The 72,089-nt window shown below is 35.0% G+C and overlaps 1 protein-coding gene across 1 annotated transcript; it reads left to right on the forward strand.

The window, feature by feature from the left end:
- The first annotated feature begins 7,112 nt into the window (after positions 1-7,112).
- LOC124637235 (neuroligin-4, Y-linked) lies at positions 7,113-51,932 on the forward strand. The gene is made up of 11 exons (XM_047173590.1): positions 7,113-7,588; positions 20,651-20,806; positions 28,109-28,306; positions 39,795-39,911; positions 41,447-41,572; positions 44,167-44,317; positions 44,577-44,789; positions 46,287-46,425; positions 48,319-48,470; positions 49,008-49,166; positions 49,409-51,932. Exons 1-11 carry the CDS (start codon positions 7,135-7,137, stop codon positions 50,256-50,258), a joined length of 2,715 nt encoding a protein of 904 aa, XP_047029546.1. The 5' UTR covers positions 7,113-7,134; the 3' UTR covers positions 50,259-51,932.
- Positions 51,933-72,089: the final 20,157 nt, after the last annotated feature.

A 72,089-nucleotide genomic window follows, 5' to 3' on the forward strand; every position in this document is an offset into this window, starting at 1 on the left:
GTAGTAATCGTAGCAGCATAGCTACGGTAAAGATGAGTTTTAAAGATAGTAAGATGAACCGACTTGGTAATATAGTGACAGACATTTTAATTAAATTGACAAGCAAGCAATAATGAAATGATTTTACTGACCCCACATTCCCTTTATAAGACTAAACCCCGGTTTCACTAGTCAGCGATAAATCAGTTAGTTATCTGGTAGTTAAAGATATCTCACAGCTAAAGACTGCTTATAATATTTGCTATATATTGCTATCCGTGACCTGTGAAGCAAAAGTGATAGGTTATCTGTCAGATCTGTCAGATAAGTTGCTGATAGGCTAAGCAGAGATTTTGTCAGTAACCGGTAAAATTTAATTTGAAAAGCCGTGACAAAAATAATTACTATCAATACTTTTTATCACAATATAAATTCGATTTTACATTAAAACACAAACACACAAACAATCCAATTAAATACACACACACACACACACAAACACACATTGAAATTCACTCACTACACTATTACGTGAGAATTGGGGTTCAGCAAGCGCTCTCGCTTTGAACCGCTGGTTCCGTACATCGGGGAATTGTTCCTCCAATTAACTCTTACAGATAAACTGATACAGTAACAGTATTCACTTGGTTATCTATATCTTGGCAACAACTTTCAAGGGAATTGGGAAACTGAAGTTAATTTTGCGAAATTGGTTTTATTTGTTTACTTGGTATATCTGTAGTTTTAAATGTATTTTAGAAGTAATTGAGCTGGAGACAATGCTACTACTTTAGTAAAATCATTTTGATTGAGTCAGCCATTTTATAATGTGCAACAAAGAAATAAACAATTTCAGTTGTTATTTCATATTTTACTGTAAGTTTAATTTCGAGTTTTGGTTAATCAGTGATTAAAATATATATTTGGAATATAATTATTCTACTTGATACTCATGAAATGATAAAATATTTGTATACCGCTAATTTAAGTGCTATAAGTATTTTAAGCTGTATATGTAAACAGAACAAAAACATTTTATTTACATCATTGTTTATTTACTGAAAAGCACTTTGTTTTGACGGATTACGCTTCAAATGAACAACACTGGCTTAATACTCACGTTTTATTATAAAAAAAGCTTAATTGACCGCTGAATTATTATACAGTGCTTCGTGCTGAATAATTTATTTTTATACAGTCGGTAATAAAATAGAATGAAACTTAGGGATAGTTTAATCAATATGTTTTTAAACCTGCTGTTCTAGGTTACAATTGCAGATATTTCTCGAAAAAAGACAAAGATATAAGTAAAACTGTTCTCATTATTTACGTTTATAATGTGTGCATGTTTGTCTTTATGCTTGTCTGATAATTTACCTTGCCATTATGTTTAGTTTTTTTTTTTTTTTTAATATCGTTTCAATTATTCAATACTGTTTTAGAAATCACATGTTTTTTTTTAATAATAAAATGGGACTACTTAATTGACTCACTAATTATTGAAACCATATCGATAAACCAACTAAACATAATATGCAATTTTTCCATTCAGTACAAAGCGTTGTATTCTAACTAAGCGTCATTTATCCGAGCTACGACGTCACGCGACTCAATGCGCAAATCCATGAGACTGCAATTTCCCGCGACGTGACGTCATCTTCATATTATTTATTTATTTAAAATACTTCTTGCACAAATAGTACTATATACCCTCAATACCCTAAGTAAGACTGGTTATCAGACTTACTGACTTCTGACTAACCGTAATGACTGCCAAAGATTTTCAGATAATAATCCATCAATCCGCACGACTTTCCACGAGTTTCTACTTTTATATAGAGGAATTGTGTAGTACATGATAAATGGTAATTATTAAATTAACTAACTAATTATTGAAGCAATATTGATACCGTGCATTTTTCCATCCAGCACAAAGCACTGTATTCTAACTGAGCGCTCGTCATTTATCTGAGCCATGACGTCACGCGACTCAATGCGCACATCCATGAGACTGCAATTTCCCGCGACGTGTCTATTCATTCCATAGTCATTGCTTCATGCTGCATGACAAATGATTTACCTCAATACCTCAATGCTTCAATACTTCAATACAATTGTGCTGAGAAAAATGTAGAAAGTACTTAGGTTTTGAACGAAAAGTCTGGGAGAGAAAAATTATATTTTTTGATGGATTATTTTTTGGTAGGTCGTATTTGTAAGATTGACAAGGTTTGATAAGATGTTGAAATCTGAATCTTAGACGTTTTCTTTATCTCCAAAATACTAAGAATACTAATAGCACATATGTATGTACGATCAAAGACATATTCTAGATTAAAGAGGTAGAGGTAATTGGGTATCCGTTAAATAATCTTATCTCCATTGCTAAATGCTAAAATGAATTTATTCCTTCCCAGGCACTAACTCAAAAAATTGCGCTATAAATCCCGCAAATAAGAAAGAAATAAAAACACAAACACCGACAAAATAAATTGTGCGCACACCACCAAAAAAACGAACTTAAAACGCATATAAAACGTCTCATTCATAACTCGTTTTATTGCAGCAAAAACTACAAACTGCATTATCATAATACATCCAAAACGAAATTACTGCAACTTTGCAATGTAAACTCTCCATTGCTGTGTTAGTGACGTGCCTAAAAACTGTTTTTAATTTAAAACCCGCAACGTATTGTCCTTTTGGAAAGGAAGCGGTTGCGTCGAGTCGGTTCTGTTACAGGAAATTGCGGCCCCTGGGTTGCGACCCGGGGTTGACAGTTAAGCTTAGTGTTACAGAGTATGGAAGGATGAGCGGAGATACCATAAAGGTCGGTCAGGCACTTTCTGCTAGGTCAAAAACGCACCGTAGACATGAAAAAACGAGCCTACCCTTGACCACGGGTGCTGTAAAGGATCCGAAATGTTGGGATTAAATAATATTAATATAACCGCGATAAAATCCGTGAATTCTTTTTATTAAATGATAAAAACTATTGAGGCGTTCGGGTACTTTGAAACATCTGTCAAGGTACGGTATTTAAAAAATGGTCGGGTACAAAGTAGGCGTACAAAGGTACAAACAGTGACGTTCTTGGTCCCCCGAACACCCGCATTCTGGTGCGATACTTTTTTAGAGGATTTTGCGACATGGCACCTCCGTTAGTAATTTTGTTCTCCATGCTTAGTATGCACGGACTATACCGTAAGCGTTGTTCGTTCTGGGGTTGACACTCCTGTACCTGGCCTGAATTGATAATGCTGAATTTGATATGCTTTTAAGCTTCTGTTAAATAAAGTGACACGTAACATTTTGTGCCTAATTGAGACGAAATTGTTTGTCCGGAGCGCACGACAACACTCATTGTTGAGTGCTTTTACAAATAATATATTTTATTCTGCTAGTGTTGGGAAACTAGAAACAATTTTAGGAACTGATTTTCATGTGTGTTTATGCCAAAATATTTGCTGATACAATAAGTATAAACATGTAAAAAAATTAGTTAAAAATCCAGTCTAGGTGGACTTGATTTTTTAGGTCAGCATCCTCCTCCTCGATCGTTCCCTCAATGCTGAGGATCGTGACTCCTTTTTATTTCGTCAACCAGTTGTCTCCATCGGTTACGTTCCGTTGCTTGGTGTAGTGCAGTGCTGACAGATATCTCCAGTTCCTCCGATATCTGGTCTGACCACCGTTTGGGACTTCTACCTCTAGGTCTTTTGCCTTCAATTTTTCCTGTTACCATCAGGCGTTCCAAGTTGTTAGTGTCTCTGCGAGCAACGTGGCCGAAATACCGTACTATTCGCTGCAAGCAGGTAGTGGATAAGCGTTTTGTCTTTTCTAGCTTTAGTTGTTGTAGAATGGATACATTTGTGCGGAAGGCTGTCCATGGTATCTGCAGCATACGGCGCCAACACCACATCTCAAAAGCGTCGATTCTCAGCCTGTCGGCAGCTTTAAAAGTCCACGTCCACGTAGGTCAGCATATGGACAAAAAATGTTTATCTACTCTCTGTACTCATAAAATTGAGTTTTTAAAAAAACACCCTTTACTACTTAAATCATGATTCACGTAACGTCAACCACCAAAATTCACGCTTGACTAAACCTCAAAGAAACAGTTTCAGCAATCTTTCATAATATTTCAGCTTCTGAAACAGATAAAACACTCTTTAGCTACTTGTTCACAATCTTCAAGCACCATTTACTCGTAAATACGAATTTGATACAATTTTCTCATGTCACTTGTCTCCTTATCCAGAGTTTGGATCCTTCAGAGTATTTTTAGAATAACCTTTTTTCCAATATTGTTCAGTTTTATATATAACGTTAAACTTTTTGTTGTGTTATTACAAAAAAGTTAAACAGACCTTTGTCTGACCTTGAATTTAAACACGTGTCAAAAGTTTGCTGACTTTCGTCGTCGTCTGTTTATTTATTGTTAGATCAAAATACAGATTTCTCTATTTTTTCTGGTTACATTTGATTCAGAAGTCGTCAAATCAATTACATTTATTAAATCCAAAAATCAAATGGCTCAATTTATCCAAATACAAACGAAGCCAACATCGAACAAAGAAAGCTCACCCAAACGATATTTATTTACAAAAAAAATCCGGATGAAGAGCATGCGAGTCCCCGAAAGGCATCTGTATCGCCCGGCATTGTGTGCTCAGCCTTATCTGTGGTGTAAACCGGGCACATTGTCCGATCGTGCACAATAGGCACTGATATGTTTGAAAGTAAGGTCGGGGCTACATTCACGTTTGTCATACAACCTTCTTAATCACGCTTCGGCACAATTTGGTTAAGATTTTTATGTGTTTTGAAAATCTTTTCTAATGTTATTTTTTTATCTTTGTTTAGGTGTAAAGTGATTGTGTGGATTTTAAAGGGTTTGTGCTATCGTGGCGTAATTTGGTTTTATTATAGTTCGGCCATTCAGAGAATGCGTTCCTGACACGTCGCGATTGAACTGACGACGTAACTACATTCATTGATTATTGATATAATAATGTTGTTTTAATGCTCCTCAATTTTTAAAACGGTAAACAACCAGCAAAAATATTTTTATCGTAACTGCAACGCCATTGCAAAGTTACGTCGTCAGTTCAATCGCGACGTGTCAGGAACGCATTCTCTGAATGGCCGAACTATAGTGCCTGTTTGAATGGGATGTGAGGTCGTCAAGATAAAGATGGAATGGATTACCTTCCAATATATGAGTGTTGTTTACTGATTTATCTGTTTTCAGTGTTAATTCAGATTTTTATTTAGTTTTTTCTATCGAAGCTAAACCAATCGTTTTTCTTCAAGCAGTTTCAATAAAGTGGTTGGAATGGATGAGTTATCACTTTTTTGAAGTTGGAAATCTTAACAGTCAGGGCAGCTAGTGTAATACACTATTATAAAGTCTAATTCTCATCTCATCATCATCTATCTATACTAATATTATAAAGAGGAAAACTTTGTTTGTTTGGTTGTAATGGATAAACTCAAAAACTACTGGACCGATTTTAAATATTCTTTCACCATTAGAAAGCTATATTATCTGCGAGTAACATAGGCTATATTTTATCCCGGTGCGGACAGTAGCTCCCACGGGACGCGGGTAAAACCGCGGGAAAACGGCTAGTTTCATATAAATCTGCAAAGGTATAAGACTTTGACTTTGACATGATCACCATCGCTAAAGGCTCTTGTGTTAAAAAACCACCTGATCTCTTTAGAGCATTTCTTCATCCCTACCTGGTATAATCTTTGACCTTGAACTCCCTTCACCAGTTTTATACACAAATGACCCAACAAATAAATCATTCACACCCCAAAATGTTATCACCGGACCCCAAACTATTCACATGTTTGTCCACTCGCTATAAATATTCAAAGAATACATATCATTCGTTTTATGTTCGGTTGGGAAGCGATTCCTTTGGGGAAGGACCATGGAGAACAAAATGACTAGCGGAGGTGCCATAGCGGAAAATTGCCTAAGAAAGTCGCTTGCCAAAATGCGTTTGAATGGGGCACGAGGTACGTTACTGTCTTTATACGGACCTTCTTTGGACCCGTAATTTTTTTGTAATACCAAAATTCGTTGACATAGGTCTCAAAGAACCTGAACGCCTCGTTAGTTCTATACCAACTGATGATTTTGGTCATGTCCACCGTAAAAATTTGACCTAGAAGAAAGCGCCTCACCTACCTGCATTATGGCATCTCCGCTCTCTCCTTCCTCCGTGGGAAGGATTTTACGACTGCTGTTTGCATGTTTAGCTCTGTTCTTGTTTATCTGGTTTGTATTTATTGTGCCAATAAGTCTGTACGTGGCATCTGATCAGGGGATAGGGTTAACAAATAAGTTTGCTGAAACGGATGGGGGATCGAATGTTATCGGGATGGTTTTTCGTGGTGGGATGCGATTGCGGTCCAATTTAAGGGTAATGGAATAGGTTCTTTTCTATCTATGTTAGTTTTGTTGTGGTTTTAGGCTTATGGTGGGTCCACACAATATGTGCTTTAATTTTAAGTACACATATTAGCTGTACCAACTTAGAATCTGAGTAATAATCTGAAGATATATATTTTTTGCTGATCGTCTTGCCGCGGACATCCAAAATTATTTTTTTTCTTAGATCGTGTTAAATTCATGACGTGTAAAATTAAATTCATATTTAAATTACTATTGAATTTATTATTTCAGAATAAGTTCAATGAAATGAAATAATTTTTGAAATAATTCATCCCGTCATGAAAGTTCACCATTGTTTTAAGTACATTTCGTGGTTATAATTAAATAATTTCGAGCTCGCCATACTATTATGTAGTTATGGCTGTTAACGGCTTATCGCGAATAGTTCAATTATTACTGAAACCATTATTTTGGTTTTGAAATGGTTTACGAGAATATAGTTATAACAGTGTTCCCTGCTATATGCTATATGCAGTGTGTATGCTAACAGAGCTATTAACATTTCATGTTTGAAAAAAGCTACTTTCTAACGGTGTTACCACAAATGCCTAAAAATATATTCTCTTTGTTACAGATAAACCAGTAAATGTTCTACAGAACAGTACCAAAGCTACAAAATGGTCGACTTATAGCAGTCAGCGGCCGGGGACATTTGCTCGGACGGTGGCGGTGGAAGCGGAAAAATGTTGATTCTGATGATCATACATTTCATTACGCTGCCAGTTCTAACATCCAGACTCGTTAGAGGCGAAACCGCAATGGACGAGAAACAACCGCAACCGCTCATCAGTTCCCGAGTAGTGAGGACTAAGTACGGGGATCTCAGAGGGTTCATAGTGACTCCAGAGTCAAGGTTCCTAGAACCAGTCGAAGTCTTCAGAGGTGTGCCCTATGCATCGCCCCCTGTAGGCTCTTTGAGATTCATGCCTCCAGTTTCCGGCGCGCAATGGTCAGGAGTCAAAATAGCTGAAGATTTCAGCCCAGTGTGTCCCCAAGTGCTTCCCGATATAAGAAACGAGACCGCGGTCTTGAAAAGGATTTCGAAAGGTCGACTTGAGTATTTGAAGCGAATACTTCCGTTCCTCACGAATCAGTCCGAAGATTGCTTGTATTTGAATATCTACGCGCCCGCTCAAGGTAAGTCCTATTAACGTCTTCGTCAAATATCATGCTTCTGCTTAGTTATTCATTTAAACAGACTACGAAGAAATAAAAAGAGTGCTTACAAATCCGATTAGCGTCTCAACTTATTAACATTCAAATGGATAAGCAGGCTAAGAGACGCTCTGCATTGTAACGTCTCTTTTATAAGAAAATTAACATGTAAATAAAAACAAAGCTTGATTGCTGTTTACTTCCAAGACATCTAACTAGTATACCGTGCGGTAATATATGAAAAAAATGTGACCTATTTCTGTAGGAATGTCATTAAAACGTCGTCACAAACACAACTTCCATTTTCTCATTCCTGACAAATTTATTCCCTTACTTTGTTACGGTAAAGTGGCAAGAGGGATATATAAACAAGGCATTTTAATCCAAATTTCGTCAGGCAAGCATTACACTCGTAAATTGAGGGTGGGAACAAAAACTTGATTTATAATTTCAGTTAAAACCTCTCCAAGCTCCAGTGAGCTAATTTTCAAAAAGACTTTTGTTCTTGTCTGGGGAGGTTCACATTCATTTTAGCAGTCAGTTGGACAGCGATATTTTTTGAATGGCTGCGGCTTGGTATTAAAAATAAATGAAATGTCCTTTATTACGGTGCCCACGGATGTGACTAATTGGAACGTAAATGCTGGCAATGATGATGCGTTTCTGCGTGGATTTTGTTTTGCACTCAAATTGTGCAATAAAAGAAAACAAGGAATCTCGGCTTGAAATTCACGTTTTACGATTTTCCTCATATTATGTATGTAAGGAAAACCGCGAAACGGATTTTTTGTGGTTTAAGTACTTGTTAGGGAAAGGAAGAGGAAGATAACTGATTAATTCAGGCATTATATTTCGTAAATCCATTGTTAAATTACGAGTACGTTCTTTGTAAGAATCCACCGTTCATTCTTTGATTTATTCATTTCATTTATCATTCAAACAATGGCGTCTCTTTTTTACGAGAACAGATTTGTCAACAGTCGGTTTATTATCGCAGATCCACCTTTCAAAACCGCCTTAGTCCTGGAACTAGTAACTAATTAGTGAGAATCCACCTTAATCCCCACTCTTTCCGATAGAACTTTGTCAAACGCAAGCCGCATTACGGCACACATGGTTATGTCCAAAAAAAACCGGCAGTCTTGTTCTCGCTTATTACGAGGCAGCCGTACACTCCCGGCCGAGGTACGTCACAGGCTTTTGTCACAAATGCGGTGGTGCGCCTTTGCGCATACGAAATACTTTTTCCACCTACGTTTTTTGGGAGGGATCCGAGTATGGAGTTGGCAGCGATTAGTGAGATTTCCGTAAAATGAAGCTTTTGTTGTTCGTTTTGAAAAATGGTTATGAAACAGATTTGTTTGGAGCTTTTTGAGTTGGCACGTCAAAATGGCTGCTGTGTCGTTATTTATTTCTTTTTCTAGTTAACGCTGGACTTTTGATATTTTAAGTGGATTGTGAAATGTAGATTGTAATGTTTTGGATTGTATTTTGGCTGTTAAACAATTATTTATAATTATCTTATTCAGAATCTACTTTTTGTTTAAAAGTCTTCAGCAGCCTACAGCTCTTTTCCAAAATCCTTATCCTCAGTACTATCGCTATCATAAACCTGACAGTTTCCTTAACATTACGATTCCTCCAACATAACTACTGCCTAATACACCGTGAAATTTTCGATCTACATTGAAATTCAAATGATTTTCTCCCCTAAAAATGCGATCTGACGAGAAATTTTGCACCAAACTCAGAACACGTACGCGGTTTCGGGACCCCACACCGAAATAGTCTTCAGGCTTTTTAATAACCGTAAATGACGCTCTATGTGGATCCCGTAAATTCCTATCTATAACGCTGATGTACAGGGAAATTATAATGAGGATTGAAGATTATTTCATGGGATGGTATATGATGTAGGAGATTGGGATTAAGATATTGAATGTCTGCATTATATAGAAATGGGTAACGAGAAAAACAATCATGCAAATATATACAAAATACAGATAATGGCGATGTGTTGTCACAGAAAAACATATAAATGACCCATTTAGACGCGACATTTGAAAATCTTTTACTTTCGGCTCACAGCTGAGCGCTCACAACATTGATAGCCAAGTAGGTCAGATCACAACAAAGAACAATGTAGACATTGTAGTTAGTACAGAAAGCAATAAAATACAAAGTCAAATTCATCACGAATTAAATTCATCGCTCAAATTTTAGCGACAAACTACAGAGGAAAATGTTAAAATACCGAAAATGAGATCCCAAAAGGCAACGATCATTTTAAGCATTTACATACTTCCCTTAGCATCGTGCGTTCCGGAAAACTTCCGAATTACGGTACGTCGGATTCCGGTATTTGAGTCTAAACGGTATTACGGTATTCATACCCGAAGCGTTCATAATTCCGGTACAGAATTTACACGGACCAAAACGTGGCCATGCAATTTGAATGCGCTGAATAAATTCTATCTCACGTGGATTGGGCACGATCTTTCATATTTGCTTTTGATGGATGTCAATACATGTTCCGCGTACTAATAATAATAATAATAAAGCCATTTATTCCATATCTTCACTTAAGTTTTTACATTACAGTGTGTGTTAGTAAGTTGTAGCTTATAATTAATGTTAGTAGAAGTATAATTTTTAAGAGATATGGACCCCTGTTTGGGTAAAGGCCTCCTCCATCCTCTTCCATGTGTCCCTGTCCTTGCCTAAATTTATCCAATCGTTCCCTGCAACGTTTGTTATATCATCAGCCCACCGTCTTAATTGTCGACCAACGTTCCTTTTCCCTTTTGGTCCTTTCCAACGTGTGGCTTCAATGGTCCATCGTCTGTCTGAGTATCGTGAGATGTGTCCGGCCCATCTCCATTTTGATAAGTGTGCGTGCCTTAGAGCATCAGTGAGTTTGGTTTTTTGGCGAATGTCCTTGTTCTTGATTTTATTTATCCTTCTTATTTTCAGCATACTCCTTTCCATTGCTGTCTGGCTGCATTTGATTTTCTGTTGTATTTTGTTTGTAAATACCCAAGTTTGGCAACCATACAACAAGCAGGGTAATAAGCACGTATCATATACTATCTTTTTCATGTGCAAGCTAAATTTCCCTTTAAAAATTTCTCTTAGTGACCAGAATTTTTTCCAAGTTGCATTAATACGTCTCGTTACTTCTTCTTCGTTATTTGATATTTTGAATGAAATTTGCTTACCCAAATAGATGTAGTCACTGACGTACTCTATTGTATTCTCTTTTATCATAATCGGGCGTTCGTAGTTGTTAGTTAATATCTTTGTTTTATTTACATTCATTTCTAGGCCAATTTTAGAACTTTCGTGGTCAAGTGATTTCATCATTTCCTCCAGGTCTTTGGCAGTTTCGGCTATTATAACAATGTCGTCAGCGAACCTCAAATGATTTAAATATTGTCCGTTTATATATACTCCCCTGTTTTTCCAGTTTAGTTTTTGGAAAATATTTTCAAGTACTGCTATAAACAGTTTTGGAGATAAAGGATCTCCCTGTCTGACTCCTCGTTCTATGTTTATTTCGTCCCCTCTCGTTTCCAATTTTACTCGGCTCGTACTTTTTGCATAGATGTATTTCAAAATATTGATGTACTTGTAGTTAATATTTGACTGTTGCAGTGCGTTCCAGATTGAACAGTGACTGATGGTGTCGAAAGCTTTACTGTAGTCGATGAAGGCCACATACAGAGGTCTGTTGTACTCTCTATATTTTTCTATGACTTGTTCTAATGTCTGTATGTGGTCCATTGTGCTAAAGCCTGACCTGAATCCCGCTTGTTCCTTTGGCTGCTGTTTATCAATATCATCAGATATTCTCTTTAGCATTATAGATGAGAATAGTTTGTATACGCTTGCTAATAAGCTAATGGGTCTATAATTCCCTATGTCCAAGGGGTTTCCTTTCTTGAACAGCAAAATTATGTCCGATGCACACCATTGTTTTGGGACTTCTTCTACGTCTAGTATCATATTAAACAATTGCGTAAAATGGTGTGTTAAGATGGGTGCTCCTATTTTAAGGGCTTCGTTGCATAATCCATCCGGTCCGGGACTCTTCTCAGTCTTCAGCTTTTTTATATGTTCATAAACTTCGAAGTCTTCGATTGGTCTGATGTGGTCAGTTGTATTTATGTGAGTTATTGGCACTTCGGTTCCAGTGTTGCTTTGTTTCTTGTACAAGTTTTTGTAAAAGTTGGTTGCTTGGTTTATTACATCTTTCCTTGATTTTGTTGCCTGTGAGTTTTGCTCAAGTTTTTGTATCCATGATTTATGTGTGGTTAATTCTTTATAGGCTCTTTTGGTACTCCTGAAGTTCTTGATATTTCTTGAAATAGTTTCGTATCTGTGTTTGTTGTAGTCCTTTCGAATTGATTTGTTAGTCTCTTTGTATATTCTACTTAGTTCTTCTTTAATTTCTTTGGTTTTATTTTTGGTGTGTAGTAGTTCCGTGCGTCTTTCTATTAGTTGGAGTGTGTCTTTAGAGAATATACTATGTTGGTGAACTTGTGTAATTTTTTTGCATTTTAAGCTCTCTGTTATGCCTCTTTCCAGGATATTGTAGTAGCTTTGGATGTCAATATTGTCTGTATTTATATGTTCTGTGTGTGCTCGTAGATTTTCGATGTAACTTTTCGTTTCTGCTTCAGTCCTGGGGATGTTTAGTGGTGTTGCATAGGATTTTCTGCTCTTGATTGGGCGACTTAAAAGTAGCGTTGCTCTCATTAATCTGTGATCAGAAGGAAAATTAAATTTGTTAAGTACCTCAATGTTAGTTATAAGTTTATGGTGGTTTATCATTATAAAATCAATTTCATTTTTAGTTGTTTGGTCGGGTGACGACCAAGTCCACCTACGGCTTTCCTTCTTTTTGAAGAATGTGTTCATCACTGACAAGTTGTGTTGGTAAGCATAACTTAAAAGCCGTTCACCCCTTTCGTTGCACACTCCGTAACCATGCTTGCCCATTACTGGATAATAGTCTGCTTTGGGGCAACCTATTTTAGCATTAAAATCCCCCATAACTATAATCATTCCTTCAGTCATGGTATGAGCATATTCAATGTCTTTGTAAAATTTATCAATTTCGTCTTGTGTTGATCTTTCGGTTGGTGCATATGCTTGAATTAATGATAAGGAGAAGCATTCAAATTTTACTTGTAGAAGTGCAATTCTTTCAGAGATTCCTATAAAGTTGGTAATGTTGTTTTTAAATTTTTTCTTAATGAGAAATCCCACTCCATGTAGTCCTTTAGTTTCACCAATGTAGCAGAATATGAGGTCATTGTACTCTTCAATTCTACACCCCAATCTTCTGATCTCTGCGAGGCCCAGAATGTCCCAATTAATATTTTTTAGAGCATTAGTAAGTTCAAGAAATCGTTCTGTTGATGCAAGTGTTCTTACATTATAAGTGCAAATCTTGAGGGTTGGTTTTATAGTATATTGATCTATTTCTGTGTTTGATATATTTGATGGAGGGTTGCAGTCTAATTCCCCACGAGGACAAGTCGGGTTGGGGAATGTTTTGTTTGTTTTGTCTTCCAGTTTTTGTTCATTGAGTGTTTTATTCCGGTGGCTGATGGCAATATCCTATGCATTCTGAACAGTTGGCAAGTTGGTAGGCGGCAGAGAGTTGCTTCTATTCCTCATTACATCAAAAGCATTTAGGCGATGTGTTTTAACTGACGATTGTTGCTTGGAGGGATGCTGCTCTTTTGCATTTGGTGAAGTTGACGGTTCCCTTTTGCGTTTCTCATTTCCTGGTTTCCCCTGTTTGATGACTAGCTTGTCATAATTTATGAAAGCATAATTGCCTTTCTTCCTTTCTTCTTCGAGTTTGGGTTGTAGTTTCCTTCGTATGTCGATAATTTCCTTTGGGTAGTCCTCAGACACATATATATTTTTCAATTTCTTTTTATTTGCCATTATCTCGTTTTTCTTCCATAAGTTAACGAATGACAAGAGGATTGGCCTTTCTTTTCCATTTTCTTGGTTATTTTTGCCAATTCTGTAGATGGTGTTTACGTCCCTATCTTCAAAGGTAATGTTTAAATCTTCCTTAAATTTCCTTTTAATTATTTCAATGAGATTTACCGTCGATTTTTCGGTTTCTTTCATTCCATATACGATGAGGTTGTTTATTCTTTTATGTCTTTCAAGATTGTATAGCTTTTCCTTTAATTTCTCATTTTCTGACCTTAACTCCTGCATTTCTAGTCTAAAAGGAATTAATTTTTCATCAATTCGCGTCATAATGTCATCGGTTTGTTTTGACATTTCTATTTTCATTTGGTCGAAAAAGGATTGAAGATTCTCCATTGTTGTTATTGTTCCTTGGGTGAAATGGAACGTAATTTTTGAACGAAGTTTTTTTGTTGTTATGTTGGTAGAAAGATTGAGTTAAAATGTTTTTATATGCCAACACTGAACTGACGTGGTCAAAGTCTGTGTCTATAGTCTATGCTCACTTGACAGATAACCTCTAAAGTTTCTTTGGTTTTGCAATTGGATAATTATTTTATTAGCACTGTTTACACTTGAATCTTTATTTCACAATGTAGTCCAACACGACATGCATGATCTTCAAATGTTTTTACACAGGTTATCACGGTATGTATACAGTTTATAGGTTTAAAAGTCGGAGCACAATAACACTACGTCTTGCGTTCTCACAGCCGGAAGCGGAAAAAAACGCGACATTTGAAAATCTTTTACTTTCGGCTCACAGCTGAGCGCTCACAACATTGATAGCCAAGTAGGTCAGATCACAACAAAGAACAATGTAGACATTGTAGTTAGTACAGAAAGCAATAAAATACAAAGTCAAATTCATCACGAATTAAATTCATCGCTCAAATTTTAGCGACAAACTACAGAGGAAAATGTTAAAATACCGAAAATGAGATCCCAAAAGGCAACGATCATTTTAAGCATTTACATACTTCCCTTAGCATCGTGCGTTCCGGAAAACTTCCGAATTACGGTACGTCGGATTCCGGTATTTGAGTCTAAACGGTATTACGGTATTCATACCCGAAGCGTTCATAATTCCGGTACAGAATTTACACGGACCAAAACGTGGCCATGCAATTTGAATGCGCTGAATAAATTCTATCTCACGTGGATTGGGCACGATCTTTCATATTTGCTTTTGATGGATGTCAATACATGTTCCGCGTACTAGTCACAAGGTAATTTTGGCTTGTTTATAAGTGCTATCATTGACTGATGTCAACATTTGCATCCTATATTTTGAGCATGGATTGCCTTGGAGCCAATTTAACTTAATTCATTTCCACATTACATTATCTCCTCTAGCTTCTTAGAGGCTTCTATCATAATTGCGCTGTCACTACACCCGGCAACAAAAAATACTTCATACTCCTTGACACTCACGTCCCAAAAAATGTATTTCACGCCCAAAATTCTTTTAGCACGAAAAACAACCACTTTAGCGGAATCTAATCCCGAAATAGGATAACAAGATAATCTAACCACGAGGTTATAACAAAAAAATGATTTGACAGTTGCGTGGAGCTATGGATTTATACAGCGAAAGTTGATTTATGCCCCCGATGCGATCCATCAAGGGAGAACCGATAGTGTTGGCGGTTTATGAAGCACGGGATCTACTTACAATGATGTATAGTGTTGTTACGTTTTTCTGGTTCGCGGGAAATTTTGTGGCGTAGGCGTAAAGTGTTTTGTGGTGTCATGCTTTTTTGTGATAGATCAGGTATTTTTAGGGTTAGCCTCTTTATGGTCGTCGGATTTTTGTAGCTAGTGTTTCGCTAATATTCTTATAGCCAGTTACAGTAATTGCCGCTTCTCAGATGTAATGTAGGTGTAAAAAATTTGCAGAATCCTTTGATGATATTCTGTTATTTACATAAATATATAGGGAGGTCTTCTAACTTCTGGAAATGAACCGTATAATTCAATACTGTTCTGTACTGTATATTTCAATGTATCACTCCCATTCTCAAACAAAAAAGTGATAAGATTACACCAACGCCGTTTGAGCTCCATTCACCCGACGAAAGCAAAGAGGTTTTACATTACCAAATCGGTGAGCACGACCTAATCAAGCTAAAACATGACAAAAGTACTCAACAAACGTAAAGTATAAATCCTCTAGACTCGTTCTATATTTCGCTATATCAAATACTGCTTTGATATGAGATTTTCCTTATATTTCTTTATAAATGTTATATTATATTAAGCTCGTATTCGAGTGAATTGCTCAACATTTAAAGCCAATGGCGGAGAAGTGATTGAGCAACGTTAACTCTATTTGAACGTGATAGGGATACGCTGTATGAAATATTGGAAGCGTTACAGGCTTTTCTTGGGTAACAGAGGTTGTTTTGTAAATATATTTGACATTTACAATGGGTGTCTGCACTCGTCTTGATAAAATAGTAGCTGAACCTAGTCAGATATTGAAAACTATTTGGTCCGATGACTTTTCATCGATATATTCAATGATCTCTTCTTTAAAGGAGTTGTTTCTTTAAAGAAGAATGATGATGAATGATCTATATTTGATTATTATGAATATTGACGATTTCACTGTTAAATATTTGATGAGTTTCAAAGAAACTCAATTGGATATAAATGATACTCCCAACGAAGATATAGTGAAACTTTAAGGTATACCTGACCTGGTTACTTTACCTGATACGTTTACTAAATCAACAAGCAAGCTAAGAGCTGTGGCATATGAACATGAATGACGTAGTACCGTGCCATCTCAAAACAACGATCACGCGAGCATTAGAACGCTCTATCCCAACGTGAGACCTAGATTCACTCGCGTTAACTGAAAAAAATCCCTCGTGGCCCAAAGCAGCGCTACGATCACTTTTGTGGATAAATATTTTTCTTTATTCATGTCGAGATGTAGCCTAAAGTTTTCTATACTCCTCCCAAGAGAACGTTGTTTGATCGGGACGAGAAAGTTTATCTAGATTTTTGGAGCTTAACAAAAAACTGTTACAAGATTTCTGGGGAAAAGTTAAGTCTATTTCGTAATGAATGGCCTTGTTCACAAAAACGGTCCTGTTCTTTTGTTAATTCTTAATTTTTTTTATAAGAAAACTTGAATATCGTCTAGATAAACCGATTTTAAATAGAACCCTTTTTATCAAACGGACTATACCTACATTTACGTGGATTTAAGGTAATTAAATAGGCTAGTTTCCTAAAAAATAATAATTAGTCCGTCTTGTAGATTGTCCAAAATTAAGCGATACGTATTTTTTCTTTTTTAAATTGGATCAGAACTTGTTAAGATATAGCGTGTTAAAGTTGAGTGTGACGTCACAAGTTGCTACAATTTTCAGGACACTGTGACGTAAAAGGCCCCCACTCCTAATTTTTGAAGTGTATTATCTTTGTCATTTTATGTTTAATTAAAAAAAGAAAAAATACGTATCCAATATTTTTTGATTATCTAAAAAGCGGACTAAATATTATTTCATTATTTCGACCCTGGACACTACCCTATTCACTTACATAAAAATAAACGATTAGGGTGTGATTTAGGATTTAACTTTAACCTTGCATTAAACCATCTCCTCTTGACTATAACCTAGTAACCTATCTATTACAAGATTTTCTATTCATAGCTCCAAAGATCAGTCATCCGGAATTTTCGCATCAGCCACTCCAAAAACTTAACTTAATCCGTTATAAAAATTCTGAACAAAAAATATCAACAATATTAAATACCAGCGTCAAACTCCGTATCTGAGCATCACGGTTTTTTATTAGAAACGCTTCTTATATCATCAACTGAATAAAACACGATGGCTACAAGTAAATGGTGACCCAAATACGGATTTATTGCTTCGGAACTCCGGATTTGATTTATATCTAAGAGTGGATTGACTTACAACACATCGATTTTGTGAATTGCATTACAATCGATGAGGAGGATATGATGTATACGGGAGTATGTTTCAATTTAGACGTAGTTTGACTGAGGGGTGAATAATGATCATGATACGGTTCGCTTCGCATGAAGTTTTGCTCAACTTGTTAAGCTAATAGAATATGAATACCTTAGAAGTGATAGTAGTGATGTATTCCAATCAAATTAAGGTGACACTTGTAAGGATACGATAACATGTTTTGTTTGAGTAGATTTATCAGATGAAAATAAATAAGTACCAAAGGACGTAATAAAACCGGCCAAGTGCGAGTCGGACTCGTGCACGAAGGGTTCCGTAAATTACAGTTAAATCAACCTATCTCAAAAACTATAAGAGATACTTTGATCAAACCAAAAATCGTTGAAAGAGTTAATTAGCATGCATCACATCTATTTTTTTTAGAATTTTATACCCCGTAGTTATAAAAATAGAGGGGGGGGGACATACTTTTTACGACTTTGAGAGCTGATATCTCAAAAACCGTTCACTTTAAGAAAAATGTTTTTTAGAAAACTTTATATCATTTTAAAAGACCTTTCCATTGATACCCCACACGGGTATGTACATCGAAAAAAAAAATTTCATCCCTCAGTTACATGTATGGGGGGCCCCACCCCCAATTCTTTTTTTTACTATTTAGTGTCATATTTTTGTAGCGGTTCATACAACACATATTCCCATCAAATTTCATCACTGTAGTACTTATAGTTTCCGAGTAAATCGGCTGTGACAGACGGACAGACGGACAGACGGACATGACGAAACTATAAGGGTTCCGTTTTTGCCATTTTGGCTACGGAACCCTAAAAAATGTCAAATACCTACTGTTAGATTTCTTACCCTACAGCATTAGAAGACGGACATTTTAAAATTGCGAATTTTTCAATATCTTCTCAACTTAACAAAATCATAAGCAATTTTGAAGCCTTATTACCATCACATCATGCTCAGGATAATCTATAAACGTGTATCTATCCCTTTCTACCCTCATTACCGTGCAGATTTGCAAGATACCCTTGATGTTCCCAGACTGTGTTTATGAAAGTCCCTACTGTAATGGTCTAAGTAATAAACTGGTCATATCTTGGATGACGTGATAATTGTTCGTACTTCGTGTCATTTTGAGAGGTCGCTTTTAGGTGTCCCTTTTGACTTACTGTTAATTTGAATTGACTATATCAATTTTTAAGACTACACACGAAGTCAAATATAAAACAAATTCAAGATCAATGGATGATTCGAATACCAGTGGCGCTTGATTTATTTTTCTCTGTTCAATTTATTTGAACAGTTTTAAATGTGAATCTTCGTGAGCTATCCACTCGCATCTTGCACCACACATCTAACTTCCAACAAAAACTTGATTTATCCTTTTCTTCCCGATCCATCATGGCTGAGATAAGACGAAGTGGGGTTGGAGGGAGGACGGGTGAGATATCTCGAACCTTCGCTGGAAATTCCCGTCGAATCCGATAGACAGCTATCCTTTTTTTGTTTCCATCAGACAATCTGAATGGAAAGATGCGAGATAGTGAGTTTTTGGTATTGCTCAGGTTTGAATTTTTATGTGGTAAATTTTTGTCGTCCTCGTCCTATTGTTGTCGATGCTTTCTGAATTAGTACTGTTCGAGCGGTTTTTGTTTGTTCGGTGACCTCACACTTTCTTATTACTTGAATGACTTTTTTTCTAAGATGTCTTGGGAAAAGTTTTGTTTTGATCAATAGAAACTAATACATTACGAGTAAAATAAAACTGGGCACTGTGTAATAATACATTAAATTCTTGACATAGTTCTCACTTTATTTATTTGTAACCTTCTCCATCCACGCCATGCCCCACTATTCGTTCCCTCTGATTTAAATGTGTCATCAAATTTGACTTTATTCTAGACCTTATCTCCATCCTATAAAGTCTATTATCGTCTTTCTTCGCCATTTTCTCACCCGATTCAAAACTGACAAAAGAACTTTGCAACGAAAATAAAGAAAAAAACCCAATAAGGCCATTTGGGGAAAATAGGCTAACTAGGTTAGAAATTCTTTCGCCCCTCTGTAGTGGCTCTTAAATCTTATATACCTACTTATGCCTTTAGCATTACCGTTCCTACATTATCGACCTTTTAAACTAAAGTAGGTACGTTTCCTCCCATTTTTATCTTTGCAGAGTGAGCTGAACGCCAAATTTTAACACTAAGTGCGTTGGCATTATTCCAAGCTTCAGGCGAGCAGTAAGTAATATGTTGGCTTAAAAGGTCACAACTTTGCATAAGTAGTGACAGGTCGGTACATTATCGCTCTCGAAAATGTATTATAATGATCCATTTACATGTGGTTTTCCCTTTTCATATTCTACGTCGAACACTTCAGATCTCAAGTAAACGATTTCAATTGGTTTCACATTTGGAACGTCTAGCTTGAATTCCGTTCAAACTCGAGTTGTTTCAGTGTGAGCGTAATGTGACTGCATTTTTAACCTTTAGCAAAATCCATCGTTTCCTATTTTTCGGTCCAATAATATTAAAAATGTGATATGAATTTACTTCTTTTGTGAAATGGATATGTACACTTAGGTATTCTTCACAAAAATGGTGGGACCATCCGTTATCATCTTGAGAGCTATCATCAGTACATTTATTGGTTTCTAGATGCTCATAAAGATAACGTATAGGTATAACATATCTTTGTGTCCTCGTGTTGAGAGGGACGTATTAGTTCGGTTATGACCTCAGCTATATTGCTCACTTGGATAAGTTTGGTGATTATCTGTTATCGCTCTTTCTTTATTGTTGATTAACTACTATTTGTTTTGGGGCTCTTGTTTTTGTTATGGAATTTATTAATAATAGCTACGTGTCGTGAGATTACTTTTTGTTGGTTTATGATTTTATTGGTTTCATCAGCATTTTTTAAGACAAAAATATTTTTTTTTGAACTTTACTAAAACAACGTGTTCAATGACGAAAATAACGACAGATTCTGCTAACTGACATTAGATTTAAGTCCCATAATTTCTACCATGACTTTTCAACCAACTCCCCAACACTTTTTCTTCTAACCTCCTTAATATTTTCAGCAGGTGTAAGAGACGCAGTGGCCCGCTACCCAGTCCTAGTGTTCGTCCACGGAGAGAGTTACGAGTGGAGTTCTGGCAACCCTTACGATGGCACCGTCCTTGCCTCTCACGCGGGGCTTGTCGTCGTCACTATCAACTACAGGCTCGGGATCTTGGGTAAGTACTAGAATAATCTTTGTAGCTACTGTAGCTTCTTGAGGTTCATTTGCATTTATATTTTGTGTCAGTACTTAAGTACTGCTGGATTTAAGCGGCCTTTGACAGGTGACATACAGTCCAGATGTTGAATTCTAAAAAAGGTATTCAACAGTTTTATATTTCAATTTTAAGGTGTTAAGGTTCATTTTTCCTTGACATCGTTTCTTCCATAAATCTACACTGTCCAGTTTTATGGGGACACGTCGACACGTGGGCCAAGGTTGACACTATTAAGTACAGGTTGCGCGTAAGTGAAATGTTTGAATAATAAGTAGGGTAGAGGGCCTCTACATGGTAAGTTAAGGGTAGGGTCGGCCCTTCCAGTAGAACACTTGAGCCCTCTTACGTTGACCATCGATTAAGATTGAAGTGGAGAGTATCTATAAGATTTTCGTTTTCTTTTGTGTAAGCAGATAATACATTATGAGTTACGACAATACGTCCTTACATTTTCTTTCTTTTGAGACCACAATTATATTGATCCTTGAGCCTCCAATTGTCATCCCATTTCAAAATATGAATAGTTCGCTCCTAAATTGTATTCCTAAAAATTTTGAGCAAAAAAATATCTTGAAACGGATTTAATTATTCCCATTCCGTGCTTGAGAAGACGGACACGCTCCCGTGCTTCGTTAATTTGGGTCGTGAATAAGATTGTTACTTCAAAGCAGCCGCCAGGACTCCGAAACTCCGTGAGTTTCGTTGCAATGCTAATTGCATTTCAATTTCAGTCAGAGAGACCTCTTTAAATAATTTTAAGTCTAACTTCTATGGCTGTTAACTTATCTTTAGAAATGATTAAATTGAAGAGCGTGTTTGTAGAGTTAAACTAATTATATTATGAAAGACTTTACCTCTAATGTGAATTTTAGACGTAGTGCCTTTATTTTGACTATTTGTCAAATAATTTAGATTGTGGTTGTGAAAATTGCTGATATTGTAAGGCTTTTCATTCCCAAAGGTATTATAACTCTTACACCTACACAAACCATGGTACGGGTAGGGCCCGTGGAATTTAAAATTTATTAATTCCAAACAAGATTGGCAAAGTTGCGTGATTTCAATATTAAATGACCCAAAGTTTAATTAAATAATCAAATTTGATGAATCTCGGAGATGGTTAAAATTATATCAGTTTTCGAATTATAAATTGATAGTTCACGAACACACTTCATTTAAACCAAGTCGTTTGACCAACAAAGTTAAGCCATCAAAAGTTTATTTAATTAGTTAAATTGTGTTTATTACTTTACTTTAGATTATGATAAATTACTGATATTGTAATCAAATTATTTATTTTGGGAAATTCGCGTTGACTTGAGTAATATTAATGATATCATAAATCTTCAAAGCAGTCGATTCTACTTGGTTCGCCTTTAAGCTGATATTTTGTTAAATAAACGTAAAATATCTCGTAGCAAAAGAAAAAAATACTTGAATGATTAAATTAGATGATGATGCTTGATTGATGGTTGGATAATTATTTCAATTAAAAAAAATGTAGGTAAATAATATCATCAAAATACACATTATGTCCTTTTCCTTCTTTTTCCTTTAACCATTAGATTTCTAAAAATGCTAAAAGGAAATGCCACGGCAACCTGGCCACCGAAAACAAACCGCACATTTAGGAAGTTTATTTAACCCAAAATTACATGCTTACACAAAGTCCACATTTACATTACGTACTTAAGAAAACAAGTGCTCTTCAACGAGCATTCTATTCCCGAAATCATTGTCTCAAACGGATAATATTCCACTTAGTGAGACAATCCAAGTTTATTTCAGCATTATTCTGAGTTTATTCCATGGAGAACAAAATGAATAGCGGAGGTGCCATAACAGAAAATCTCCTAAGAATGTAGCACGCCTAAATGCGAGTGTGTAATGTTCCTGTCTTCGCCCTTATAAGCCTTCTTTTGACTCGATCATTTTTCGTAATACCTTGACAGATATCTCAAAAAACCGGAACGCCTCGTTATTTCACTCGTAACTGATAGTTTTAGTCACGCGCACCGTACATATTTGACCTAGAAGAAGGCGCCTGACCTACCTGCATTATTTTACCTCCGCACATCTTTCCTTACTCCGTGGTTTATATTCTGTTCAAGCTATCACGGCCGTCGGATTTGATAAGGCCCCGTTGTTAAAAGGATATAGCTGATAAATATAGACTATAACAATGGATATTTTGATTGTTCTTAAGGATTTGATCGCTGTGTAGTGTAGTTGAACCTACAGATATAATGGTATTGATATTGTTTATTACGATTATTACTTGCTCCTGTTATTGGCAATTGAATTTTGATATGGACAGTGCTTTTGTTTGCTTTGTCGTTTCAATATTTTCTATGAACTCTGCTGCATAATCCTATTTCAACACGCTGTCAAAAGGCAGCGTGTTGAAATAGGATTATGGCTAGCTTTTTGAGAGGGTCACTTTTTATATTTGAAAGTAACTTTATACTACTGCACTGTGATACTACTGTTGTTATTTTATTATATTTTAAAGTTAAACTTAGTATGTCTTCTATGAATTACTAATAATATCAGAAGTGTTTCAATTAATTTTAACTTAACTAATACAAGAAGTAGTTTTTTATCATATCATATCGTTTATTGCATTCCATAATGAACATTAGGTGTATATTTAGTTAGTCCCCAAAAACTCCAAAATTACTGAAGCTATAAATATCTTAATATCATACCTATGACATTACATTTTGAGGAACCTTTAGAATGCAGAAAACAATGTATGTTTTAACCCTAATAAAAGTCTCATTAATAAACATTGCAGTATAACATGCAAACGGGTGCTTCACAACATAAGTAATTAAAACTTTTGATTTGGAAACCAATTTTTAATACAGGTCAAACATGTCTATCCATATAATGTAATGAGATATTGTGTTTTTGGAGTACCATATATAACATTCTGTACGTATGTATAAAGTAGTTCAACGAGTTATTACACGCATCTAGATAGAATTAGAAAATGTCCTTTCTCAGGCTCTAAAACTATGAACACAGTACCAAATATTATTTAAATCGGCTCAGTAGTTTTGGTGTAAAAGCGCGACAGACAGAATTACAGAGATACTTTACATAGTTATAATATTAGTAAGGATTACTTAGTATGCTATTCCCATTTGTAGTACCCAAACAGTGTTAATATAAAAACGTATGCTTTTTTAAACACAGAAAACATTTACAAAATGATAAAACATCAGAAATCTTTGTCTACCATAAATAAACGCTCCAAGTGAAAAACATTTACATTCACAAAATTAAAATAAAACATTTTTAATTTATGGATTCTATGAATAAATAATGAACAAAACATCAACGCTTCGAATAAATTAATAAATGTATATTAACTGTATTTTATTTTTGGAAAAATTCATTCGAATAATTTAACGAAAGATTCTTGAAATTATCTTTTTGGGGTTTGTTAATTGAATAAACACCTTTAATGGAGTTAACTTTATGTTAATATATGAGTAAGATTGTGGTAGAAAATTAGGCCTAGTCTTAAAATAAAGACCAAATTATGAGACACCACATTATCTTGTACGACAAAAAAGCTTTGAAATTAACTGTTATCTCGAATAATTTGGGTTTGTTCTCAAGAATAATATTATTTTTGCTAGAATAAATACAATTTCTTTGTAAGAACAAAAGAACAAGTCTGTTAATGTATGCCAAATTAAATGTAAACATTTTTATGAAGCGTATATTCAAGTAATTTGAATAAATAACAGGAAAGTTACAATACGAAATTATAAACTTTTTACGTACTAATTTAAACGAAAACAGTACGCTTATAACATTTTGCAGATCATAAATGTTCTTGAACGAAGTATTAATTAATTTAAAGAATTATAAATTTATGCGAAACTGACTCTGTCTGTCTATCTGTCGCTTATGGCAAAACTACTGTACTGATTCAAATGAAATTTGATATACAGATAGCCTTTTATCTAAAACTAGACCTTAATTTAATAACCACCTTATGATAAGCTACATACTTATCAGATATCATATTAGATATCTTTTCCACATTCTCAATACAAAATCCAAATATATTTATAGAAAGGGTACCGTTACGGTATCGACCTTTAAATTCATGTAAGCAAATAGGTAATATCATCTACGTGAAGAAAAGCCACCCACTAAGTCGGGGAAAATATTAAAATTACCTGAAATATCGGATCCAATATCGTATCCAATTAAGTACATGGGAAACTTCCATTTACGATATACATAGGCTCAATTTTTATTTACCTACCGTGATATATAACGCCTAAAATAATCTTCGTCTGTCTAGTATTTTTCCAACTTCATAAGGGTAGGTTTTTAGTACAACCACACGCAGCCCAAGTCTTTAAACCCCAAATGTTTTTAACCCTGACTCAAAAAAAAAGTTTTAAAAAATGAATCGCTATGTATGTCTGTCTGTTTGTGCCCATAAACGGATGAAGCAATTTCATTGATCGGTTGATTCGTGGCTGTTACTTAGACACGAGTTTCTGATGACGCCTACAACCTGTAGGTATGAAACATTTTCTAAAACAATGTCTTTGTAAAGAAATACTCAACAATTAATCGCTGCGTAGGTGTATATTGTATGAAGTTGTGGCATTTACAACCTACTGCTCAATCAGACCCACCTACGCTTTATAACTGTTTGCAAAAGGTAGGTGCGAAAGCAATTCGAACTATCATTAATTATTATTATATTGTTCGTACAGTATTTAGGTAAAAGCATCTCAACCAACACACTAGCGGATTTTTTCGTTCAGTTTTTCTACGCGGGATACAAGTCGGGTTTACGGGTTTCAAGTATCATAATTTGTAGTGGTCAGTTGACATGGGACCGAGCGATGCCGCGCGAAAAAACGGAGCAGAAAATCTGCTAGTGTGAAAGTGCTGTGATGAATATTGTTCAAAAAAGATGTTGTAAACAAATTAATATTGTTCTCCGAAACCCATTGAAATCTTTCTTAATAGGCTTTTATACCTAATCTGAAGTATCGTTCCGTATTTAAAGTCCATTTTAGCTCAATAAACGCAAACTTAATTGTTTGCGTTAACTCAAACGTTACGGTTACCGCTGTACCCTCGATTTTATGGCGCAAACGTAATAAACAAGACGTTAGTGCATTTCAGAGTTACAGACTCGAAAGTTTTCGGTTTTAGTTCAATGAAGTTCAATACTAAATGTTTATTAAGGGCATTTAGTTTTTATGACTTAGGGCACGTTAAATAGGTGAGCCCCAGCTGTCAATATTCACATTTTTGGCAGCCTGAAAAAAATATTACAATCAGTTGTACCAAGAGTTATTAGGTAACAAATCGAGGAGCACATATAGGCAGTCTTTACCAGCCTTTTTATCGTCCCACTGCTGGGTACAGCCCTCCTCTCACACGGAGAAGGATTGAGCATTAATCACCACGCTTGCTCAATGCGGGTTGGACGGATAGGCAGTCACTCCATGTAAAACACTGGTATTCAGCTACTACCAGTTAGACTGGAAACCGACTCAATATAGTAGACAAAAGGCTCAGCAGTTGACGACGTAGACAAGTGAGAACGTACCTACCTAAATAAAGTTCTAATCTACAACAGAGAACACTTCACAAACTCAGAACATTGGAGTTACCTAGATGTTAAATACAAGACAGATAGATAAACTTGGAATGAAGTAATATATTTCAATAAATACTGGAACGTTCCTAACCATTTGTTACTCAACTGCTTTAACAAAGACTAATTTCTAGGAGCTAGTAATTGCTGGGTACTTTTGTGTTCATCCCGGGGAAGTTTACTCAAATAGTTTACTATTATTGTGTGAGTTCTAGTATCTTTATAGAAAGAAATAATTGTCACAGTTTAATGAAAAGAAATATTATAATTATTCTATTAAGTTTTTCTGTGTTAATAATTAAAATAGTAATTGTTATCCTTGTTAGGAAAGAATAATAAAATAATGCAGGTAGTTTTTTTTTATGTTGAAAATCTTTAAGTAGGCAGTAATTATAAATGAATTAATCTAATTCTTAGCATTCTCTAGTACCGTCGTATCTAATTAGCATGTTGGTTATTTAAAGACATTTATATTTCAAGTTAAAAAAAATCAAAAACAAAAACAAAAGTAAATACTAATCCAATAAATAGTGCCAAACTAGTTGATCAGATAAAAATCCTATATAAAACGTTACTAGATCAAAACGAAAATACATTTTTACGTGAAAATATATAAACAAATCTAATTTGAAAAAAAAAACTCGATAGATAAAATTGAATCAACCCGTGTGACGATACCGTTCTACGTAACGTGTGAAAGATTTCTGCTAACAATGTTTGTGAAAAATAAAATAAATATATATTTTTTGCGATACATATAACAACATTTAAGTAAAATATATTTTTTTGGGGCACGCAATTTATTTTTATAACATCATTATATTTTGAAATCGCGCAATCTCTTCAAAATGAGATAGACATATTTGTGTATATTACACGACTCGAGATAGACCCAAATATTTAAAGATAAATGAGTTGAACCGTATCATATGTAATTTCAAACGATTGAAATTCCATGCGGTGCATTGTGACCTTTGCATATCATTCTTTCCAGCCATATTTCCTTTCACACAATAATAATTCACCTATCGATCCTTTAGCCTTCCCTTTCCTCTATATCCATCTACCTTCATCGCCTTCCAAACTTAGTCAATGATTAATATATTATTAGAATAGGACGGAGCCTATCTGTTTTCTTTTAAATATTTATCTCATTGTGACCCCGTAGGTAGTTTAGAAGGATATCCATTTAATTTTTAAGGTTACTCTACATCACGCCATTATTTCCCTGAAGAATAAGCGCTGTATTCAGTTTGTTAAGGCTAGTACTATGAGAAAAGTCTAGACGGATGATAAAGCCTAATACAGAGTGTGATCATATCAGTGAATCAAATCATATTAGACTGTCACAAAAAGTCATCAAAAAGTTTTAAATGATTGCCCGATTACACAGCAATTATACTTACTTCAACAAAATATATTTTTTTTTACCTAGAATTTCGTCCAACTTTTACTCACTACCATAGCCGAGAATGATGCAATGTTTAGTAAGATTTTACCATAACCTTTTCGTACATTCTCAGATCACCCTACAAAGAACTAAACAAACACCTACCCCTGTAAAATTCTCTTAAAGTCATCAGAAATTCTCATATAATTTTCTTTCTTCCCAGGTTTCCTCAACCCCCGATCGGACGAATACCCTCGTTCCCCCGCCAACTACGGTCTCATGGACCAGATAGCAGCCCTGCACTGGATCAAGGAAAACGTGGCTGTCTTCGGAGGTGACCCCACCAATGTCACCCTGATGGGACATGGGACAGGAGCCGCTTGCGTCCATTTCTTGCTCACATCCTTGGCAGTGCCAGAAGGTAAGTCTATCTTTTGCGTACCCTTTCAAAGGATTTTTAGTGGGGTTTCGACCATCTATGTTACCGCTTATATGACGCATATTAAAGGATTACAGATGAAGCTATATTCTTTGGCAGAAGGCAACTGATAATATTGGTTGATTACCGTTTAGTTCTCTACTGCTTTGTCTGCGGTCACTTACGAAATGTTCCTTGTATAATATATTTATGAACTTTAGTAGCTAAAAATACCGAGTAAAAAGCATAATGTTTGGTTAAAACGTCCTTAAAACTGGAATGCATTAAAAAATCACTAACTGTTTTTTCCAAAATCTCCACTCGAAACACCCTATAATGTTATTCTATAAACACTTTAACACGTTCGGTACACGTCTTCAAAATATTGACGCCATCAGACTCCTCGGGTCTGCGTCAGCAATATTTTGGCTGTAAACTACAAAAGATAATGCACTTCGGTGGTCCATTAACCGCAAAGGCACATACATAACTGCTGTCCTAGCACATTATTTAGTGTTCAAATATTTGAAAAAAGTTTATCGATATTTTGTTTCTTGAATAGATTAATTTTCATCGGACCTTTGTACATAGAGATTACCATTTACCTAGCCTTTTCCTGACAATACAATTGTAATTAAAATTCTATTAAGAGTGAGGTAGAATACATCGAGATTTCATTTGTTAAAATATGTACATTCAGTAAGCTATTAAACATTAATCCGAATAACCAATCAATGCATATAAATAAGATTCAATCTTTTGATTATATTTTTAACAAGCCTATTTCTACTTTTACACGTAATCATGAAAATTCTGCTTCAAACTGCTAAAATTCTTTTACACTTTTACTTTTTAACACAAGAGTCCAAAATCTGTTATTTTTGCTTCCATTTTGATGCACATGTAAACTGAGTGCGACACTAACAAAATGCTGTGTAAGATGTTTGGCACCCAACGTTGTGCACACGGCCTTATCTCAACTGCGTTACGTTAACAGAGTGGGTTTAGAGTAAAGCTGGGTGCTCACTAAGCTGTAAAGTTGTAAGTGCAAAATTTTTTGGTAGTTCTTTTTTCAAGTGGTTGTTTTTGAAAGTGATGTGATATAGCTATCGGCACGGATATTAGGCTCTCGGCGGAAGAGTGGGGATCGCTTTGCGCATTGTATACATAAGGCAATAAACCAATAAATCGCTTCTGCGCAGGTGAAGGTCAGAGCTCAACATCCGTGCCGATAACTATACAGAGAATATAACAAAAACTATGTGTGATGAATAGTAGTATGGATTAGTGACAACTGAAAATCTGCAACTTGAGTATTGCATTGGTTAATGGCACAGATAGCGAATTATTCCAACCTTATGTCTTCCAAGAACTAACAATTTGATGGAGTATATGACTAATAAGATACCTCAGAAATATCTTTCATTAAAAGGCAGTATTCACAGTTACGTGACATTATTGGTGCGTAACCTTAGTTAGTCTGTAGCCAGTAGTGTAAACTTAACATGTTTGTGTTAACCATACGTTCGGTGTTATGCAGATACCCTGGTAGTTTACTCAGCTAAAAGTGGAAAGGTAAATTGTTTTAATTTCTTGAAAACTAGGAAATTAGACTCTTTAACTGTTAGGAACTTTACTTTTATACAAAGTGTAAGAAAAAAGTTATATTAAAAAAAAAAAAAAACATTTATTTGGCCCTATTGTCTGAAGAAGGTCACAGGCTATTTTTTAGCCGGGTGCCCAAAGTAGAACCACAGCGAACACTTACTTGGAAATATTAATTGAACACGGAAATAAACGGTCGTATATTCTAGAACACCTTTAACTTAATCATCCAAAACCCCATAAGATTGGTGCAAAATCACAAAATGTTACATTTTATGGTGAGTACACACCATAAAGTTACTGCAACGTTACGGGGTTCTCTTTACCCTATTACCGAAACAGGGTGGTCCCCCATAAACCATGGTATATCTGCATACCCAGCCGTGGTTAAAATCATCCCGTATAAACGCGAGGTACCATTTAGCATATTAGAGAGCAGAGCTGTAATGTTGCATGTAGCTATATAGGTAAGCGTTTGAGTTTGAGTTGAAAATAATTGTGATGAAAAATAAAATGTTATACAAGTACGTAGACATTGACTAGTTTTGTCAAAGTATTTATTCAATATTTGCTAGCTGTTTTGACAGACACTGCATCGGAAACTTTAAAAATGGATAAATATTGTCAAATTGTCAAATACAGTTTTTTGAAAATAATTTTCCAAACACATTTCAACAAGCAAAGTAAAATGACCATTAAATATACCAAATATTCGTGTAAAATTGAAAAATCGGTTACATCTACTTATTTAAAACATTAGTTCTTCAGATATCAGGTTTTAAGTAACAAATTAGATGCCTAGCTAGAGACTAGTCCACCCAGTTCATAAGGGTAATTCCACACATGCACGAGGAACTGTGAAGGACATAAATATTTCTTCTAGTCTACTCGTTCTAGCAAACAGTACCAAGTTGTGTGCGAACATTTCTAAAATGTTTGTGAAATTGTAACCTTGTGCGGAAACACGTGCTAGCAGTGGTCTCATGCCGACGCGTATAAATTTTTGTGGGCGAACAATTTAGGCGGAATTTTGCGATTATATTTAACGAAATTGCTTAAAATGTATAACAAAAGAAGCTAAATTAGGACCTTCAATGAAATAGAAATAATGGGAACTGGGAAATAGAAGCAACTTTAAAGTTAGATTGATGTTGGGGTTTATATACTATCCTGATAAAAATATCAACAATAACTCTTTCTTTGACTGCATTACTAGAAGATAAAGAGAAAGTAAAGCGCTGTTGCACTTTATCGCGGTTAGAGAGCTCTGGAGCCCTAAAATGGGCGGGCTACTTGTTCAAATAAAATAAGCAGGACTACCTATAGGTACTACTTAGGCATACCATACGGTTAATCATTAAAATAAGACCTCAAAATCTTATTGTACGTTAAATAAATACGAATCTCCAGTTTTTAGTTAACTTTAGATAAAAAAAAACTAGAACTAGGTAATCCAGGGTTAATAACTACATTTGACGTTTATATTTTCGCGTATATTCAAGATACTGTATCTACTGTCAACCTAAATTCGCAAAAGAAAATTTTAAAGCCAAATATAAAATGAAAAGTGGGCTCATTAAATTAGTTCACGTTAGAAAATTACCAAAGGACATCCCCCTTTCACTTACCACTTCACGAATTTCAAAGGTCAGAACGCATGTAAGTGTATGAAGAGGTATATCGTTCTGAAATGTATCCTATCTGCATAGTTGACAGTCCCAAACGTTCTATTTGAAACGATCGGAAACAGATGCAATGGGATAATTGGATATGAAATAGGTTTATCAAACGATCGGTGAGGATGGTTTGTGCTGCTATCAATATCTTTAGGTATTAGGCTAGTTTCGTTTTACTCGAAATTTCGAAGCTTTGTTTGTGTTTATTTAATTTTTGGAACACGTTTAACGGTTGTGTTATTGAGTAGTAATAAAAAGATATTTGCTTAATCATCATCATCATCATCTCAGCCATAGGACGTCCACTGCTGAACATAGGCCTCCCCCTTTGATCTCCACAGATACCTGTTGGAAGCGACCTGCATCCAGCGTCTTCCGGCGACCTTTATAAGGTCGTCTGTCCACGTTTTCACGTCGTCGATTTTTGACATGTCCCCCTACATTTTTGTATTTAACTTTAAACGCCAATGAATCGACACTTACCTCCAGTTTCGTGGCTACATCTTTTAAGGAAGTAATTTTGCGTTCAGTTCCCACCGAAAGCCCCTCGCAGCATACCTGATGAAGGGAACAAAACAATTTGGGTTCAAACTTCGTAAAACTAAAATAAAATCCAATGCACCTTATCCCAGCGGGATAGAGAATACTTTTGAATAAACATTCGTTAATTTCCTTCTGGATTTTATCGGCAAAACTAACTCGTAACTTATGTAAAGGGAATAAAGACTAGTTTCGAATGGAGTTTTAGTTAATTTTGTTTCAGTTTGTTTGCTTATTATGGAGCCGGTTTTGATGTGGGATACTAATGACGTTTGGATATTAATAGAGGTGCAAAGTTAATTTACAGTTGGATAAATAACATTGTTTTAATTTCTGGAATTATTCAAAGGGTTTATTTTGAGTCGAGGTTTTATTTTTATTCTCTTCTTGCTGAATAAGTACGCAAATTGGTATTAATATAGATATCATTACAAAGTACAACGTAATATTACAAAAAATGCTGTACTACATGAAAAGAATTCACATGTTTTACCAAGTATTTTTATACATTTAACCAAATAAAATAAAAACAAAGTCGAAATAGTACGTCAAATACATTGCCAAAAAAGATGCTCGTAAAATTAAACCACGCCATCCAAAATTAAATTATCAAACCAAAGCATTTAAAATATTATAACTATCATCATTAACTTGAGAATTAGCCTTTCATTCTGGCATTGAAATAGAAACAAAGCGACTACAATATAAATTCGTCACTATTTAACACAAAAAGTAATTGAAATGCTTCAAAACGTTTTTTAAACACAATAGGTTTAATAAAAATTCAGCATCAGTAAAGGTTTATTTCAAAAGCAATATTTATTTTTCATTGAATTTCATATAACTCGCGTGAACTGAATCCATTTGGTTATTCACATATTCATGCATCTCTGTTAAAATACGTCTGTCTATATGCATAAGGTGATAGTCAGTTGACGTGATCGAAAACTATTTTTGTAAACTTGGAATTTTATGACGATTGATTTATGCATGATCATTCTGTATTCCGGGTGGTTAGTTTGTTTGTGTAATTTTGGTTTTGTTTTTTAAGATTCCTGCTATTTGATTGAGTGTATTTTTTCTGCATTATATTCATGTTCTTTTTAATTTATTTAGAGATTTCACATTTGTTATTTAGAACTCTTTAATTAGATATTAAAACAATATCGTAGTTATTTCCTTTGGATGCGTGTAAAATCACTGATGGGAGCTATACTTTAAAATAAGTACCAAGTAAATACCAACAATGATAATTAGGTATTTCTTATGAGAAATATCTAGATTTTCTTTGCCTATAAAGCTAAAAATACAAGTCCCATTCACTCGTGCGATTGTACGAAGATTCACTCCATCTTATTATACCTTGGTCATATTTCATATCAGCTCTGCGCCCTTATTCAATTCCAACTTGCAAATACCCAGGCTACAATATATTACGTGCAATACAGAATATTCTGTGATATTTCGAAACATTATCATACGTTTTATTCTTTACCTATTAAACTCTAGTGTAGAAGTTGTAAAAGCCTCATAATATTTTGCTTTTTGGTAAAATCATTGGAATATTTTGCCAGTCATTACTTGTAGTCTTACCAAGGGGTTACCCAGACCACTGGGCGGAGGAGAACAGATAGGCAGTCGCTCTTTGTAAACCTTTGTTGACCTACCTCTATTAGACTGGCTGGCCTAGAAGTCGACCCCAACATAGTTAGAAAATGACTAGACAGATGCTTTCGTTCGATCAAACTTTACTAATCAATTAGTTATAATTATTATAATCCATCGTTAATTTAAAGTATCATGTGTGTCTAATTAATAACGTGTAGTATTTAATAGGTTACAATATTTTAACTCTATTGCGGTAAACGATACCATGATTTATTTTGGGCATGTTACTGTGTTGGATGATAAATTAATACATTATGAAGGTATGAAATAATGTCCAAATGGAACAGATAAAACTTTGCAATGGTGCTATGTTTGAAGTGTGGACTTGGATTTAATTAATTTCAGGTTTAAAAGAGTTCTACACTATGGGAACACCGTCGGACTACCAGAAATTAATATCAGGATTATGACTCCTTAATTGTTTCGGCTTTAAGTAATTTTATGAATAATTATAATGATGTGATTCATTTTCAAAGAGTTGCAATGGTAATCAAGAAAGTAGGCCTAATGCATTCTGAAAGAAGAATCTTGCTTATCTATAATACCAAGTGGACTATCGAGTACCCACACGTAACAACAAAACAATGAAAGGTAATTTCTTTGAGAAAAACTCGATAGAGAACAATATCTTCGTTTATTGTTGAGTTTTATGTACCTCACGTAGCAAACTGGGCTTGAAACAACATCATTCCATGGTTTATTGTTCCGTTAGTTTGCTTTTGTAATTAAAACCAGTATTCTACTCGAATGTTGTGGATTCTTCGCCATTTCCCGTTTTCCGAAATGAGTTTTATTTATTTTTGCATTTCGCTCCGACGTAGGAAGTGTTCGGAAATGGGAATTGCTATGAAAGTGCCTTTATGGAATTAGAGTTTTGTTCTTCGTTTATTTTCTTTTTGGTTTTCTGCAGGTGATTGGCTTGAAATATATTATATGTATTGGGAATTGAATTTGTACTGTGTGGTTCATTTGTTTCAATGGATAATAATGTTCTAGTGTATTCCAAGGTCAGAATTGTGCAAATAGTTCAATATACGAAGTTTTTGTTATTGTTGACGAAGAAGTCGACGTACATAAGGAACCCATTTAAAAGGGTTCTTTGTAAAACACATGCAAATTATACAGTACGTTATTTCCATAAATTTTGGTGCAGAATATAAAATAACAAGGAAAATTGTTGCAAAGATAACCATAATACCCACCGAGCGGGTGAGGAATAAATTTCAGAAAAGAACAATGAAAAAATCGATGAACATAAATTATAGCGCCAAAATGAATAACGACCTCTTCTGGATGTATTGAAAGTGAGCCAGCTAGAGAGATAGTGCTATAAATGTGAAATAAAACATAGATATTGAACGTCCAGATAAACGCAGACATCCTTTGAAATTCATCGTATTCCACACGTCTTTGTCCAGTATAAGAATTCCATTCTCACATTTCGCAGCGAAGCATAGAAATTTCTAGAAAATCTTTTGTACCTACGACAAAATGAAACACAGATGCAATTTCCATTTATTAATTACATCATCTCGTTAAACCACTAAAACCGAGCATAATAAAGCAAGCGACGAAACAAAGCCCACACGAAAACAGGAACAAAAATCATTTCATTTGGAACTGAGTCTGGGAATAAGCAACCGCTTCAATTCAACGTATGCAGTCTGCAATTCCCGCTGAAAAGGGTTACCATTCATCTTATTTCACGGACATCGACCTACATTGAGTTTGAGAAATGCGGCTATTTTGAACTAGCCAGGCGCCATTGTTCGGAGCGAATTGAGATGGTGGAGCGATGACTATCATTTTTGTCTGAAGTGTTCGGGGTATGTTAGCCGCTGGAATTTGGGATAGTTGTATGAATGTGGGCTTTCATTAACTCTATCAGCGAGACATACCAATACCTACTTAAACGTGACTTAACTTTAAGTTGATGTAATTTTGGTAATCGTTACAGAGATAGAATGTTTGAGCTGACTTTAAAATTAAATGACGTTTCAATATTTGGACAGTCCTACTGTGATGCTAAGAAAGTATCTAAAATAAGCTTCAAACACATAAAATAACGGTTACATATTGACCTTGACACAATATGTTTCCTGTGAGGAAACTGCCAGCAAGACTTAAAAAAAAACATCCAAATACCACACATATGTACCTACTTGTCAATACATGTATAAAGACTAACACAATAAAGCACCAAATACCATTCATTTACACAACTGCACTTATGCAACTTCAGACCACGTTTTAATCAAATCTGAAACGCGGAGGAACATTATATCCTCCCACTGAGCTATCTCAAAGATACTCAGATCTGTTCTTATTTTGCCTCGTTGCCTCGAAGCAGACGCTAATATGCGCTTATTTTGAAGTCTATTAAGAAAGCTGTGCTCGAAAATCTGCTTTAAGCTCTTTGAGTAAGCGTTCCAATTACATTATTACTGGTATCTTTTGTTGCTCCAGTTGTCGCTGTGCTTTGGTATTTAAAGGAATCGGGATTATTTTTATTTGCTTGGTTACATTTGCATGGAATTAGGAAATCTAAACTATCTTGGTTATATATGCCGTACGGTTTCCTGATAACTTATATCTGACTGTCCTATACTTATTTAACTCTAAAAAACCATCTCCTACATTTCTGTAAAAATAGCTACATAAAAATTACCTAATAGTACATGGATTCGATTTTATTGGACATTGGATGGGATTCAAATTATAGTAGCCAATCCGTATCAAACCACGTTGAGCATAACTTAAAATGTCATACATCTATCATCGTACATATCAGTACAAAGAATAAGTTAAAGGCTTATGCAATTTAATGTTCCAATTTTAAAAATCCTTTCCTAAGTGATCATTTATTTCCAATACAAAAACCCTCAACGCAGAACGATTGACACCAATTCATTCAAGTTACTTGATAAATCGTGGTCGGTATTAAAATGAAGAGTATCTTGATATTGAAACCAGTGTTTCTTTTATTTCTTCCCCGTTTGTTCCGGTACGGCACAAAGACTAATGAAGAGATATTAATAAGGTTCCCTCTTTGAGAGTAAACAACTCGCAAAACAAAGGAATAAAGAAAAATCACAAATGAAGAGGGCTAGTGAGGGTCGTTATCGTTTTTGGTGTTTTATTTTTTATTGTTTTGTACTAAGCATTTTGTGTAGCTCTTAACAAAGGAATATGATTTAACGTAATTTATAAGTTCATTTTTTGACCTTGGAACGGTTACCCATTCTGACCTTGGAATGGATTCCTTTGCACTATGACCTTGGAAAAAAGATTTTAAAAAAATTGTCAAAAAAAAGCTGCAGTTATAACACAAAAATAAAATAAACGAACAACTTTCTTAACTCATTCCGCAAAAATACAAGACATGACATCTCCAAACCGTTTACCCAGGGCGAAAATAAAAGTACAAATCCCTGTAAGTGACATTTTTACATCCATACATTTAGCTAAAGCTTTCATTTCGTTGGTGGATGCTCGTCGACGTCGCATAGAAATGGGTATTCCTTAAGATGTGATAGTAATTTAGTTTTTAAAAGCATCTCCTCCACGAGAACTCCGGGATTCGTTAATTTTATAGTTATTTCTTCGTGTTTGAGATTAAAAATGTTTTGAAGCTCCTCTATTTTGGATTACGGTCTTTCCTAATTAAAGCGGTATGCATTTTGTTGGTAGATATAAGCTTTTAAGCAAATCTCTTTTATGCAAAAATAAACTTTTACCTAATTGGTTAGAAAAATATAAGAATATTTTAAAATGTTTCCATTAGTAATGGCAATTTGACTATTTATCCAGTCCGTGTTTTTTAGCTGAAAAAATAAATAAATGTATCTTAAGTCAAGGTCAAACTCCAAAACAATAATGTTTTTTTAATAAATTGAGTTATTTAAGAGGGAAGGTTTTAGTTTATAATTTACACCCGTACAAAGCCGGGGCGTTTCGCTAATATACTTAAGCTAAAGAGTTTCGTGAAAAGGTTATCTTAGCTTGCTTTTCTACTAAATGGCTAGAAAACTTCTATCTGCATTGAAGATGTCTGTGCAAAGCGCCATTTCAGTTTAATGTTTGGAACGCGTAAAATACTAAACAAAGCGAGTAAATTCTTTCTTCTTTCTTTATTTTTGATGAAATAATCCTTTGTCTAAGTGCTTTCACGATTATGAAACTACCATTTTAGTATTTTTTTTGCATCAAGAACTCATAAAATAGTCTTTCTTTTAACGTACCTTTAATCTTGATGGCAGTGTCAACTCTCTGACTGAAAATACTTCTCTGACTAGATACATTTCTATCTACCCTTCCAGAAAAACACGTAATTATGATGTAACGTTACATTAAAAAGTGCTTAAGCGACTATTTCGCTAGCTCATCTTTCTGCAACTTCCTACTAACATAAAGACTTTCTCAAAAGTCCATTATTAAGAATTACCATACCCAACAATGTCCCTCTAGGCACCCCTAATCGGGTGTTTTCTCACAATTGAAACTATCGCCGACCTAGTTGTGAGCCCCAAGTCTTCGCCACGTTCTAGCTTTACATTTTATTTCCATTCCGACAGGCGAACGAAGGAAAATATCTAGTTTTTAGCAGACTTTTATTATTATGTTTACTTGCACGGAAATATTTATGACAGGCAAAGTATTGACGCTTTATCGCGATGAACACGAGTTTCTTCTGAGAATGTCTTATTGAATGTTGCGATATTAATGTCATTCGTAGTGAAGAATTATTTGCTTATTGTGTTGCAAGGTATATTATTCTGTTCGAGTCTACTAAAATGTCACATTTAACTAAAACTCACCCTTCTGTATTAATGAATTGATACGTATAAAAGGCAATAAATATTTTATCATGCTTGCAATAGAGGCTTGTGATAGCGAGCATTCTGATGATATTACTATTATTTAAATGACCACAAATATCCAAACCAACTATTTCGTTCCAAAGAAAAAAAATACACAAACAAAAAAATAATGGTCATACCAACAGTAGGTACAAAGAAAACAGCACCAAAAATGGTATTCTGACCACAACAGAACAATCCAACTTTAAATCTCCACGTTATGTATCGCTTGAAACTTTCCCTATGAAAAACAAGCGAACATGTGTAACAACTATTTGGACGGAAAATTGAAGTATATCTACGGGAAGATTTCCCTCGCGAGTACTTCACTTTAAAACGTTGACGATGCTTCGTTTGACGTTCCAGATTCTGATAGACAAACAAGATAAAGTGCTCCAACAAATTAGGAACGTGAAAATGTTGGGCTATTGTACGAACTTGTTAAAGATGATGAAGATTGAAAGCGTTTTATCGACGCTGAGTAAAATCCGATAGGTTCGGTATTGGTTTTGGTATCGTTCTTGGACTGTGCTATGGTACCAAGAAATTTGGCTTAACCATTAGCTTTCGTCTACCTAAACCAAATAAGGAGGTTTGCAACCTCTATATTTGGCTTGGTTCTATCTATTACATTCTCTGAGAAAATAATGAAATAATGCTCTACTTCCGTTAACATAAACATAATTTGCCAGGGAAGCAAAATACTAATCTGGAAAAGAATGCTGGTATTGTAGTCCTCTGTCTTTGTTCTAAATACACCTTTACATAATTTTAGTACGCTGGAACAGTCAATACATTATGTTGAACGGGATAGCATTAGATATCTCCTTATATATCCGAAAAACTCATCATCCCAGAGTGTTTCAAGCAATAAACATCTGTAAACAGTATAAAATTTGCGGAAATAAGCTTGTTTTGAAACTGTTTTAAAATTCTTGGAAAACGTTTCTGTTGTCGTCAGTACCTAGTGAATATTTTAAAACATTCAAGACTTGCATTTTTATAATAATAGTGCTGACAATTTTACCTGTTCTATCTCTTTGTTTGTTAAAACCGCTACCAAGCCATTAAAGAATTGATTGGATGTGTTTAACTTCTAGTACCAAGTTTTGCAAATGTATTGACTTTCTGAATTTGTTTCAGGTCTACTGTTTCACAGAGCAGTTCTCATGTCAGGATCTGGACTGAGTCCGTGGTCCCTGGTCGCGGACCCTAGCAAATATGCCGCAATAGTGGCCACACATGCCAATTGTTCTCCAGGTAATTGTAACTTCATATGTATATACTCACTCATTGTTTTATAGATATTCTTTTTGTCTACCAGGATGAGTTAACCAAAGGCACCACAATAGATTTTAATTAAGTCACGAAAATGATAATCGATATCGTAATTGTATAATTTTACAAAGAGTTCTTCTACTTCATCAAATCCTGATGAATGACACACATCAAATGTCCAAGCGCTATGTTTATCTCTGCGCTAAACTAGTCCACACGCAGTAGACAGCCCAGTAAGTTGTTGTTAAGTGAACTGCCACAGTATTGGGGCATCACGCTTGGCAATCCTCCAACTGACGCACGTGGTGCCTCCCAACGCGACACACTTCAAGTTACCAGCTTTGAAAACCTCTACTATAAAGCCACCTAAAATTTTCAAGAAAAATACAGACTTTATAAAAATATATTAAGAATTTCATCCCGCAGATTTAGAGACAGCATTTTCTTTAATGGCTAGAAAGAAAGATTGCAAAGAAACTATTTTGACCTCTCGCACAGTTCCGCAAAATAAAAGACAAATGGAAAAAAATATGAATACCGATTCTTGAAAAGATTCCGACCTCAGTATGCTGCAACCTCGCAATGCTGCTACGGTATTCTGATAGTACAATAGTCAAGAAAGAAAAGGAATGGACCAAGTTGAGCATTCCAAAATGAATAATCAGTTCCTGAAATAGCGAGACTGTTTCCTTGGAACATAGTCAACATTCCTTTTTAATTGGAAAATACATTTACAATTCTGTCAACAGTCGCAACGTAGATTATAAATACTTGATGAATTCCTAAATAAATCAAAACTGATCGATCGCTAGAAGGCCTCACGGTCACTGAAGATTTTTGGGTGATAGACAAAGATTGTTTCATTATGAATTCCCAAAATATATCTTTAAAGTGCTTTAGATATACGAAACCTTTCACCATTCAAATAATAGCAGCGACCTAATTCATATTCAGATGCATTACATCACTTGCAACATGCTAAAATTCTCCGGGACGAAAATGGCCGACCGTCCAATTGTGTCACAGAAGCCGAGTCACTAGTGGTATTAAGTGCAATGTGAAGCGCTGTGTTTAGTTTGGACGGTGACATGAATACCAGTGACAATGGAGTGACACCTGGAGTTTAGAGCTCAGCAGCTCAGCTGTTCTGTAAGGGAATTATAGGTGATAGTCACGTGCTTGTAGTTTGTGAAATGAGACTAGTGAAAGACAAGGAATGGTGTTAACGATGATTAATCATTCAGACTTAATTATATGAGTATCTAGTTTATTGATTTCATGATTCATCAACACGTACATTAATATTACTAATTAGGTATTATGTAATGAAAGGTTAAATTTGGAATTTCACAGCCCAATTACCTAACACCTGTACTCAAACCAATTCCCAAAAACAAGTGACACAACAGAGAAAGTATAAAACAACAAACATACATCAACAAAATTATTAATTGTTCCGTATAACACGTACGAGGAAGTAGCAAACAATATGATTAACAAAGCAACTTTGTCCGCAGAACTAACACCGCCGGCATTGCTCCGGTGTTTACGCGAGCGCCCGCTTGAGGCGCTACTGTCGGCACCAGTTCAGGCGCCCGACTTCGCCTATGCCTTCGGGCCTAGCGTCGACGGTGTTGTTATAGGTAAAGTATCATGTAAATATGTAGTAGCAGCTTTATTATATTCAGTTATGCCATGGGCTGTTTGAATTTTACTTTTATATTAGTGTTTTGCTTTTCCTACTTTGATATTATCAAGATATTTTATCTTTGTAAGTCGTAGGTGTACGTTTTGTGGCGAAAAGTCAAGATTTTATTTTATCTGAAGCAACTTTTAAAATAATTCCGATAAAATGTTTTCAAGGAATACAAAAGGTCGTTTATTTTTGGACAGGGACTTCTTATTATTTTATATTTTCTAACTTTGCCAAAAAGATTTGTGTCAAGATTAATAAACATTCACTTCTATTGACGAGTATTTCAAAAAAGAAATCTTATTTCCAAATATATTTTGTCTATAAATATACAAAGACGAAGAACGAAGAAGAATGGAATCGCCATTTTTATTATATCAATCGCAGCCCTCAATAAACTCATAACAGCGCTATTATTGTATAAACAAGAAATTGTATTCGCAACTGAAATATAGAAAAAAGGTTCTGAACGCTAGATCAGGAAAAAAATTAACTTAGGTATATTAATAAAGGAAAGATCGAGAGGTGTGGAAACAAAATGGGGAGGCCTTTGCCCAGCAATGGGACAATAAGGGCTAAGAAAAAAAAAATAAAGGAAAAGATACCAATTTCGGGCTATCTAACAAATATGATAGGTCTTCCAATTTAGATGAAACAGTATCCCCTTATAAAGGAAAAGTAATTTATTTCCAAGAAGGTAATGTAAGTAACGCAGCTGATGACGTTATCTCATATAATCATGATAATTACATTGTGGATGTTCCAAACAGACGAGGGACAAGCGAATTAATGAGTACTATAAGAAAATAATATTTTATTCTTCCATCGACGGAACTCGACGTCAAAAAGAAATATCCTTTCTAGGACATTGTAAGTACAATTTCGTAGTTACGACTCAATTTTATTGGCAAACGCCCAAATAGTTTATCGATACATTTCGGCCCAATGGGAGACCACAACAAAACTAATTATGAAAACATTCTTTGATTATCTCCTAAGTTTGGAATTGTTGCTAAATATTTTGAGAATCTTAAACCAATAGCAATTTGTTTGTTTTCATCAAGTATTACTGTGGTTTATTGAAATATAACTAAGAAAAATTTAAGTAAATTAAAATATTCAAACTTACGAAAAATCTAGAACTACAGCAAAATCTTCAAGATATTTCATCGAGTCGGATTCATAAATTCGTTCACCGTTCACTGTAGCCCACACAGCTGTTACTAGTTTAATCATTTTGTTTTCTTTTTCTTCATAATCACTGTTCTATTGTTTGTCTCGGGCTTTGCGGCTAAGACTGATCTCTGCAACGTACTTTTACAAATCTTCGCTGGAACCAACAGCTGTTAAGAACTGAGGAATTAAAGCGAGGATTTGTTGCAATTCATTTGGATGACCCGAGCGCTTCTGTAGATGAGCATTGCGAATTTCTTAGCGGAGATTTAATGCTGTTTAAGAAAGGGTAAATAAAGGATTCCGGAATTAGGTTAAGAGAGTTTACGTGGACAGCTTTGAATGTCTTTTGTTAGGTACAAGAAATGATAGGAATAGATTTTAAACAGTCAATTTTAAACGCGTTTAGATGACGATGGAAAAGATGTGATTCACTTGGTTCCAATTTAGGTGTGTAAACAAATATGTAAAACCTCTTTATTTTTGGATATCATAGTTAATTTTCTTTATGTGTGCCCAGAAGTTTGAAACAATTACGAGACATGTTAGCACCTGCGAGCAGTATGCTGCTTCAGTATCATTATCTTCTTTGATATTCTTAAGGTTTTAAGGAAAACTGGCTGAATTGTCAATTATGACTCGAACCGTTCAATTTCAACAGCCAAAAAATAACAGCAAAGATTTCATGAAGTGCAGCTACCATAACCCAAACACGAGACATAAATCCACAAAAGTTTCCGTGTTTTCACATCGGCATTCCGGCGTCTCGTCCACCCGCTGTTATTAAATTGTCTCAGGGAACTTTTCTCATCTCGCGCTCTTCGAGCGTCAACGTTTTCTGTTAGCTCAGTTTGTTGAACAACGGGATTTTTTTTCTTACGTTGATCTCCGCTTTTTGTAATGTCGGACAATTAATGGCCGTTTCTGTCTCGCTTGCTTTTTGATAAAATTCAGCTTTGACAATTTTTAAGTTTGTTTGGTTTGCTTTACTTTTGTGTTATTTTGGAAATTGTTGTGCTAACATTTTTGTTTACATTAATCAAAATGCTTTTAACTTTCTTTACACTTTTATCATAAAAACTATGATACTAGTACTATACGTGTTCTCGCAAGATTCATACTAGATCTCGATACGTGAGAAGAGGTCTCTCTATCACAGTGGTCCATCATTAAATAGCCTGGTTATGATCATATTGATAATGATTACTCTCATAAGCTGAATAGAAATAATCACTCCTTCTTCTTCAACAAATTCTATCCTATAATCTACCATAAATAGCATGTAGCCATTAAAACATTTTATGCACAGGAAGATCAAGATACACATCTTGGTCTTCCTGTGTATAATACAATACTGTGTCCTCTTACCAGATACCGGTGATCTGCTAGTGAACCCAGAGAATGGGTACGAGTGGGGAGGTCAGGCGGTCGCTCATGCACCTTTGGGCAAGCAAGCTCAGAATGCCATCAATATCATCAATGCGGTGCTGATGAGGAAGAGTGCTGTGGCACAGCTTACTAAGTGGGTATTCATTTGTTTTATGTTCCATATTAGTATCTGGACAAGTTTGTTCATGAGTAGAAATATTTTGAAATGTTCGTTAATTATGGTCCTGGACCTTGACAAAAGTGAGTTTTGAGTTATTATCTACTAGACTGATTTAGTCGTATTACTGAAGTTAAGGAAAATAAAAAATATTGTCAAGAAGATTTAAATAGATTTCGGTGATCATTTACATAAGTATCGATAGAATCAATTTCTAATCCAGCACCTCTTTCAGGTACGATTTAATGTTAGGAGTAACAAAAGCGGAGGCGTACTTCGCCTTCAGCGGTGATGACGTGCAATACGGCATCGAAGCCGACCGGAGGTCCAAGATCCTCAAGTCTTTCGTCAGGAATACTTACAGCTATCATCTGTCAGAGATCCTGGCGACTATAATCAATGAGTATACGGATTGGGAGCGGCCGGTTCAGCATCCGATTAATATTAGGTAAGTTTATTTATTAAACAGTTTATAAGACATGATGAAAACTAGTACAATTAAGTACAAGGGTACTGTCTTAAGAAGTCTCTTCCCGCAGGTCCGTTATAAGAGAAACAATGTAGCTTTTTTATTACATACCAGATATATTTTATTGATATCGACTGAGATGCCATTTTTGAATTCGCTTTGATGACAATAATGGTACTTTCTTTGTATTGTTGTATGTTTCAATGAGATAGACTTTCAAACGTATGCTGCATTGCAGCAATATACAAGAAAGAAAAATAGGATACCCGTTTCTTACATATGTAATCCTCTTTATAACATTAAAATATTCTTTCGACATGCGTAGTTATTTTAAGATTTCTTATTATTTACGGAAAACTCAAGAATCCTAATCAGATTACGTATACCAAGAAATATACACATGTGCTCAAGAAACGGGAAAATAAAACGTGAAATACATGTACGAGAAATATTTTAAACGATACCTTCATATAAGTAGAATTTGAAATGAAATTGCTAGAAAGCTGTGTGAGTGTAGGTATGTTTTGTTAGATCTATTTCTACATATTTATACCCCACAGTAAAACGATTGTGGGGCTTAGTATAATCTAGACTTATTTTCTTTTCTAAACCAACAATAATAAATAATATTAAAGGATCTGCATCACTTGTCATTAAACACTTTGCATCTTCAAGAAACGTGCTTCATTAACTTCTACAAAAGAAACTATTTCTAAACAGGACAATATCTAACGTCTAGAAAGTCCAGACTCAAGCGATGGACGAAGTTAACACGACTCTGTATTTAGGAACTGTTTAAAACTGAGCTTAAGCTTAGTGTTAGAAAACTGGAAGAAAGTTTAACATCAACGTCGTATGTGGAAATGAAAACTAATTAAATGTTATGGAATTTTGTGGCGAGACTGCTCAATAGTTTTGGTTAAAATTTGGTACGGTATGGAGTGGGATAACTATCCCGATAGTGTTACTTCATAGTTGACGTAGTTGAGACCACAGACATGGTCTAGTCTAGTTGTTCACATTGAATCAGACGAAAATGTTTAAGTACTCTAAAATCATTTGAATACGGTCGTAGATACTTACTCTTCTTCAGCGTCAAAATCAAATGTCATAATCTTGAAAGTATTGACTAAAATTACTATAAGTCAATCCATCAAATCTATTGATGCTCATTAATAGGGCATTCAGGTTAATTACAATTAATTATTCAATAATAAATGAGATAGTTGTTTGATTGCTATCCTGCAGTCAGTATCTTCTTCATTTCTGGTATCAAAAAGAAACAGGATAAATATAGTACTTTAATGGTCTTTAATTTAGTCAGCTTTCCCTTCACTGAAAGTAACGCAGTATTAAAACTATTCAAACCGTAGAATAAAAACCCTTTTCAATCTTTGAATCACAATCAGTTCTTACTTTTTGCAGTAAAATCTCAAAGTTTCTGCTAAATATGTACTAATGTCAATTTGTTATCAGGGACGAAACGCTAGAAGCTTTAAGCGATGCTCAAATCGTAGCACCAATGGTGCTGACAGCAGACACACATTCTGCACTGAGACGGAATTCTTACTTGTACGTGTTTGACTACCAGACCAAGTATGGAGATTATCCTCAGGTAAGTGATAAAGAAGTTGCTACTTACTGATTTTTTTATTTATGCACTCATTATCAACAGGTAAAGGAAATACGTCGCACTCATATTTCAATCCTAGAGGATAGGGTTTGACATGAAACGACTGCGTATTTGACCTCCCTAACTCAGTCAGCGAGTAATTCTTTTTGTCAAGCTTCCTAATATAGCTTGTTATTGTCGTAGCCTATTCCCAAAAATTAAGGAATCGGTTTCTAGTATACTGGATTCAGCTGAGTACCGGTATTTTTACCTTAATTCATTATCAGTCCAACAATAGTTTATTCATGAAATCGTATTGCTTTTCTCTTTTTGATTCAAAATGAATTCAAATTTAATTCAAAAAAGTATTCGTAGCTATTAGCAAATAAAGAAGAATATTTTCGAGTATAAACAAATAAGAACTTACATCACTAAGAATTTCGCAAACATGAACAGTTAAATGAATTTCAAAATAATTGTTTCTCAGAAACTTATTCCATAGGAGTTCACTAAATAATTAAGTAGCCTTGAACAGCTCACATTTTGTGGTAACGAGCCAAAACACAACACAAATTGGATTTATGAAATTATTCAATTAAGTTGAAGTTTTGCATTACTTAGTCTCGAGTTTGTTTAGTTTTTGGAGTTCATAATCGATTAAGTTTAGATGGTAAATAGTTTTGAAATAATTATTTCTAAAGGATTAATGTCGGGTCTGGAGTTTAAACGCCTACACTTTAATTTCGAATGTTCTGGCAACTAACAATTTCTGAAGATCTGAGAATATCTGAGATATTATGACTGACACTTCAAAATATCAAGGTGCCTGATAACATTTAAGAAAAGGCAGCAATGACCAATAAATAAGCCAACGATGGTGACTGAATTAATGCTGACATAGCTAAATACCTAGCAGGGTGTTCCACATTCTCGAACATTCGGAAATGGAACAAACATTTGTACAGACCATGCAAATATTAGTCCCAATGAACTCGCGGCCCAGAACACAAAGGTAATACGTGCCGAGGAAGCATTTAGGTCATCTATCTTTATAAATATTGCAGCACCTATTTGCCTGGGCGTGAATAAAATTGCTTTTCAGTTTTGCAAACGCAATTCATGCCGAAGCTTCGTAGGAAAATTGCAAAATACACATATTTATGACCAAATTATTCTCGCACACAAAATAGATGGGAAAATTAAATGATCGAGTTTAAACCTGACAAATAATTTATTTCATTGCGTCCAAATGTTAATCCCAAATGGTCCTAAATTAACAGTTTTACCGCATAATTTGGACATCAATCCGAGGTAATGCCGCCCTTACTAATAATAGCGCGAGTTTAACCTACTCATTAACATCGATACATCACAAAACGAACATCAGCCTGTTTCCGACAAACTGCTAACTATCCACATTTTGAGGAGCAATTATTATTTGACCATTTAACGAAGACCCTTCTCGGCTAAGTCTGAAAGGGAATTCGAAGTTCTATCTGAATTGGGTGGTGAGGCGATGGTGCCGTTAATATGGGAGTGTGGAGTTACCTTGTTTGCAATAGATGAGCTAACGAGGGCAATGAGGCAGCTTAAGGAACAATTTTGTTTGGAATTGGTGTTATGAAGGTCCCAGGTAACAGTTAGTTAGCTAATGATTTCTATGTATGGAGGAAGGGTGACTTCATATTAACATTCGTGCGTGGTTTAACAATGATGGTATTAGAATTTCAGACTGTCTTTTAGAAGCTAGTGGCACTAATTCTATTTAATACAATTTTTATATAGATTATTGTTTACAATAATGAAAACATTTTAGTAAAATGGTGAAGGGCTAGAGTTTTGGTTCTTTGGAAGTCTGATTTTAACTCTAGTTAAATATCTTGTGTATTTCTGCAGCGACAAGGGTGCATCCATGGTGAGGAGTTGCCTTATGTGTTTGGAGCTCCACTGGTGGGTGGTTTGGCCCATTTCGCGAGGAACTATACGAAGGCTGAAGTGGCCCTGTCAGAATCCGTCATGCTGTATTGGGGCAACTTTGCGAAGACTGGGTAAGTGTCATTGGTTTTTGATCAGACTGGACTTGAATTGATGATCAGTAATTTTGAAATTTGTTTCATTTATGTTATAAAAGTAGGAGTCTGCAATAGATCTCAATTTAATAAAGTTATTACGTTATTTGTTCGTAGTATTAACGTGTGAATCTACGAGATTAAATAGAGGGCCTTTATTCTTCATAAAAGATGTATTCGGCCTTATTTTCAATTTTATTCTGTCATAACATTTTTATGAATTTAATCAAATAGAAAAATCTGGATTCTTTTCAACATCTGTTATCTCTTCGTTTAAGATGTTTATAGTATTCTGCCTATAATTTTTAGCTAGTAAAAATATTTTTTTTTTCAGAAATGTTTTTTCATCACCTATTTGATTTTATTCTTACAACAGTGTATTTGTATGCAAAATCATCTGCTCTTATTGCCTTATATAATTTTGATAGAAAAACAAAATTCTACCGTTGTAAAATATGTTTATCATACTCGATGAATAAAAGACATACCTTTCAAATATTTATTCCATTTGTCTAGAAATCCCAACGAAGCCCAAGAGAGTGATCCAATAAGGGCCGGCAGACAGGAACGGGTGAGGATGAAGAACATTGAATGGACGGCATACGAAGCAGTGCATAAGAAGTACTTGAACATCGACACTAAAGCCAAATTGAAGAACCACTACAGAGCTCACAGGTACGTCTTACTACAAAAGGATATCCTACGAATGTTTCTAAAGAAGCTTCCTGCATTTTTTCCAAGAAAGCGTTTTAATTTCTTTGAAAAATGATATTACTGAATTTTTATTCCAGCTTTCTCCTTTAATAATGTCGTGTTTTTAACGCTGAAGTGTTGAAGTATTACCTACAAAATTGTTTTAATAAACTTGGGAATTTTATCAGATAAATACTTTAGTGTAGCGTTTATTTTGCCAACAGACTGTCGTTCTGGTTGAACCTTGTACCAGATCTTCACCGACCTGGAGGCGAGGATGTGCCTCCGTCTCATCATCAGCTCGAACACGAAGAGTCTGCTCTCCAGCCGACCATCAAAACATTCAGCCCACCATTCAAAAAGACTACAGACATGGTCATTACTGATACTGGATTAGCAACTAAGATCCCAGTCTTAGGAGTCTTGAATATTACCTCACCATTAAATTTCAACATTATTGGCATTAATGCCCCTACTCAAAGTACTGCTGGTACAGAAGTACATAAAACTGATGCAACTACAGCAGCTCCACCCGAAGATGGATTCGCAGCTTATTCCACAGCTCTCAGTGTGACCATCGCTATTGGATGTTCACTCCTCATACTAAATGTTCTCATATTCGCCGGCGTATACTACCAGAGAGACAAAACGAGAATGAACGGCCAAGACGGCCACACCAACGGGGCTCACTTAAAAAAAAGAGTGGAGAATGGCCAGATGCCGAACAACATATGTGGTGATCTAGAAGGAGCGTTAACTTACCAAACTAGTTTAAAAAACGACCCAGCTACTATTCTGAGTCATCACCATCACTCTCATCATCAGCTACCTCCGCCGGAGTTTGCTGATTTGCCGAGCAATAACGTTGCAAGTATGGCGACATTGCCTCGGGCGCCTCCGCCTCCTAAGCTTGGCAAGAGTAATATAAATACGTTAGCAAGTGGGCAATTGCAAGAAAACCAGCCTTTATTATCAGCACATCAGATGCAGATGATTAATACGAGTACTTTGACAAAGAAGAACACGCAACTGAACGCGAAGTCGAACGTGACGATGGAGGAACTGCGTGTGTGACGGCAGCGTGCCTGACTGCAACGCGCCGGCAGTTGCAGCGACGTAGTCCACCATGACGAGATCGTGTGACTTGAGCCGGACCTTCTCAAGTGTGTCACAGACTACATATAGACTATAACTGTGCCGCTTGAAATTCGAAGGTTATTAGTATTAAAATACTCTTCCAAAGACAATGTGAACTGAATCAGTGATTTTGTGAAGTGAAACATTTAAATAAGTGACGTTCGTGATTATCATATCTAAGACGGTATATGAAAGCGTGTTATGGACGATCTATCGATGTATGTATATTATGGTTGTAAATAGCGAAATAACTGTATATAATTCAGCAGCTCAGCCGCATATCCATCCTAATTACAATTATGATAATCTCAAAAATAGTGAAATTTAAATAAAATATTAAAGGATAATCGTCGTTGTTCTCGGTCGGCTGTTAAAATTCTATGAATGTGGAATTAGTTTCTTTGTTTCAGCACGGTTTAAGAAATTACATTGTTTCATAAACGTTGTATTCGCGAGATTTATGTTCTGGAATATTCGAGGACGTAATAATCTGAGGTACATTCCATTTGAGATAAGGTTTTATTCTATTTAAGAACAGCTATTTGCCGTAATACTGGCTATGAAGATTAAACCGATGCTAAAATATCGTTAAAGCTGAACGATTGAAAAATTAATTTCAATTCACTTACAACGTTGCCGTCGCCTTCTTTAATGTCAATCAGTGTATTTTATTAATAGTTCAAGCGCACAGACCTTACAGAAACTGAGGGTCCTTTTTGATTTCCCTTTGAACATCTGTAGATAATGAAATTTAGGCCATTTTCTTTCATGACCTTTCTATAAAATTGTAACAGCCGATCGAGTTTGGGTTTAATATTGAATTTAAAAACTAGATATTTGAAGAATAAAGAGACACCAATGTAATCTTCGCTGAAAGTTTTATCGAAGTTAGAAGCAATAATGGTTCTTCGAAAAAGTCAGTTTTAAGTGATTTTAGTTTTTATAGAAAAAAAGATTTTCTGAAGAAACAGGTGGTCATTAGTTAATACCGCTTTGTTTTAAATGAACTTAATTGCATAAAAGGATTAAAAGAGTTGTCTAGGACATTGAGCAATTATTTCGAATATTTAAGTTTTTTCTTTGACTTTTCAAGATCACCTGTTTCTTCGATAAATGCGACTTTTTTAATTTTTAACATAGATGGACCAATAGTGTTTGTAAATATGTAAATAAATTAGGAAACGGTATAACAGGTTGTAAAACATCCTTTTCATTTAGATTTCCAACCACGACTGATCCCGTTCGTTTATATTGTTTAACATTAATTACAATTAAGTCAATGATAATATTGTAAAATAGTCAATGAATTGTTGAGCTTGACAAAACTCAAGTGTATGAGAAAAAAAATTAAGTCAAATGAATTACGTTAAAGTTACATTTAGTTTAAAAATATTTTTGATTTTATTTTTTTAAATCACTTAGTGTTATCAGAAATCGTATTGAAAATTCACTTCTTTTTTGTAATTTGTTCTGTCCATATGCACAATTTTTTTTATTACGAAAGACGTAAGTGTATTTATAGATATCAATAAAGTCTGTAAAAAGACTTCATTAAAAAGTACTCACCGAAATACAGACTAAAAATTTTAATAAAATAAAATCCTGAAAATATTGCTTTGTTTTTTTTTCTATTACCAATATTGTCAGCGTTTTTTTTTTTGGTAAGAATGTTGCCAAAATAATTTGAGATTTAATATTTAACAAGCCTGGCTGTTGCAGTATGATCAACATACATTTAATAATGATGAGGTATGTATTTGAAGATAAGGCGATGAAAAGAATTCTTAAATGACTTTGCCCTATAAATAATAAATATTTTCAATAAATAAATCTAGTCTTATCTCTCACACTTACAAGTACAAGACTGACCTCAAAGAAAGTTCATCTTGAGATAAAAAAAGCGAGAAAATGTGCGTTTATTTTTTCAGTAAAGCTTCAGCGTGTACGATGTTCCCGACACTTGAAACAGCTCCCAGCTAAATCCTCTTTATAATAAACGTTTTAATACAAAAGGAAAATAAAATATAAAAAATTTGTAGGGAAATCTCTAAGAACGCTTTTAGATGGTCCTATCCGATGTCGCTGTCGGACGACGATAACCGATGCCATGTGCTGTTTTTATATTTTAAATTACATGTTTTTAATTTTATCAATACAATCATTTGCTCACAAGTTTTACTTTACCAGGCTCTAACATACAAAGACAATAATTACACGTTTAGCACACTTAAAAACAATATCGTCTGACAGCTCTCGGTCGTCCGATGGTGCCGCTAATATTATCGGTGCCGGTTCAAAAGACAGAGATTTCACTTCCTCCGATATCGGATCGGCGTCCGACAAAAACATCAAATCGGATAATCTGAAAACGCTCTAAAGTAGAATGGCGCTTTAAAAAAAAAGTAAGAGGATAATGTAAAAATTAATTGAATTGAAACCACTTTTACGTATGAAATCCTTTCGTGGTTCTTTTGTTTTTTTAGAAAAAAGTTACTCATATGGTTTTACATTTAATTGAGATCACTGTTTTGAATGTTTTTCACGAGACGATCATCATTGACCACATCACGTGACGTTTACCTCATATTATAAACCCATGAACCTAAGAAGAGTGATAGAGATATTATGTTTAGAAGTAGGCAGTATGTTTCAAAAGACATCAGGACCGGTAACTTTAGAAAGGTAGATCTATCGTTTAAAAGTGAAGTTAAAGACAGCATATTTTTTATATTGAGTGACATTATTAACAACGAAAATACATTATACAGAGTTATTTCCAAGGTTATAAAAAAAGTGTAAAGAAGTATTTTACTCCAACTATTTACATTATATCAGAATTCGCTGTACAAATCTCGTATTATTCCATGTTACACAAACATGAAGAATTATGTAGTCTAAATCTCTCCTTTATTTAACCCCACCATTATCTGGAAATCAAATGAAGCTTACAAAATCAGCGGACTAGTACTAAATAATTAATAGCGGTTGCCGGTAACAGGCTAAATATATTATTTAGTACTTGACTGCTCTCATCATCCGCTTCTAACCGGATAGGCGCGGTTTCAAGATATTCTACATTCATTTTAGGTTGGTTCTGTTTTCAGGTTTTTTATTAGTTTGGATTTTCTGTAGGTTTTTTAACGAATTTAATGGAATAGGAAGTCAATCAATCCTCCGAGCCTTTTTCCCAATCATGTTGGGGTCGGCTTCCAGTCTAACCGGATTCAGCTGAGTACCAGTGCTTTACAAGAAGCGACTGCCTAGGAACCTGATAGGAAGTAAAATTAAATATTTCATTCATAGTAAAGAATTTACTATATAATATGGGTTATCAGTGTAAACTGAACTAAAGTTAAAAAGTACTATTTTAAGATCCCAACTCATACAATACCCTGCTGAGAATGTAAGCTCGACCTTTAATTACGCTTTAAAAATTGAATAGCTACGTTGATAAAAATAAAAACATATAGGTACATGAAGAAAGGAAAACAACCACCGTGGGCATTGCCATTACAATTTACAAAGTTCCATCTATCTCTGTACTTTTCATACCATTTTATCTAACTACCCAAACATTGCATTAATAGATTAATATAACGTAGTCAGTATAAACTAAAATATGAACCGCATCTTACACGAAGCCCAAACTAGGACTCGCTAACAGAAAATACCATCGTAACTGCAAACGGGGTAACATTAGTTTAGGGTAAACCTCGTAAACTTGCATTAATTTCGATAATGACTGCCGTATAATGAGTTCCCTTGGACTTTATGGCGGGACCCTGAAGGAACAAATAAACTCAAGGGAAAAGGTAAGTGTTTGTTAACGTTATATTCTTAACCTTTTATTGTTGAATATTATGTTGATTTATTTTGATTTGACATGAATTTTTTTTTGCAATACTATATGTACTTTAGTTTGTATAATTAATCAGCGCAACTGGATCCTTTCTAATAAAACAAGTGCGAAAATGATTGTATGAAAATACCAATTGATATGAAAATATGGTTTTATTTTTTTGTATAAGGCATTGAAGGACCTTAAAAAATATTTTAACACTGAATCATATAATAATACATATTTTTATGGTCTATAAATTTGATTACACATAAAATATGTACATATGCTGTACAGGTTACTTTTGAACGAGATAATCAGACATAGAAGTCTCAAAACAAAGTGCAAATTATTAAAAACAGCCAGTGATATCGTTTCCAAAATAAATAATAAAAAATCAGCAACCGTTTTTTATCATGCAAAAAACAGCAGATTTTTTATGCCATCGAGTACTTTTTTCTCCCCAAGTAATGACTTAAGATAGATATCTGTTGCTTGTCATTAAGAACAGTTTTTCATTGATCCGTTTTATCCTCCAGCAATTAAGAAAAGATTGATGCTAAAGAAAACGCTTGTAAAACTTTAATGAGAGGTGAATGTTAAGTATCAAAGGTAATGATAGTGTTTTAGAGCTAATTAAGTAGTTCGAGCTGAAATTACCTTTTTTATGAGATTGAGAAAGTTAATCGATTTTGTATTTATTAGCCAGCCGACTTTTAGTACCAAATAATGTTAAACGTGGCCATTCTTCCGTCAATCCAATTTTCAGAAAACAATTTCCTGTTATCAGCTTAAAAGGCCTACTTTTTGAAACCGGTTTACCCACCCTGATTAATATGATAATCGCGACACCCATTTTATTCGAACATTTATATGTAAAACAGTATTTTTAGCCCACACGAGACAGTGGTTTAAAGCTAAAATTGTGCCGTGTCCCCACCCGGATATTAAGTTCGCCCAACCGCCCGGATTTGGCACGGGTGGGGAAAATTTTAATTTCCACCGTTTGCGTATATGCGTGACGTTTTAACATACGGTTATCCGGGTTAACTCTAGTTATTGTGCTGACGTTGTGGGGTAATTTGCCAATAGTTTGCTCTCAGTTCATATTGTTTGTCCTAGTTTTGACGTGAATGAACATTTCAGCTGTTTTCTTCGTATTGCAAGTTGTGCGAGACAATAACTGTAATAATAAATCATAGCAAGTTAATTAGTAATTAAAGAACCACAATTCACACATTCACGGTGCAGGTGGAGTGTACTTGCACACTTTGGAATGTTACAATAATGCTGTTTCAACAGACTTGTTTCAGAAATTCGTGATTCCAACCGTGTCTGTTCAAGCACTCCAATTTCCATGACACATCACCTGAGAGGCGTAATGAAAGGCCTGTCACCACTAATATCTTAACACAAAGCTCGCTTGCAACAAGGAATGTGCTGCATTGTGTCTTCGAGACCCTCCTCATATCTTTATCATGCCCCATCTCATAGGCCTGTCAAACTTTGAAGGGATCATCCTATATCCACACGTTCATCTATCCTTGTCGCCCTCACACAACGGAAAGAGAAAACAATAAAGATCCTTTCAAATCCTTCACCTCGAAAGCAAACATTCAAAACATTTCACTTGAAAACAATGAAAGCCATCAGGGCGATGTGGGCATCATTTATTCAGCCTAACACCCTTGCACGAGATGTTTCTTTGTCAGCACAACGGATCCGCAGAAAACATGCAAATATTCGAAGCGAAAAGCTTTCGACTTCACCCCTTTAATGGTTAAGCAAATACAAGTACGCTGACTTTAGACCCGCTTCAAAAATAAAAAGTGTTTTCAAGTCTCGACAAAGAAGGCGGAAACCTCTCGAAGTCTTTTCTTAATGGAAAACTCGGGTGTATTTGAATACCAAGTCTAATTGGTCGAAAAGTTCGCGATGTTGGTTAGAAAAAAATGTATAACATTAAAACTTTTTCTTTGTGACGAAATTAAGTAAGAATATTGTCAGCGAGTCGTTCCTGTTTCTTTGTGGAAAGCAAGAGAGCGGCGTAGGAAGCCTTTGGTTTTTTCAATGACTTTTTAGAGCAAACATCTAGGACAGATTTTATAAATAAACTTTCAGATTTACTACAAAAACGTATTCCATTTTATGGCCAAACTTTATATGAGTCGATTGCATTTTGTGAATGTTTATTTACTTGATTGCATTGCATTTTACATGGATATACATTACAGATGCCATTAAAATGAGCGAGTTATTGATGCATGAAACGTGAAAAACAAAAGCACAAAAAACCGGGAAAATATATCTATGACCTAAATCCATTAGAGCGGTTTTTATTGACCAAACAAACAACATTACAAGCTTTGATTTGGTTCGGATATGTTATTAGAATTATCTAATAGGCTGTATGAAGATTATTCCTGGAGCTCATTGACTTTTATGTGATTATTTGTCTATTACTTCTTATTGTTATCAGTAATCAACAGGACAACTGTCAGTTGTTCCTATAAGAAGGAGGAAAGCGGAATTGATAGGTGGGAAAATTTAATATGTATCAGTGTCTTTGTATTTTTATCACAGAACCATTTTATAGCAGATATTTCGAAATCATTTTTTGATAGATCAAGTGAAATATATCAAACATAAAAGATCAAAAACAAAATGAAATGACATGGAACATTTCATTTTATCATCATCTGATAACTGTCATATATCACAATTTGGTCACTGCACAATTGGGACAAAAACTAACCGGGCTATTACGATAGCACTCTTCATATCGGCTCACCAGTTTTAGCAATCAGTTTGTCAGTTCAAATAATTATTGTTCTGTAAAACCGACCACAAAATGAATCCGTATTAACAAGAGCTGTAAGATCCCATTTACACTTGCTGCTCTTTATACTGAGGATTAATCACTATTCATTGGACTAAGGATGTGTCCTGCGTGAGTGACTCAACGCGAATGCGAAGCGATGCGATCCGAAGCGCAGCGTCACCATACGTCACGTATGGGTTCGTCAAATACGACACTTCTCGACTGTTTGTTACTTTCGCATCGCACCGCGCCGCTTCCCATCCAGACCGCTCACATAGAACACAGCATAACAGCTTGATTATCCAACTACCTGTAGTCCCACATGCAGATACGGCTAATAACAAAAACACGAATGTCTTCAAATCTTTTATTGTTAAGCATTTCTTTTTTGTGTGCACGCCAAACTGTTGGTAGTCACGGAATGTGTTCTGTAATTTTCTTTTATTACCCATACAAGTATCGATGCTTTTAGTTGATGACGAAATTGGCTTTGTTCGAACATAAATAAACTAGGGTCGTTTCATTAGTAGTGAAGCTATTTGGGAAGGTATTCGTAGGAAGGTAAGTCGTTTGACAAATGACGATCTTTGGGGCTTTAAATCGCTTGTGAAGTGTGCTTTTTATTGCGGTCTTCTTTATTTTCTGTCAATGATGTTTGTGGGTTATTTACTCGTGTTATGTGAAGTTTGACTTTCATTTGGGAGATTAGCGTGATGATTCTGCGTTCTTGTAATAAGTATTGTATTTTCTGATGTCTTGTAGTTAGTGTGGTGATTTTAAAAGACAAAAATATAATTATTTACCTTCCGTAGTTCTCCACTGTCACACCTACATCTTTTACAAATGCTTCAAATAGGTACCCTTAAATAAATAAATTATAATAATAAAAAAATGCAATATAACACCTAAAGAAAGCAATCAATAAGATTGCACCTGTCCATAATTTACAGCAAGATTACAAGCAATTAAACTAAATTCGTCCTTCTGTCGTCCAAATTCGATTTGTATGCTAAGCTTTGATTGGCGTATGCAAATGAAGTTACGTTCAAAACCGTTCATGTGAATCGCTTTGCCGACTCCTATTGTTTAGATGGCGAATTTGTGGTATTTTGGAGCGTAAAACACGTTTTTGTTTGTAAACGTAATTAAATGTTTTTAGGTAAACTAGAAGTGTTGTTAGTGGCAGATTTGTCTGATGAGTCTCATTTGAGTGAGTGTGGGGAGCTCGTTTCTATTCCATTCAAATTATAAAGTTGTCAAGTACAATCGTTTTCAATATTGTAGTGTGTGCTTAATTTGATTATGGAAATATTAAGTTATGGTACAAGGTACCAAAATATAACTGATCCTCCTAAACTTTTGCATAAGCGTACCGCTATTTGTCAAGAAATTCAAATAGTGCTAATTTATCAACGTAGTTTCCAGTCATCGTAGGCACAAATATTAAACTTCACACAAAACAGAAACATTACACGTCCATATCAAGTTGATCAACATTTGCTCCCATGAATTCCCGAAACTCATTCCATTCATATAACTCAGGTCACTTAATATTCAGAGTAAAACTGATCATATGGACTCATGATTGCAAGACTTTGAATACCCAGGTTAACGTTGAAATGAACGCTGAATATTGCACCTGAAATTTGGGCTGCAGATGCAATTGGGCACCTCAAAGGCCAGGTAATCGAATTCAGGCCTTTTTTGGGGCCGGTCAAGATATGGCCTACTGTATGATTGGTTATTGTAAAGTCCATTTTTTTAAAGATAAAGATAAAGATTCATTTATTGCATAACTGTGTACATATTGATGTTTATTAAATACAATAGATTAGATCAACAGTCTATCCAAGTCGGACATGCAATATTAAAATAAAGTAGAGAAGAAAAAGAAAAAAAGATTCACTGACATTACAAAAGTGACACTTCTAAATTACTTTCCAAAATATTCATTTAAATTATAAAAAACATTATCAATTAAATTTTTTTTTAACTTTGCTTTAAACATATTTCCATTTAATTGTTTAATTGCTGATGGCAGTTTGTTGTATACACGAATAGCAATAATATATGTACTTTTATAATAAATCATATTTTTTATACAAGGCAAATTTATGTTATACTTATATTGTGTACGAACATTTTTAATGGAATCACTTTTAAAATTAAAATATTGCATATTATTTTTTACAAACAGACACAATTCCAGTATATAGATTCCAGTCAGTGTTAGGAAACCGTTTGCCTTAAATGTATCTCTTAAAGATTCAGTACTATACATGTTATATATTGTCTTTATACATTTTTTCTGGAGAATGAAAGTAGACTGTACATTTGTCGAGTTCCCCCAGTAAATAATACCATACGTTAAAATGGGATAAACATGTCCATAGTAGGCATTTCTAGTGATGTCCACATTTGTAGTTTCTGACAAGATGGACAATGCATAACATGCACTAGATATTTTTTTATTTATTTTCGCGATATGCTCTTTCCAATTCAAATGTTGATCTATCGTCACGCCAAGAAAATTAATATGATTTACTTCTTCAATAGTTCTGTTAGCCACGTTTACATTTAGCTTCATATGTTTACTCTTGTAATTTCTTAGTTATCTCTGTTATGTTAAAATTATGAGAATTTAAGCCTCTCTCTTCAAAACTTCGTCTGTCTAGAATGGACTTAGCAGTAAACTGTCAAGCGGATAAAAAAATATATGGTTTAAGTTTAAATCTATGTGGGTTAAAATTAATATTTCACTGACGTACTTCTCATTTTTTATCCAAGGAAGAAAACACGCATTACATTATGTTATTGAAAATCAATAAGTGACTGGCTTACGGTGAGCCATCGTGAATGTGGGAAGAAGTCATTATTGCAGAACGGCGTACGCCATACATACCATCAAAAGTTTGGGGTGATTGATGTTCCTTGATTATGGTATTAAGACACCGCCGTGATATCTCCTACGAACGTGGCCAATGTTTTATTTTTCATTCACTTTTTTTAGAAGTTGCTAATGTTGTAAATGTGGGAGATTGTGGGTAAAGGTGTTCAGGTTACTCATTCTAGATCGGGCTTTAACGGCTGTTTGTAACCTTGGTAGAAAAGTTAGCTTATATCAGACTATCATATCGACAATTTTTAAAGTATAGTGGTAAAGTAGAGTAGTAGTAATAGGGGATAAAACTACGGCATACGTGCAAAAATGAATTATTTCACTTCTTTTATTAGGACCACTACTTACCTCACCGTTATACACAAATTCGAGACAATCAACAACTACAAAAAATTTGATCTTCTACATTCACACCGAAAATAACTCGCACAACAAAACTCGTGACGTTAATGACCATTCATGTTCCTGTAACAGGAGTAATCATATTTATACTATTATGGTAATTCCACGCATATATCACGCTCTTGACGGCTGTCGTGTTACACTATATTGTTACCGTAGTTTGCATACAAACTGAACCATCACCTGTGTTTACTATGCCAGTTAGTATAGTTAGCTATGATCTTCAATTTCAAGGTCACTTTATGCCTTTGGTCCTTATAAGTAAGACTAGATATTTTAGAGTAGGATCAATAATAATCAGGCTGTCATTTGAACATCTTTGGCAGTTGTTACCGTTAGCCATTCTGACAACCAGTCCTACCTAGTGGTATTGGGATGCCCGGATAACTGGGTTGAGGAGGTCAGATAAGGCTGTCGCTCCTTGTATAACACTGGTAGTTAGCTGCATTAGGTTAGACTGTAAGTCGACCCCAACATAGTTTGGAAAAGGCTAGGCACATAATTTATGGCTTTGCTTAGACAAATAAAACTCCTAGAAATTATAAAAACTGTACGGTGTTTTTCTAACTATAGGTGAGGCACAAGTTCACCGACAGCATAAAGTTCCGTTATTCTTAAAAACTTTTACAATCAAAGACTTCATTAATTGGTTATGATCTTGACTTTTGTTTTCTAGATGGTGAGATAGATGAGACGCAAAGTTCATTTGGTTTTGAAAGGGAATCAATATTCGTGTTCTCAGAAGAAGCCTCACTAGTGGCGTCAAATTTAGCTTAAACTTTGTTAACTTATGTTAACAACTGTTGGTTATATTCTCTATACTTCGGAACTTTGTGTTATTACCTACTAATCATGTAAGCTAAAGCGTGACCTTTATCAAAAGAGTTACAGAGACTGATGAGTAACTATTACCTATACATCAATCAGAATAATTAGCACAAGTTATTATAATCGTTGTATGCTACATCCAGTTAAAAGCTCAGTGTTTCCAACGTTTGGCGGTGTTTATAATATAACAAAATAATGTATGTGTAATGTAATTCACATTATTAATCAGGTTACTAGAGATACTTCTTACCTGATAATTCACATTTTGTTTTACATTCTCACTGATATAATCTGCTCACTTAACTTGATACGTGACATTGCCGTTATACTTTAGACAGCATACTTTTAATCGATCAATAGATCAATCCTTCTCCGTGTGAGAGGAGGCCTGTGCCCAGCAGTGGGACGATAAAAAGGCTGTAACAGTAACAGTTTGAAGACGACAGTTTGAGAAGACACTACAACGGTCAGGTATGTCAAGCTGTCTACAATGTTCGAAGGGATTCCATAATACCTCCTTATTAAGAGCCCAAGCAACTATTGGTAAACTAAAAGTTGATAATATTTATCGTATCTTAGGACAAAAAAAAATAGTTCTTTTTTCAGCACATCTGGTTATGACACATAAAAAATGGTGCTAGGTTTTAAGTAGGTAAGACGTGAGACCTACACGAAAGGCTTATTTTTATTAACTTACTATAATGATTTATGGCTACAAAATATTTTAGTGACACCGCTAATATTCTCACAAGAATAATGAGTATGCAATCTTCGAACACCTGGCTTTCCAAGAAGAATGGATTACGTCTGGAAATTGGTTGTTTTATTTAGGGTAAGAACTTCTTTTCTACGAAATAATATTATGAATATTCAGGGACATTTTCGTTCCCTAGTTAAGTTTTGTAAAAGGAAAACTTATTTTTGTTTGTTGTTTTTGAACAAGGTTTTAATTGGACAGTTTTATTTGCGTTCAATATTGTTTTCTTTAGTACTCAGAATCACATAAACATGTGCCTTGATGATTTGTGACCTAAAACTTAATTTTTGTATAACCGTCAATTTGCAATTTAAGATCGGCTTCAGAAAAATCTCGCTTATTTGCAAATCCCGATTTATTTTTCTCTCTCAATCGAATCACTCTCATTTGACAAAACGTCACAGCATAAAAAATGCCAGTAGCTCAAACAGGCCGTATATCGAGTTTACAAATGCTACTCGTTCGGCCCCAGCCGATCTATTTTTATCGAGTGAACACTCGATTAATTTATCGATTATCGGACAAGCTCGCCCTGCATTTGCTTGCTCCGATTTAACATTGGTGTCATCTTCCTGATTTGTAACAGCTGTTCTGGCTATAAATAAACTGGGAATTTTAACTAAAATAAGGTCATCAAGAATTCGTTTTAATTATTGGACGATTTTAAGTAAGAGTACATTGATGAGCAAATGAAAAGATGCTCAATATAAAAAAAAGGAAATTATCTGTTTCAGCCTCTGAAATGAAAATTGTTTTAGGAAAACGCACGAAACTAGCACTTGTCCGCAGTTTTACTTGCACTTCGAGAGCACTTACATAATCAAACACTTGTGTTACAAACTTAATATTTAATTCTTTCTACATTGATTCAAAGAATGTAATGTATTTTTGAACACATCAAAAACCTTTAACTGCATTGCACCAAATTGTATGCGGCAGCATATGTATTATTCATTGAGTTTATTGCTAAAAGAAAAAATATATTATGACATGTTCTTTATTTGGGCGCCTACTGTAAAATGTTTCCCGCAATTTTATACGTCACTCAAGCGAACAAAACGATGCTCAACAATTTTCTTCTTCATTGCAGTTTTTAATATAAATCAAAGTACACACTAATATTTACCAGTACCATTCATTTCCATACTGATTTTTAAGCCCGAAGAAACTACGGCCGACTAAAAATTGGCACTGTGCAAAGCTGAGTGCATGTAGTAATGTTTTAGTTCTCCCAAACTGCTACATAGTGTCAAAATTAGCGATTCATTCATTTATCAATTGTAGTATCTTCATTATACTTTAAACTATAGAGAACTAGTAAAGGTACCTACAATATTTCTGGTTTCCTCTAACGGGTAAAAAACCTTTATCAAGTTATTTTTGGCACAAAATTCTTGAAATTTCAAGTAAACAAATCAGTTTTACTAATACAAATTTCGCGAATATAACTTCGTTAATAATTCGTGTTACTAAAATTAAAGTTGAACTTAAATAAAGTTATGGACCTTTCTTAATGAAAGTTACTCATTGTGCTAGAGTAATTTATTTCATCTCTTATATAAATAGATTTATAGACGTGTAAAACGTGTTTTCAAGTTTGAGATAAGAGTTAAATAATATTACCTATTATACTTAGGTACATATCAAGTATTATCTTTCATATCACCTTAGCGATTATTACTTTTATTTTAAATTACCCTAGCAAAATTCTTGAGCCAACTTCAAATTTTTTCGTCCAACTTATTATCTCATTTCACATTCACGCAATTTAATGTGTTGGAAAAATAAAATCTTAGCTGACAATGGATCTTTGCATCTACATACCTTTATCTTTTACCTTTCCCTTACTCAACAAAGAACCGCTTACCCCACCACATAATAGATTTGCAAGTTAAAAATAGTTTGTGTGTAAAAATAGCTTGAGCACAATGATGGATTGTTGGCCCCTCGCCCGTATCTGACCTAATTCCTATAGAAATAGGTCAGATAACAGAAAAATGTATCAACTGATCATTTGCCGTGCATTCCCTGAAATGACGAGTAACTTTCTTTCATTCGCACCAGTCAATATTTACGGGAACTTGTTTGTGTTACGGTTTTTCCGGGAACGGTAAAAATGTTGGTGTTTTAATGGAAATCAGTTTTGAGTTTAACGAAGTTACTTGATAGATTTTAATCTTATGGAAATCTGAAAATATTTCAAAAATAACTTATTTCTAGGATAGACTGTAACTTTACTGCAACTTTTAAAATACAATTCAGTACACTTCCAAGTTATCAAAATTATCCCAGCAGGGTTTTAAGAGTAAAAACCTGCCAACTGAAATTATGAATTTATTTTTCCTTAAACTTTAAAAATAAAGTACAGTCAAGAATAGCAACACTATTCCGTCTTAAGAAAAAGCTAAAAACTGCATAGGCAAACAAAAAAAAACATTCCAATCAACAAAAAAGCGTTAAAAGCGAAGGAGTCTAAGTAACTGGGGCAGCAAATAAGTAGGAGTATCAAATTTATTAGAGGCAGGCGTGAGATTGCAACGAGACTAAAGTATACGTATATTGGGTTTTGGGAATTAGCAATAAAGCTCGCGTGGCTACTGCACCGCAGTCTATGTTATAAGATCTTATAGCTAGTTTTTTTTGGAAAGAAAATTAGTCGTAAAAAAGTAAATTAGTCAATATTTTCAGTATTATATTCAACGCTCAAAAATATTTCTCTATGTTCATTTTGTCTCACTTTTTTGTTGAAGAACCTTTCGGATTGAAGACTGTCAATTTACACTCTCAATACACAACTTTTTTAAGTTAGCTCATAACCTCATTTAGGTAAACGAGCTAGAGAGTACTTGTGATGATACGTTACCGCAACTTTTAACTGAATACTAAACTGCCTTTAATGGTTAGAGGAGTGGTGATTTAAATTAATACTAAAATTGATGTTTAGCTCAACATGTAATCTTTTACTACACAAAAATAGTTGAGGTTAAGGAATTATATAATACCAGGTTTTACTTTAATATTGCTTTAAAACCTTATCTTAAGTTTTAAAATGTATATAATTAATTAGGTAGGTACAAATAAACATCCAATTATATTATCCAGTGAATTTTAACCATCACTGTCTTGGGCTATTTTGGTACTCCATCACGACTTTAAAAATACAAACAACAAAAGAAAGTACAGAGAAAGAAATAAAAATATCCGTTGAAAGATCTCTTCAGAACTTTTTATTTTGAAAATTTTCCATAAATTATGATTTTCCTTCAAAAATTAAGCAATTTTGTATTGTAATTAACATAAAAGTGTTTCCTTGTCCACCCTAACGTTTTTCGGACACGTGATTCCGAAACATAAAGTTTGACTCTTTAATTATTTTCAAGGAAAACATTTCACACAATTTCTCGGAACTTTGCCATAGTAAACAAGATTTCTGAACAAAACAAATATCCAAATGTTTACTGTCATGAAGGTTTTGTTCCAAGAAATAAACCGGCCAAGTGCGAGTCGGACTCGCGCACCGAGGGTTCCGTACAAATCCTGGTTAGATAAAAAGTGAGTCTCGCGCCAACCGTTCAGTTTAGAACAATCATAGTTATGGTAATTTCGTGAGAGTCAAAATAGCTAATATTTTTTATTTTATAATATAACTAAAATAGTAGGCCAGTACCTTGTAAAAGTTATTTTATTAAAGTTATTTATATACAACATTTTATAGTCATCATTCAGAAATCTGATTGAAAATAACTAATTATGTCTTAAAGGTCATTGGGCATATCTGACCCGCTTTGTAAAAAGTGGCGGACATGAATCAAAGTAGTTTTAAATCGTGGAGAATGGTATGACGTTTCTTTGAATGTCCAGGATCGTTTGAAAAATATAATAGACAAGCAGTTTCAGAGGATTTTACAGGTTGCAATGCTAGTTTTTATTGTTAAAGACTTTTCATAAAGAAAGGATCTGGAAACCCTGAGTAATCGAGGGCAACTCTTGAATATTGTAGTCACGCATCGAGTCAAAACCAGACATGTGAGTGTATTTTTGAGGGTACTTGTAAACAGTGAAGGTTTGGAGCTGATTTGATTATGGAGACTACAGAGAGTCGAGGGAACTCCTGAACGGTATGTTGCAACTACCACGTGTTTGGGCTTATTTTATTCGTATTGGCGAAGACTTTCCACATAGATAGGTTTAACTGCCATTGTGGGATCGATAGCAAAGATCAGATATAGTTATGGGAACTCCTTTACAATTTATAACGTAACCTTGTGTTGGAGCTTATTTTATTTTAGGTGATGAGAATTCACTACTAATGGGATCTATTATTTTTTTAAACATGCATAGAGTTCTCTCGACTTTCTCACGTCTCCATCATCAGGTAAGCTCTAAACTTTCACTGTTTGATAGTATCACCAGACATACATCTGAGAATCAAGTTTTAATCCTATGCATGCCTACAATTTTTTATAGTTGCCCTCGATTTCTCAGGATTTCCATCATCAGATCCTGACCTGATGACAATGGAAATAAACGGCGAGTATACTCTTTCACTACAAAGAAATGATTTCTCAAATCCGTCAAATTTGGTCGTTTAAATTCCCCATTGAATTGAGGAAAATATTTGATGTTTACACCTGATTTTCTCTAGATTCTCACGGTTCACATAGATGCGACTAATGCCATAGTAAATCCTAATGGGATCTATTATTTTTTTAAACATGCATAGAGTTCTCTCGACTTTCTCACGTCTCCATCATCAGGTAAGCTCTAAACTTTCACTGTTTGATAGTATCACCAGACATACATCTGAGAATCAAGTTTTAATCCTATGCATGCCTACAATTTTTTATAGTTGCCCTCGATTTCTCAGGATTTCCATCATCAGATCCTGACCTGATGACAATGGAAATAAACGGCGAGTATACTCTTTCACTACAAAGAAATGATTTCTCAAATCCGTCAAATTTGGTCGTTTAAATTCCCCATTGAAATGAGGAAAATATTTGATGTTTACACCTGATTTTCTCTAGATTCTCACGGTTCACATAGATGCGACTAATGCCATAGTAAATCAGAGCCTTTATCATTATACTGTGCTATATTTCGTTCGTATCCGCCGTGGGTATGGTTTTCATACTAAGGTGCCCAATGACCTTTGAATGATTTAAAATTTTTCATAGTTTAGTGGCAATTATATTTAAGAAGTGTTTGATATGAATTTCAACTTTAATATCTCTACGCGTTCATGTAAAAAAGGGTAGTTAGTAAGTTTATAATTATTAAAAAAATATTTTATGTCGTGTAAGCAAAAATAATATTTTAATATTTTATGTAACTTCAAATTAATCATTTTCGCAATTTTTCCTTTATCTGTACTATATAACGCTGCTTCGTGGCGAATTTCAAGATTCTGAGTTCACGGGAAGTACCTTGTAGGTTTTGATTCCCTAGCGTGTGACAGAAATTCGTCTAAGGTGTCGGTATAACTGCTGTATCTTTTGATCGCGTTAACTTAGAAGTTTGTTTTTTTCACTGCCTAAAGGGACAATAGACTTAGGTATTTGGTATAAATTTCAATTTGATACCTTTATTCGTTCGTGAGAAATAAGGTAGTAAGTTTCATTTTATTAAAATATATTTTTTTATATTATATAACTAAAAAAATGAGATTTTCGTAATTTTTCCTATATTTGCATTATATGACAATACTTCATGCCAAATTTCAAGACTCTGAGTTTACGGGAAGTACCCTGTAGGTTTTGATTCCTTTGCGAGTGTCGAGAATTTGTTGAAAATATCGACATAATCGGTTGTATCTTTTGATTGGCTTGGCTTAGAAGCTTGATATTTTCACAGCTTAAAGGGACAACAGACCTGAGCATTTCATGTGAATTTCATCTTGATACGTCCACGCGTTCTTGAGATAAAGGGTCTTGACAGACAGACAGACAGACAGACGGACAACAAAGTGATCCTATAAGGGTTCCGTTTTTTCCTTTTGAGGTACGGAACCCTAAAAATATAATGGATCTATTGTCACACCAAATAATATCACATTTTCAGCAAAACTTAAAATTCTCTTACTTGTATGGTTTTCCCGGAAATCTCAAAAAATATTTTCTGGAAAAAATATTTTCTGGGCTTAAAGTAAACTTCTTCAAATTATTATTTTATCATATTTATTTATCAAATAAATAATCAGCTTTTTATTTTTATTTACACTTTAAATATTCGGAACCAGATAATAATAATATTTCTTCAATGTTTTAATTTATCAAAATCATAAACAATTCAGGCATAATATCTGCCAGATTACCATTCTCACCTCAGATATCAACTCAACTTCAACCAAAAAAACCAACCCTAATTAAAGTACAAATACGGTTGAAACTCGTAGCTTGTACCACACACCTACCCAGTAACACGTTCGGCGAAGCGGAAAGGTGCTCAGCGTGGTTTCAATTAGTTGCCCGGCCATCCTTAGAGTCAGCCAATAAAGAGCCACTTTAAAATATATCCAGGTCTAGCCTTCATGTCCCTGAACGGCGTCAAGATTAACTACAAATGGACGACTCGCAAGTTTATGCATTTAGGTCTTTGGGACCAACGGGATGGGGGTTTAGAAGGTAAGCGTTATTAGGAGTATGTTTGGTGTGGCGTGCATGCATTAAATGAATTTGGTAGAGGTCTGGAAAGGGCACTGGGTACCAGAGGTTGGCCAGCAGAGTGAATAAAATTTGTAATTGATTTTACTTGCACGTGTTAATTTCCTTTTTAGGACGTATAACTCACATTCATCTCGAGGCAGGTAGGCGTCACTAATATTTATTCTTCAATAAAGAAAACGAAAAGGTATCCTGTTAAGCAAACATTTTCGAACATCGTACCTCAATTTTTCTAAAAATCTTGATGAATTTTGTCTCGAGGCTATTTGAACGGCAAAGGCAAACTTTTGGGGAGAAGGGGCGAAGCTTGCCTAACACATACGGAAAAGTTTGCCCGAAAAACTCTTTCAAAGGCAATCATTGAAAAGGTCATGCAAAGTTCGATAGAATTGGCATCTATGTTTTGAGATTCCAATTTATGAAATCTTTACTTATTTGCGACATCATAAATAAGAAAGTAACTTTTTTCTGTCTCAATAACTGATATTATTTAGATTGGTATTGAAAGAGACAGATAGGGAGACAGTTTTTTTTATATGAACTTGATTTGGTTCACTTCATGACGTTACACAACTGCAAGCCTACCGAGTAACGAAAGGTTACTCACATCACATATTATCAACAAAAAAGTTTGCAACGATGTATGAAGTTTTTATTACTCTTTTACGCACAAAATGAATGAATGGATTTTTGATGTCACTTGGCAGTAATGAAGCTTAGTATATCAGAGCTGTAGTCTGTTTATCCATGTCCTTTTTATCAGGCGCTAGCTATAAAATACATAAAAAATCACAACACACCTACATTTTCAAACAAACAACAACATTGACAACTCAATAAACTACACGAAGCGAATCTAATTCTATTTCAAATCCATTCGAAACAAAATTAAATTCGATACATAGAACAATACAGGCATCGGGCTTGAAATGATCCAATCGTATTTGTGTGTGTTTGTTCGTAAATAATTTCAATTCTGTATTGGATTATTGCATGGAGAACAAAATAACTACAGATATGCCATAACGGAATATCTCCTAAGTAGTGCGCCAAAATGCGGGTGTGCGGGGAACGAGGAACGTTACTTTTTTCACTGTTATGCTTATATGCTCTTATAAGCGTCTTTGGAACCCGCAAAGAACCCAAACTCCTCGTAATTTCACTGGCAACTGATCGTTTTGGTCATGCACATCGTACGTTCTTGACCTAGAAGAAGGCGCCTGACCTACTTGAATTATGGCATCTCCGCTCATATTTCCTTACTCCGTGGATTATTGACTACTGGGCAGTGTGTCGCGTAATTAACTGGCAGGTTTTAATTTCCTTCTTTCATGGGGCAGATATTTTGTGAAGCGTTTTATGAGAGGAGACACGTACTCAAAAATATTAGTTTTTTAAAACGTCGACACTGAATTTATAGTTCATGTTTATGACTTAAAACAATTGTTATTTTTTTTTGTTACAGTCATTTCCTTAATATTATTGTGAACTCCATCAAAAACATTTATTACAATGCTTACATCTTCGCTTATACCCCATAAACATTTCCTTAACACCCAAAAATACAAAAGACAAATCTTAAAAGGTCAAGACCGGCCGTCAATAACTCTTAACCTATTTTTAAGAGGCAGCAAAATCCAAAAATAATTGCTCCCAAAAATATTCAACTGAAATTCAATGACATTGACTTGGAAATGCGACAGTCCTCATTTTTATGGCGATTATTTCTCAGGAGACCGCCATCAGTCATCAGTTTTTTTTGGGAGACAAAAAAGGGAATTTTTATCTCATTTGTCGCAAACAAATGAATTTGTTGACCTTGGTATTGAAAATTCCTCCTTTTTAGCCACCATAGAAAATAAGTATGCAAATGATATGTGTTTCTAATGTTCCCTATTTCTACAAAATAAAAATATATTCAACTTATTCACGTTCATTTAATTTTGTGCTACACATTTCATCACGGGCTGTTGCAAAAGAAAAATGCGAATATTTTAGTTTACACCGAATAAGCAAAAAAATCCATTTGTGCTTGGATAAGTTACACAAAAATAGTGTAATTTACACTAGTATACCTGTGAAAAAGGTTTGCGGATTACTTTTTATTTAGATAATGGCTTTCTAACTCGGAGTACTTATAGTTTTTGCTTTAGAAACCAGTTGCAGAAAATGGTCTGAAATCTTTATGAAACACCTTCGTTTTTGCGTTTGGGGTTAAAAAAACAAGAACATTAAAGTTTTTCAAACCTACGAATATATAATACGATTTCTAACGTTCTTCATATCTAGTATCTTAAAATGTGTCTCAAACTTTTGGTGAGAAAGACATCACAATCTTAATTATTTATTTATTTACTAGCTGTTGCCCGCAACTTCGTCTGCGTGGGCAATATAGAATAGTCAAAATACTACTTATCCCGTAGGTGCATTCTTTCACGTGACAGTATAATTAGGATTAGCACTTAGCAGTCGCATAGATTCATTGATCAAGGTTGTGTTGTGGATGTGACCACTTATCTAAACAAAAGAAGTAAAGTTTGTGACGTTGTGAATATCTCTGGATCTAGTCAGCCAATTTGGAAAATTATTACGTATGGTGCGTAAGTAATTTTCACAGGAAACAGTTATAATCTATGTCTATATGCTTTGAGTCTGACAAAGCTGTCATTTGTACATTTTCTGCAGCTGCTGCGACTAATCAGAAGCCAGAAAGTCTGTCAGTTTCACCATGGATATCGTCTTGTGTAGTGAGACTGGACTGAAGATAGGTAGATAGGTAGTCGCTCCAAGCAAAATATTGGTACTCAAACAGATTCGGTGACTGGAAGGCAATACCAACATAGTTGGGGAATAGCTGGATGGATGATAAAATGAGTCATCATCATCAGCAGGCGCATAGGGTAGGATAGTTTCACTACTGGGGAGAAACACTTGTATGACGGGGATTTTCTGTGCACTTACTCACTATGGTAAGGCTGACCCCACATTAGGCGTGCGCGATCCTCGGGCGTGTGAGTAGCGCGGGCGTCGCGAGCACGCTGCACGAACGTCGCGTTTTGCTGCCCTGCGGCATGTGTGAAGAGTGCAAGCGACGCGCTCGCGGCGAGCACGCGGCGCTCGAGTTGCGTTCTTACCCCTTCGCCCGCTATCCCCGCCGCCCGCTAAACGCCTTAGCAGTTAAACGTCAAGGAGAGCGGCGCGTGCTCGCCGCGAGCGCGCTGTAGGTAAATGCCGCAGGGCAGCAAAACGCGACGCTCACGCAGCGCGCTCACGACGCACGCGCGACGCCCGCGCTGCTCACACGCCCGAGGATCGCGCACGCCTAATGTGGGGGAGGCCTAAGCCGGGACTCCACCGAAATGTTTCACGAATAGGCAAAATGTACGTATCTGTGAGAGTCCACTTCATGTGTTCGTACTTGAAACCTGCAGTTTTGCCAAGATTTTCAAAATGTACGCTTGCAATTTGTCATTTCTTGGTGGAGCCAGCAAATCGAAAGAAACATAAGTGTTGTATACTGTGCGTCACTACCGCACACCGGGAAAATTTCGCTCTTGCGGA

This window comes from Helicoverpa zea, chromosome 2 (genome assembly GCF_022581195.2).
Source record: "Helicoverpa zea isolate HzStark_Cry1AcR chromosome 2, ilHelZeax1.1, whole genome shotgun sequence".
Taxonomy (NCBI): Eukaryota; Metazoa; Arthropoda; class Insecta; order Lepidoptera; family Noctuidae; genus Helicoverpa; species Helicoverpa zea.

Bases quoted from the DNA above. Each gene is read 5' to 3' on its own strand.
- LOC124637235 (XM_047173590.1), top strand. From the start codon at position 7,135: ATGTTGATTCTGATGATCATACATTTCATTACGCTGCCAGTTCTAACA. The intron at 7,589-20,650 runs GTAAGTCCTATT...TAATATTTTCAG, and splicing joins TATCTACGCGCCCGCTCAAG to CAGGTGTAAGAGACGCAGTG. The intron at 39,912-41,446 runs GTAATTGTAACT...CTTTGTCCGCAG, and splicing joins ACATGCCAATTGTTCTCCAG to AACTAACACCGCCGGCATTG.